The following is a 72,089-nucleotide window of genomic DNA, read 5'->3' on the forward strand; positions in this document are numbered from 1 at the left end:
GTAAAAATTAAAATTGTAAGTAATCGATAAATAAGTAGAGGTTTACATTTGAAAACATTTCTTAAAATTTTGTACAATACTTACCTTCAGATTATCAAATCAAAAGAGTTGGTGCTTCTGTGAAATTTGCGATATGCATCCCCAAGGATGAGAATAATGATTACGTACCATAACAATCCATGGAAATCTCCATCTGCTCTGAAAAATAATTAATTATTCAACATATGTGTAGAAAAATATAATGAAAATAATTTCATCAAAATTATCTCTGTTACCTTGCATCGCTGAGGCTGATATAATGATGGGAAGAAGGTGGTAGCATTGGTGGTGCTGGTGGTAGTGTCAGTCCATGGTTGATGGGGGCCTGTGAACTGTTGGCCCCCACTTCTGTGAACCCGCTGTGGCCAGATCTATGGGCTGGGTTTGTGGAATGATGCAGGCTCAGTGATGAGGGTGCCGTAACGTTGCTTTCACAGCAACGATAAGAGCAGAAATCGGCGACCCACGACCACGTCGAGGAGGGGGTGGACCACCGATCGCCATTAATCTATAACGTGAAAAATTACAATATTAAAAATTATTGAAAAAGTAACAATTATATCTATATTAAATATATACAAAATTTGGAGGAAAAAAATAAAAATTGCATACATATTTCAGAAAATCGCATAAAAATTTAATAAAATTCCAAAAAAACTTTAGAAAATTGCTTACATATTTTTCAAAAAATTAGATAACAATTTGGTACAAAAGGCATATTAAAATTTCATACTAAATTGCATAAAATACATACAAAATTTCAACAAAAATAAGATGGACTAACATACATATAGACAATGAACATGAGTACTACCAGTGCGGTGCAACACCATATATGTATGGTGTAAATAGACAATGACAACAAAAATTTCAATATGATTGTATGATGTAAATATAATCAACCAACATGAGTACGTACGGTCGTACTGCCAGTGCGGCGCAATCCCATCTATGAACAACCTAAGTCTAACATTATGGGGCTCCAATGTGAAATAGGGATATGTCTGGTCGAAATGCTTCCAAGCCTCTGCATCATACGGATGCCACATCGAGCCCTTCTCTGTTTGATGGGTGTTATGCCACATCATGTGCTCTACAATTGTTGCCGAAGCATACAACCTCTGCACTCGGGGAGTAAGTGGCAGGTACCCAACCTCTGCACTCGGGGTCTCGCTCCCTAGTCGCCTTGTACCTAGCCTCTTCATAAAACTTGTAGTAGTCCAGATCAATATCATCCTTCCTGTATCGCATGAAACCATTTTTACGCCCATCAATCTTTTCAAAAGGTAAACCCAAATCCCTAATCAACTTCTTCGTACTGTAGTAATCGAGGGACAGATTGTGATTGCGAGGCAATATATTATTAGCCTACTGGGGCACCTAATCATAGCATCTCTAAAAAAAATTGTTAACGACCTTGATGTTCACTAGTCCAGCAACTATTGCCAATTGAGATTGGGTACAACCGCTCCACAACGGCTGGTCGGCAACATGCAGTACATTTGAAAGAACGGTCTGTCAATCTTGACACATAATCATAGGGCTCCCACCATACCACGAACTAGGACTAGCATCAGTAAGACATGACCTCATACCATAATCAGATATACTGTCGTGCTAAGATGAAAAAAAAACCGGGTTGGCTGCATAAAAAAATGTCCTCTGCGCTCAATCCATCTGTTGCTCATCACCCCAATGTGTACTACCCTTCTCCTGAGCAATTCGGTATTGCTCCTCTTACACTAGAGGGGTGGTCACTACATCAAAGTACCCCTGCACTCTCTCCTTGCCATGCAAAATTCAATTATAATATTCAGGCACAAATCCTCGCATATATAAGTCAAAATTCACCTTGCCAGGTGTTTGAACCTCTCATTTTTGCACTTCCAACATGGGCACCTAATCTTGTCTCCTTCCATATGTCCACACTAACACTTGATTCATTTTAAGAAAGTTTTAACACCATCCTCAAACTGCAGCATAAGACTCGCCTTCCTGGGAGGTTCTTCTCATACATCCATCTCCTCAATTATCTTAACATGATGATCACTATTTATACTCATAGATATATATATATTATTATATGTTTCGACATATAAATTGTTACTTTCCGCTAATAACACTTAACATTTAAATATAGAATAAAGAAAACTATAAAAATTAAAATGCATTTTAATGGACAAAAAGGGTTCAAGTTGGAACTTGGTCGTCAACCAACTAAAGAGATCAATGGTACATGATAAAATGATGCAATTCAAGCTGATCCGGTGTATATGCTCGAAAATATGAGAGAGATTGAGAGTGAGAGTGAGTATGGTTAATCAATTCTAGAAGAAATGAAATGAAGTGAAAAATGACATGCAACACATATATATAGAATTATTTGGAACGACATTTGGATCAGCAAAAGTGCCCGTTTGACTAAATCATTATTAGAACAGACTTTGTAACTAATGACTGCTTTCGTAGAAAAGTCGTACCAATAATGACGACTTTTGGAACGGCCTAGAAGTATTACGAATTTCTAATAGTAATTTTTACACGGTAGCTAGAAGGAATGCTTTCATAATTCGAGAGACTATTACACTGTGAATGAAGCCATCCCAAAAATCATGGTTAATTTTTAAGGGCCTTCATTTTATAGCTGCTTTTATAACGAATATGTCATACTATAGATGTGTATCGGCTATCCACATGAATCTTGGAACGGTCTTCATTAAGTCCGATAGGCAGTTATAGTTCTATATGATCCGTTCGAAAAGGTGTTTCAACATGTAATGGCCTGAAATTTGTAACACCTTTACGAACACCACCATTTCATCTTGCTTTTGGAACGGCTTTTGTAGCACTCCTGCCGTTACAAATACCAAAATTCAATTCATCAGCCACAAGACATCAACAAAGATTATCCATCCCAACATGGTTACAAAGACCGTTCCAATTGGAATGGCCAGACGGTCATTCCATACAAACTGTCACAAAATCCCATATTCTTCAATGGTGAAAACTCCATAATTATCAAAGTAAAATTAACCATAAATAAGAAACATGAATTATAAAATATAACAGCCAAATATACTTAATAGACCTTATAAAAATTATCAAATTAAATCATCATAATAATGTGGTCGTAAATCTTAAATAATATTAAATTATAGGTATATTAAATAGAATATTAAAAATAATTTCTTATTAAAGAAATATTGTAATTCGAATAGCGTGAGGCAACTCAGGCACATATTCTCCTCGTGTATAATATTTATTATTAGTAGTAGTAAAAATAATAATATTCTTGTAAATAAAAAAAGAATATAATAAAGTATAATAATAAAAATAGCACGAGGAAACTTTGATGCATATTATATAGTGAAGGTGGAATAAGAAAAAGAGAAAGGATAAAAAAGCATATGCTAATAATGGTATCAAAACACACTTAATTGGATTGCTTAGAAAGAGAAGAAACAAAAGTTGGAGCATTCACATAGTGATTATTATTATTATTATTTTTTTAAAAAAAGGGAAGTTCTTAAAGAGAATATAAGTCACGTTTGGTTTTACGATTAAGTAGTTCAAACTTAGGTTTCAATTGCAAACGTAATTTCTAGAGCTTCATTGTTTACCTTTTTCTCCGATAATGAATTTTGAAATTTAATGTACATATTTATTCACAAGAATAAAAAAATAATTTTATATATAAGTTACATAATAAATACATACACCATATTATATTACATAATTCTCAACACTATTATAAAGACTTAAAATATTATTTTTAAAGGTAAATTACTATCATTGATTAGACAACTCATTCCATTCTCTCTCTAAAAAATTCTTTCACTAAACTTAATTATACTTGATGTATTATTATATTGTGGGTAAAGTTCCCATTTTATCCCTTAATCAAAATCACAGCCACATCAAAATTAAATTTTATTCACACTACGTTTTGGTTTAATTTTCTAAGGTCCACTTTCAATACTTAACTATTTCAAATTGTATATGTTTGGTTGAGCCTTTCTTTTGTCGCGTGTTTTCATTTTCTCGACCATAAATTCCAAAAAGTCCATTTTGTCGCGTGTTTTCATTCAAGAAGATATTACAAAAGATTTAGTGAACTGATCAAACTAAACTTGTAACTAAAATTGGGTTATTGCCTATATAATGGGAGATTGTGATTGACCCGAGAAGGTGCAGCGACAACAAGCGCTAGACTATGGTTCTTTCAAAACCTTTATTCTCCCATATAACAATCTTCTTTTATAGTTTTATTTTGATGAAAATAGTTTATTCGTTTGATTTTTAACATTTTCGCAACTTATTTTTTAAAATTTATTACTTACTTTATGGTATCTTAACATAAAACAACGTTAGTTTCGGATTTTGGCTACAGTTTGTATTTGCGTAATTAATCATGAAGTTATGAATTCGAACATTATAATCACTTACTAATTATCTTATAATTAATTTCTCATTTGTACTCTTTTATAATTGAAGAGCATCCATTATTATTGATATGTACGCTTAGGGTGGCCCAGCCTAAAAGAGTAGGGATGCTTCAGACAGCCCAGTCCTTGACCCCAAATATACCAACTTCAGCAGCCCAAGGAGGAGGATGGAGGCCCAAGGCATCCTCATATTAAGCCCAGAGTCACGATCTAACAAAGACGATCAACCCAAAATGTCCATAAACATGACAGTTCCCTCTCCCATGTAGCGTACAACTGGCCCACCAACCAGCTGTCACCTCAGATGACGTCATCCCTAGAAGGACAATATAAGCAAGGAAAGTCCCCATGGCGGCTAGGACTCCCTAGCGCCTACAACTTCCTACAGACGAGGGGTCTTCCCAAACTGAAGAAGACTCTTACTGAACGCATCCAGCTGTAGATAAGGATAATTTGCTCCTTATCCAGCTAATCCAACCAATCTCCACAAAAATCTAGGAAAAGGGATAGACCCCTAGTCGGTGGGGGAACTGCTCTATATATAGGTTTGGGCCCCCAGACAGGGGACGGTTCCGTAACTCTCTAAGCATCCTTTCCAGCACTCTTCAAGTATTCTATCACGAAATCATGTATTTTTCTTTCAAATTCATTCAACATATCTCGATTTCTTATTAAATTTATTTACCTTCTCATTTTATTTCACCTCAAATCCAATACTAACTTGAGCGCCGGAGTGCTAACGTATTTTTTTATAGGTCCCTACTTGAGCGTCGGAGTGCTAACGTGTTTTTTTGTAGGTCCCTTTTCTATAGGTCCATAAACGCTTGGTCCAAGCCTTGAATGATAGTCCAGATCTGTTGGACCCATGCTATTTTTGCATGCATTAATTGACGTCGTCTATAGAAAATACAGAGTTGAAGATGCGAGTAGCAATGAAAACACCTAATAACGCACCAAATAAGCATAAAGTCGTTGAGACAGTCGGTGGCTCCTAGGCCCTGCAGGTTGTCCCAAGGGCACCCTCAGCTCTAAAATATATCAACATGGAAGATGCCCAAGCCTCCAAGAGGAAAGTCGAGGAAAGAAAAGGAAGGAGACGAAGGAGGAGGCCTCTTCCAAGAAGCCTTGAATGGAATTCCAGGACAAGAAACCTCCGTTTTAGAAAGTGAATGTTGTGTACACCCCATTAACTGTCCCCATCACTCAAACTCTCATACGGTAAAAGGCAAGGGTTTGTTGGCATGCCCCAAAATTGCCAGAGATGGCCCCCATCAACCCAAGTCTGACAAATTCTTCTGTTTTCATAACAACTAAGGTCATACCATGGAGGAATGTCGATACTTTAAGAACAAAATTGAGTGACTCATCCAAAACGGGTACTTGCAGGAGCATGTGTGCTGGGAAAAGGCCTGGGGTACGGGGCTATATCAAAAGCAAGAGCTTGACAAGGCCAAGACGGTGAAAGACTCCAGTCCAGAACCCTTCCCTAAGGAGACACCTAGGTCCATGACTGGTGGAAGATCTGAGACCCACGGCGCCCCATGTAAGGAGGTGATACGGATGATTGCAGGAGAACCCATCGAAAGTGATTCACACCATGCTAGAAAAGCCCAAGTAAGGGAGGCACACAACATAACTTTAAAAGAGATCCTAGATGTGGAAGCCTTGGAAGACTTTGGGCGAGTAGAGCGATTTGGACCTAAGACCTCTCACAACGACGCCTTGGTCATCACAGCCTTATTGACCAATTATAAAGTTGGACGAATTTTTATAGATTTGGGTAGTTCAGCAGATATATTGTTTGACGAAGCTTATGATCAAATGCAATTCGGGGACATCCCCTTAGAAGTAGTAAACACTTCCCTGTATGGTTTCTCCAGCCGATGTACTATATCCCCGTGGCATGGTCTCACTCCGCATGATCCTTAGGACAGAGCCATCCTAGAAAACTAGCTTGTTGAAATTCCTAGTTGTGGATATACACTCGGCCTACAACATCATCCCTGGGAGAGCCACACTTAATATTTTTCAGGCCATGATATATACATATCACATGAAGATTAAATTTCCTATACCTGGAGGCCTGGGTCAAGTACAAGGAGACTCCTAGCAATCCCACAAGTGTTACACAGAGGCTGTTCGAAAAGGGCGACAAAAGTAAAGTTCAGACAAAGTGCCTAAGGGGGAATCCCCAAGCAAGCTAGGAAAAAACCCGATGCTGGTAGAAGAAACTAAGGAGGAAGGATAGACACCTGTCAAGGTTCAACCAGTCAAGCAATTACTGGTCATAAAGCTTATACCCAGGAATGCTGAAAAAACTACCGAAAAATTGGTTTGCAAATGGAAGACACGATTATTGAAGTAGTGGTTCAGTGCCTATGATAAAATATAGATATTTTTGTATGGACCCCAGAAGATTTCGAGAGAATCGACCCGAATGTTATCCCATCCCAACATAGACCCCAACGTCAAGCCAGTGAAGCAAAAGAAAAGACACTTTGGACCTGAGAAGGACAAGATTATCCAAGTTGAGATGGATAAACTACAAACATCAGGGCACATCAAGAAATACAATTCCTTGAGTGGTTGTCCAATGTCGTCTTGGTACCTAAGCCAGGAGGAAAATGGAGGATGTGTATAGATTTCAGGGACCTTAATAAAGTGTTTCTCAAGGACTTTTACCCCTTACCCAAGATCGATCAATTGGTGGATTCCACATCAGGATTCGAATTGCTACGTATGATGGATGCCTCACAAGGATACTATCAAATCATGCTGGCTCCTGAAGTTCGCAAGAGAGTGAGTTTCATCACCTCTGTTGGTACTTTCTGCTACATCATTATGTCGTTTTCCCTAAAGAACACTGGAGTCACGTATCAACGTCTAGTAGATAAGATATTTTGACCTCAATTAGGAAAAATTATTGAAGTCTATGTAGATGACATGCTAGGAAAAACCAAAAAAGCTGGAGATCATATCGCATATTTCGAAGACACATTCTCGGTATTAAGAAAATATAAGTGGAAGCTCAACCCAGGAAAGTGTGTATTTGGAGTGGGGGGACACTTTTTGGTGTTCATGGTAACACAAAGAGTCATCAAGGCCAACCCCTTCAAGAACAAAGCCCCATCCTTGACATGAAGGCCCCAGCCAACATCAATGAAGTATAATGGCTAACCGGGAGGATGAAAACACTTAGTCGATTCATTATCAAATCCGTAGAGAAAAGTCTGCCCTTCTTCAAAACTCTGAGGAAAGCAAAAGAATTTCAAGTGGGAGAACGGTTGTCAACTGACGTTCAAAGAACTCATAAAGTACTTGGCAGGGATCGCCCTGCTGGTTAAGCCCTCGTCGGAGGACATCCTCCACCTATACCTTTTTGCCATCCCCTAGGTAGTTAGTTCAGTTCTCAAATGGGAAGATGAAGGAAAACAAGTGCCTATATATTATTTCAACAAGGTACTTAATGGAGCAGAAGGACGGTATACCCTCAAATAGGAAATGGCTCTTGCATTGGTAATCATAGCTAGGAGGCTACGCCCCTACTTCCTCTCATATCCCATACCCGTGAGGACCAACTTACCTTTGAAACAGACCCTAGGTAAACCAAATACTTCAAGTCGATTGGTGAAATGGGCGGTGGAGCTAAGTGAATACGACATCTCCTACTTGCCTCGCACAACCGTTAAAGCTCAAACTTTAGTGGACTTCGTCTCTGAGATGAGGGGGACAACCCTGGAAGAGGTGTGGCTACTTCATGTGGATGGGTCAACCATGACGCAAGTGGAGCGGGCATCATCATTACCTGCCCTCAAGGGGAGGATATCAAATTTTTCATCAGATTCGAATTTAAACCCTCCAACGATGAGGTCGTATATGAAGCACTCGTAGTAGGTATGAGGATGGCTCATGAGGTTCGGGCTTGGCACCTAGTGGCTTACTTGAACACCCAGCTAATAGTTAAACAAGTAGAAGGTACCTATGAAACCAAAGAAGAAAGTATGGTACAGTACTTATAGCAAATAGTAGAACTAAAAGCAAGATTTGAAAGTTTCTAGCTCATACAAATCCCTCAAAAAGAAAATGTTAAGGCCGATTGCCTTTCTAAATTAGCAAGTGCCTTGGAAGACTGCCGAACCAGGCATACTACTACACAATATTTACCAGAGCCCCGGGCTTCCTTGAACATCCAAGCCGTCTCTCCTAGGAAAGAATGGCAGACACTAGTAGTAAGATGGCTTGAAATGGGACACCTCCCCGAGAATATGTGGGATACTGCCAGGTTCTGAGCTCGAGCTACTCACTTCTTGTTGTAGGGAGGAATCCTGTATAAGAAATCCTTCACGCACACCCTACTCTGATGCTTGTCCCAACAAGAAGGGATACACGTATTCAAGAAGATACATAGTGGTTGCTGCGGAGCGCACGCTGGGACTTGAATTCTAGCTAACAAAGACTTACAAGCTGGATATTTCTGGCCTACTATGAAGCAAGATGCACGAAAATTAGTGAGCAAATGTGAAAGATATCAAAAGCATTCCACTCTTATACACCAACCAACAGGAACCCCTCACTACTATGTTGTCACCCTGCACTTTCTCACAGTGGGGGTTGGACATAATGGGAACTTTCCCTCTAGTTCCAGGTTAGAGAAAATTCCTCCTCGTAGCCATCGATTATTTCACGAAGTGGGTGGAGGCAACCACTTGCTAGAATTACGAAGGGAGAGGTAATGAAATTTATATGGAGGAATGTCATTTATCATTTCGGACTCCCTGGAGAGATAATTTTCGATAATTGCCAACAATTTCAAGGAGGAAAAATACAAGAATAGTGTGAAGGTCTACGCATTAATCAAAGATTTACTTCGGTAGCACACCTACAGGATAACGGGCAATTGCATACTGGAACAAGGGATTACAAGAAGACTAGAGCGAATTGAGGGAAACTAGGCAGGAGAGCTGACTAGTGTTTTATGGGCTTACGAACAACTCCAATGGGTTCCTCTAGGGAGAGTCCCTTCAACTTAGTATATGGGACTGAGGGCATCATCCCTGCCGAGCTGAGGATGTCCTCCCACAGAGTCTTATGCTTTATGGAAGAAAATAGTATTGAACTCATAAGGAAAATCTAGACTTAATTGAGGAATTGCAAGAGAAGACATTCCTCTGCATACAACGATACAAGGATACTATAATGAGTGCCCACAATACAAGAATAAAAGCTTAAAGTTTCCAAGTTGGGGACTTAGTATAGCAAAGGGTTAACACTCTGAAACCAGTGGGAAAATTGGACCCCAACTAGGAGGGCCCTTACAAAGTTGTGGGGATAATAGGTCGAGGTGCGTACGAATTAGAATATAGTGAAGGACGTCCCCTGCCTCGACCATGAAACGTGCACAAATTTAAAAAATTCTACGCATGATGAAGGGCGTCCTCCTTCAAAACTAAACAAATAATATCCTCCCAAAGGACATCCTCCTCAATAAAAAATGTTCACCCAAAGCACATCCTCCTCAACGAATAATGTCCTCCCAGCGGACATTCTCCTCAACAAGTAAATCCTCTTGGAGGATACCTTTATAAAAAAAAATGACACTTCCCTCCAAAAAGGCATACTTATTGAAGAGTATACCACACTCTAGGTATAACCAGTCCTGGGGCATACCCCACAAGAAAAAGGTAGGAAACTTTTATATATTTTTTTAGTAAAATCTTAAGACGAGGCAAAAATTCATCTAGGAATAAGCCCTGTAAGAAAAATGTGCATGCATCCACTACCATGGATTCCATGTTCCCACTAAAAGCCCTCGTATCCCCTTTCTATTTACATATATATTCATCCCTAGAAGGGTGGCATGAAAACTAAACATGTTTTTAAGGAAGATAGCAGTTAAAGAAACATGGTTGATAGAACAAAAAAGAGACACCCCCTGATACCAAGCAAGGACCATCATCCTTGGAATCCAATATGCGCCCCTATGGAAGTAGAACAACAACCCCCTCCATCTAGAAGGAAAAAAACAAGTCACCAATTCAAACACAAGTAAGCATGCAAGCCTCAGAGAATGATGAATGAAAAGTCACCATAATATGTCCCTTGGCCCAAAACTTAGTTAGGGAAGGAAAGAAAGGGTCAACATCCACATTAACAAAAAAACACTAAAAATTATCTCATCCCCACCCATGGTGGGGGAAGAAAGGGTATGTCAAGTGAAGAAATTATTTGCAAGGTTAAATGGGAGGGTGGCAAGTACATCATTCATTCATCTACCCTACAAGCAGGGTAATCCCTCTCTCCTCATATTGTGCGGCTGGGATAGGGGTCTCCTTGGGCTTTCCATCAGGGCCACTAAGGACATCGTCCTTCATCAGCTCTGAGGTTTCCTTGCTTGGAACTTTCCCCTTAGTAGGAATGGATAATGCTGCTCTCTTCACCTCTGTCTCAACCTCTCCCAGGATGTGAGCTAAAACCTCATCTGTAAAAATTCCGTTGAGTAAGTGTAAAGCGAAGCCATGAATAATCAACATTCACAAACGATAAGGGAATCACCTGATTCAACAGGGAGAGGCTTGGCCATAGGAGCCGAAGAACTGGAAAAGGGGTTTGGGGCATGTCCACCATTATATCAAAGTTAAGAAATGAAGTCCGTTCTCTAGTAGTGGGTACCTTGAGCCATGAGTTGCTCCTTGTAGGCCACAATGCCGTACCCCAGATGGGGCCATGCTATCTTCGCCACCTCCTTTTGGAATTTTTCAGACTTTTGGTATTCCAGGAGGCGGCTAGCCAAGTAATCTTCCAGGTACTCTACCTTCGTCAGTATTGGGAAAATCAAGCTTGGCCTGGTCAACTGCCCTGTTGACCTCCTCTGTCTGGTCCTCCTTTAGTGTACTGAAATCCCTCTACAACCTTTTCACATCTTCTCTACCTACTGACAGCGCCCTACAGACTCTTTTTTGGCATCCTTTAGCTTAGCAATCTCAGTGTTCAATACTCCACCTTGTCCTCTAATTTCCTCCTTTGGGAGTTCCCTTGAGAAGGAAGGGTACCACTAACAACGAGAGAAGAACTCTTCCCACAAGGAGGCCGCTTGGAATATCGAGAGTAAGTCAAGGAAAGTACGACCCAAAAAAGCAGGGAGCAGAAAAGAGCAGGGGCGTGTACCTTGTCCAAATTCGAGGATATCATCTTCCCAAGCTTCTCAAGATAAGGAGGAGAGGAGGCGCTTGTCCCTTAGGGTGATCAATCCCTTAAAAAGCTCGACAGCCAGAAAGAGTTCCCCCTCTCTCTCCTCATTGAGAGATTGGAGAGTGTATAAGTTGTCTGCAGAGGAAAGGTGGGACTTAAGAGGGGTGTTCCCCAAGTTTCATAAAGGACGAAGAGAATGAGGAGGCATAGCAGAAGGATGAGTAAAGCCAGTTAGAGGGGGGCCTAGGTAACTTACCTTAGCTCTCTTCGAGGACGTCTCTAGCTCCCTGTGGCAGGACGTTTCCCTTTAGAATCACTAGAAGCAGGAATCCCTCTAGAGGACTTGGATGGAGGACTACTACCAACTGCATGGCTTCCCCATAGGTGTGGTCATGGGTCAATTTATTGAACATGATATCCGCTGTCAATAATGAAAATAAAATAAAATAGCAGTCAAAATCATACCCTAACAGAATATCAAGAATGAAGAAAAATAAGAGAAGAAGTCGAAAGCCATAAAAATCCCCAAGGACTCCCCCAAAGGCTCAACCCGAGCTCAAGCTAAAATGCCCCAAAAGTCTTTAATCAATTAGACCCTACAATGACAAGGCCTCTTATTTAACTCTTCCAACAAAGAGGAGAGGGCAATCATCATATTAGTGGAAGAAAAGGCAATGGCAGGAGGGGAATCATGTATCCATCTATCGGGGAAGGTACAAGAACAAGGGGGCAAAACATAGAAGGTCCAAGGCTTTGGCTATCATAGAGGCTCCATGAAAACAAAAAACCATGAAAATACTAGACAAAATACGAAAAGAATTATAGGTTAACTAGTTCAGAGGAACTTGAAAAAGTAGGTGACGTCCTCATAAAAATAGGGGATGGAGAAACGAAGACCAGTTATCAGTTGAGAAGATAAAAAAACTTAAATAGTAGTGTAGAGGAGAATGATAGCGCTATCGGGGGGTATATAAATATATAAGATGGGGGAATATGGAACTCCTCCACCAATTAATGGAGGAGCTTGAGGTAGGAGGGGCCTTAGTTCGCCAAAGATTAGGCTACTTCGCTCTCCTCTTCTCCAGGAGAAGAACTCTCTTCCTTATTTCCCCCAACTTCCTCCTCCTCATCAAGAGGCTCATCCAGCAAATGACTAGCAGCCACCGCCGATTACCTCAGGCTCCACCTCCAACAGCTTACTAAATAGCGAGCCAAGGCCCGCCCTTCTTGAAGTAGCTTTGGAGGGATCATCGCCTGGTAGGGTTTCCCTTTCAAACCTTACCAATTCATCAAAGGAGGGCATGGATATTTAAGAAAGATAAAAGAAAAGGAGGCGAGAGCAAAAAACAAGAAGGAGAAACTTACAGATTTTTGCAGATGGAACTTTATCTCTTCGAAGGTGTAGAAGAAGGAAGAGAAGGAGAGTAATTAAGGATTAAAGCTAAAATGAATGAAAGTGGGGAGGTTAAACCCACGTCCAACCTCATAACTGCCCCTCATTGGGTAGTTACCAAACAAAGCGAGCGCATGGGAGGCTAGGTCTGGCCCTAGCCATCATATTAATTCTGGCAAAGGACAGAGAGCAAAGCCCCAGGCGGTATTTAAGAGCAAAGGAAAAAGAAGCAGGGGACACTCTGCAAAAAAGAGAAAGCTTTGTCTGGACAAGGAGGATAGCCCCCTCAACTATGTAGGTCTCCTGCTCCAAGAAGGAGTTGATGGATACCATCCTGTTTAGAGTAGGGAGACTGAATGATATGTATGCTTAGGTAGCCCAACCCAAAAGGGTAGAGATGCCTAGGACAACCTAGTCCTTGACACCAAATATACCAACTTCAACCGCCCAAGGGACCAAGCAGCCCAAGGAAGAGGATGGAGGACCAGGGCATCCTTAGATCCAGCCTAGGGTCATGACCTAACAAGGACGACCAGCCCAAAAAATCACAAACATGACGACTCCCTCTCCCATGTGGCATATAACTGGCTCGCCAGTCAGCCACACCTCAGACCACGTCATCTCTATAAGGACAGTACAAACAAGGAAGGTCTCCCTAGCGGTTAGAACTCCCTAGAAACGAGGGGTCTTCCCAACTAAAGAAGACTTTTATTTAATGCATCCAGTTTTGCATAAGGATAATTTGCTCCTTATCCAGCTACTCTAACTAATCTCCATAAAAATCTAGAAAAAGGGATGACCCCCTATATATACAAGTTTGATCCCCCAAACAGGGGATAGCTCCCTTACTCACTAAGCAGCATTTGTAGCACTCTTCAAGCATTCTATCACGAATTCATGCATTTTTCTCTAAATTCATTCAACATATCTCATTTTCTTATTACATTTATTTACTTTCTCCTTTTATTTCACCTTGAATCCAACACTAATTTGGGCATCGGAGTGCTATTTTTTCTTCAGTTATACTTGTCTCCAACTCCTGTTTCGTATTTTGTTAATCAATTATTATTCCATAATTGTTATAATATTAATTTGTATATTCATCTCTTTTGAGATCTTTTGTATTTCCTAACAGAGTTTAATTAATGGTTGTTATATTCAATTACTTTTTGATTGTGATATCCTAATACTAAATGGTATCAGAGCCACGTAACTACTCGACATATCCTTATAAAGAAATTCATAGTTCTTGAATCAGACTTTGACACGTGATAAGACGGCCTACTTGATTATTTGTGCCGCGATAAATCATTGTCTGATCCAAAAGAAGAAAATATGAATGCCTAACAATATGGATAAGTTCATTAAAAGCATTAGTTCTGGAGCCTCCTCATTAGGGGACAACCAAGAGAATGCGAATATAATTACTATTGGAGAAACACTATTGGAAGATAAAGATCTATTTGATTGGAAACCACCTAAGATCAGTATTAAAAAAAATTATAAAAAGTCATTTATTAATTTAGATCTGCATATACTATAAAAACTGAAAAATAAGTCTTACCATTAGTATCAGTTCAACAAACTTTACATCTATTTTCAAAATTTTCAATTATTCTTTTTTTTGGGTGAAATGTAAGTTTCGTTCATCCAAGAATATATACAGTGTACTCCAGCATACCCGGAGAGATACAAAAAGCCCACGATAAAGATTAAGAAACAATCAAACCGTGTGGAAAAAGCATCCAAAGGACCCTATACAATGTAACCTTGACTGAAATAATAAGCCCCTTGAGACAGGGCGTTGAGCCCTCAAAGATGACTTCATTGCGATGCCTCCAAAGTGCGTAGACCATGCATGCCAAAGCGAGGTGTCGCACTTTGTTCTGCACGGAGGAACCTGTTTTCTCCTTCTTGAGCCACTTGACCGCACTTTGAAGGGACATAGTTCGGTTAATGCCAAGCCAGTGTCGGATGCGTGACCAAACGAAGTTGCTGAACGGACACTCAAAGAAAAGGTGCTTGGCCGATTCCTTGGTGTTGATGCATAATGAGCACAAATCCTCCTCTTGGAGGAACCTAAGTCTGTACCTTGTAGCTAGTCTACCGCGCAAGCCAAGCCACAAGATAAATGAGTACTTCGACGGGATAAAAGCCTTCCATATAGACGCTTTCCAAGGCTAGTTCGCAAGTTTCGGCCTGAAGTACTCATAAGCTTTTGACGTTTGAAGACCCTTTGGGGTAGACCATCTCGTCATTTGTTCGATTGCTGCCTCCGGAGACCCAAAATCGGTGACCACCCTATTGCGGATTTCGGCAAGCCGTTGAAAGAGTGGAGAATACCCTTTTTTGGTTGCCAGTTCCAAATTGATACACCTCTAAGGTAGACACCGTTGACCCACTACACCCACAACGTGTCTGGCTTGCGGTGGATGTTCCATAATACACGGGCAATGAGAGCCACGTTCCAAGACTGAATGTGCCGAATACCGAGTCCACCTTCTTCCTTGGGATGGCAAATTTCCTCCCAAGCGACCGGTGCCCTCCTAGAGTTCCATAGAAAATTCCTGCAAATCCAGTGAGTTTTCTCGATGACCGCCGCTGGAAGTGGGAAAACTTGGAGCCAAAAGCACTCCACCCCCTGAATAATTGAACGAATAAGTTCCAATCGGCCTGCATAAGATAAGGATTTGCCCGTCCACTTCGAAATGCAGTTGGCAATTTGATCCATAAGCGGTGAGTAGTTGGTGACCGAAAGCTGCTGTGCTACTAGTGGAATGCCATGGTATCTGACCGGCATCTCACCTCTCGCAAACTCCGTCCGAGCGAGAATCCCGTCAAGCTCCTCATTTTGAATGCCCGTTGTGAATTTGATTGACTTAGAGGTATTGACAGTGAGGCCGGATGCGTCCCTAAACTCTTGGAGGCAATTCCATCAAGACGTGGATAGATGGAAGGTCGCCACGAGAGAAAAGCATGAGGTCGTCGGCAAAGAGGAGATGTGTGATTTTCAACTTCTCGCATTTTGGGTGAAAGTTGAAGTCCGAAGTAGATGTTTTCCTCTTGACCAGTCGGGAGAAATATTCCATACTAAGAAGGAAGAGGGCCGGCGACATCGGGTCTCCTTGCCTTAGGCCTTTCTTCCCCGAAAAAAACCCATGAAGGGAGCCGTTCAAAGCCACTGAAAAAGATGAATTGCAAATGCATTCCATAATCCAAGATATAAATAGTGGGGAAAAACCATACCTATGAAGAACTCGGGAGAGAAATGTCCATGAGATCGAGTCAAACGCCTTGCGTAGGTCGACGTTGATAGTACATCGAGGTGAAATCCATTTCCTCGAGTACTGCCGCACCATTTCTTGGGCCAAGAAAATATTATCTGTGATATTGCAGCCTCTAACAAACGCAGCTTGGCATCGGTCAATCAAGTGCTCTAATGCGGGCGCGAGCCGTTCCGAGATGATTTTCGTGATGGCTTTGTAGATGACATTACAGCACGAAATCGGCCGGTAATCCGCAACAGAGGTGGAATGATCTGATTTCGGCACAAGGACAATGATAGTGTGGTTGAGCTGCCGTAGCATCCGGCCACTCCTAAAGAAATCCAAGACGGCCCTGCAAACTTGATCACCCACAATGTTCCATGCTTTCTTGAAAAAGCACGAGGAATATCCATCTGAACCGGGAGCCTTGTTGTCACTAATATGGAAGATGGCATCCTTGACCTCCAACAGCGTGACTGCCCGGAAAAGGTCCACAGTATGCTCAGGAGAAAGTAAGGGACCCCATTCAAACACACCATCATCGACCGGGAGGGTGTGAGCCTCGGTGCCCAAGGGTGATGTGTAGTAATCAACAAACTCTTGGGGAATATCCTCAGCAGCAGTGATAACATTCCTCTTCACCATGCCGAATAAGAACTTGGTGTTGCGGTCCCCCTCTTTAAGAAAGTAGATTTTGGCTTTCTGGTAGAAGAAGTGTTGTTCGGCCTCGGCAAGGAAAATGGCCTTTTTCCTAAGATCTCCTAAAGAGTCCCGTAGCACCACATCTCCCCGATTGGATTCAAGTTGATTTTGGGCATCATGCAGGGCAAGCTCAGCCTCTTTGGCCCTGCCGGAAATGTGGCTGTAGTGCTGCTTGTTGAATACCTTTAACGCGCCTTTAACTGCTTTCAGTCTCCTACAAAGGCTGAATTGCGGCGTTCCCTCCATGCTCAAATTCCATCTTGCTTCAACAGTAGCTAAGAAATCTGGATGATCTACCCACATATTGAAAAAGCGAAACGGTTTTGGCTTAGTGGGTGCATGATCAAAGATAGAAACAATACCCGGAGAGTGGTCGGAAAGGCATCCCGATGGATTGAAATGGGCGCTGCAATGCAAATCGGCCTCAAGCCATTCACTATTGTATAATACCCGATCGAGCTTGCACCATACAGGGTTGCTTTCGTTGTTAGAATACCATGTGTAGTAGTAGCCCTTAGTGGGAACATCGAGTAATCCAAGTGCTACACAGCAGTCCACAAAATCCTTAAGCTCATACCAAGTAGGACCACTCCAAGCTGCTTCTCCGCGGGATATTTCACATAGTTAAAATTGCCCATAATAAGCCATGGCATGCTCAGTGCTTGTCCCAAATCAGAAAGTTTCTCCCACATGCTCCTTCTATTAACAATATAATAAAGACCATATATAAATGAAATATAGAAGGAGAGTTGAGAGGACTTATTCGTGGCACGGCAGTGGATCACTTGGGGCGATATATCCACCGGATGTAGGTCAATGACTGCCAGGTCCCAAACCACAAGGATGCGTCCGCCGGCGATGGTTTCAAAGTTGTTGATTTGGCACCATCCCAGAAATGAGCGGCTAAGAATCTTTGGAATAGTTGATGATGCAAGTTTTGTCTCCAAAATGCCCAAGAGGCAAAGCCAGTTATTCTTAATAAGGTGGGCAACCCTATTGTGTTTGAGAGGCCGATTAAAGCCCCTCACATTCCAAAAACCAATCTTCATGGGGATAGAGGGGGGGACTCCCCTCCGGCCAGCTTCTTCGATTTGCTACCAGTCGCTGCAATTTCATCGGACCTTATCCCCGGCATTTCATGTTATGTGGCCGTCGGGCAGTTAGTTGATGAGCTTTTTGAATAAGCCGGTGAAGGAACCTCTTTATCCTTAAGCTTGAGCGGTTGTGGTGCCTTCATGTTCAGTCGCCCCTGTTCCACCTTGCTGGCCGGTGGAGAAGTCGGTTGTTGCGCCTCCACTGTCGGCTTGGCTGCGGTAGCTAGAGCTTTGCCCTTGTTCCTCCTATGCACGACCGTCCATTCAGCAAGCTTTGTCTTAGTTGCCTCTGCCGGCTTAACAGGTGCAGCAGCAGGGATGGCTATGGGGGGAACGGCCGGTAAACCTTGGCAGGTCTCTTGCAAGTGCCCAAATCTGTTGCAAGCTATATAAAACTTGGGGGTGAATTCGTAAACCACCGGCTGTTTTCGGGTTATGCCATTTTGCATAACAAACTCCACTTGCTCGATTAGTTTTTTTGATGCATCCACCTCCACCAGGATTCTTGCATATGAAACCCGCTCCATCTTCATTGTTAACGAGTCCATGGCAATGGGAGTGCCAAGTCTCGATCCAATTTTTCCAAGAGCGTTCGGATGCCAACACTCAAGGGACAGCGATGGAAGTGTGACCCAAACCGACTTGAGACTAATATCATCCTCCTTGAACTCGAAGCATTCCGGCATATGCTTCAAAAGGAGAGGTTGTCCGTAGACAAAGTAAGGTCCACCGGCCAAGATACGTTGCCTGTCCTCCTCACGTGCAAATTGAAAAATTAACCAGCCACTCTCATGTTGTTAGAAGCTGGCTCCCCAAGATTGGGACAGTGCACGGATGGCCTTTAGTCCCAGGAATTTGCCGGTAATGTAGCCGACGAGGCAGAAACCCAAGTTGGTTCCGACGTCAAGCAAGTCGTCGGAACCCAAAGTGAGTGGGCCATCATCCATCGCAAATTTGGTGAGCTTGTTTTCAGCTGTAAGTTTGCGATTGGTGCTGAATAAACCGGCGAAGGAGACCGTTTTCTTGCTGGCATTTTCAGTCACCAGCAGTTTTCCCTCCGACCGATTGTCGGTTGCGTTCGCTTTAACATTCTTCGTGATAAGGGAGGGAGAGACCTCCATGTCAGAAATGAATTCATTAAAAGCCGAGGAACTGACCTTGCCGGCAGTGGTGGTGGCGCTCGGTTGCTGGCCAGCCGATTTGGTGACAGCAGTTTTGATGGAGTCATCGGCTGTCGGTGACTGGTCGGCAGCGAAAATTTTAGCTTGTTGCCTTGCTTTCTTTGACTTTGCCATAGCAGTGTTTTCAGGCAAAATTGGACAGTGGAGCAGTGGCAACAGTAGGGCAGACTGCTGCAGGCCCAAAAACGGAAACAGGTAGCTGCAGTTGCAGGCAGCAGGCAGGCAGCAGACAGCAGGTAGGGAAACTGCAGTCTGCACAGTCTGTTTGCAGAAATCTGCTGCACCCAAAAACGAAAAAAGTCCACCTACCTCCGGCCAGCTGGTTATGACTGGAAAAAATGGAGGAAAACGGCCAGCAGCTTTAGGTAGACGTTTATGCAGCAAAATGACCGTGAAACAGATAGCAAAACACTCTCCAAACAGCAAGGAAGATGATGCAGCTGCTTGGAGAGGGAAAAAAATGGCTGGTTTAGTTTCAGACAAATGGAAGAGGCTTAGCAGACGGCAAGACGACCTCAAAACCTCAAAAACGTTCGGTAGAAACGAAGAGCAACACAAGGAGAGGAGTTTGATCGAAGCAAACCTTGCAGAAACTTGAAAGAAAGTCGTAAAAGAGCGATTTTAAGTTGAGGCACTCTAGAGAGAGAAACCTCTTGACCTCACTACTGAGAGCTCTTTCTTGATTCTATCAAAATCTTCAATTATTAAATATATTAAGAATGGATATAAATTTTTGCATATTGGTCATATTCAGATTTTTTTTAATAATGAATATTTTTATTAGCAAAAAATATTCTTGCTCTTGTTTGATAAGTACTTTTATTAATAAAGTTTTTAAACTTTTGATATACCAAAATTATATTAGTATGATATTAATTTGTTTATTTCTAACAAAATGAAGAGAAGGGTTATATTATAAAATTATAAAAAATAATGTTTTTTCTCAATTTATTTTGTAACAAAAAGTATAAGGATTTGGAATTTACTCTCCTTCCGCTCATACCAAATAACTTGAAGAAAATTATTATTCTTTCACATTTCCTACTCCTTTTACTTTTTTCTTTTCTTTCATTTGAATCAAATGAATCCTAATACGAGTTCAGAAAAACAATTGAAATTATTTTCTTTTTATATAATTAAAATGATAAAACTTTGAGTCGGTTCAACTCGATTTATTTACGGTCTCATAATATTGGAATATTTTCTTTATTATCTTTGCCATTTAAGAGAACAAATCTCCACCGCAGGAATGGGTCAGGCTGAAATCTACCAAATTCCGACGGGAATGAAATTGGGTGCCCTTGCTTTCCGTGGCCACAAAGACTTCTAACTTTTCTTTTCTCTCTCTCTCTCTTCTTGTTTTCTATTAAATCCCTTTTTCTTTATCAAATTCGATTCTAATAAATTTCCCCAATATGGAATTATTTATTTAATCTTGATTTTGGCGATCTCAAGGGATCACCGCCGTTGATTTCACTATAAATTTGACCCCAGCCGACCCAAATTTTTATCATACATTAGGGTTACAGAAAAGGGTAAAAAAATTTATATCAGGAGTAATTTTCTCTGTCTGTCGTCAATTGTTTCGCATTTTCCTGCACTGATTTCCCCCAAGAGCTGTGCTCCCAGACAATCTGGCTTACAAGAGGTTAGATCAATATTGGTTTTTTATTGTTGTTTGTTGTTTGAATGGTTGTTTATATCTGTTTATTTTTCCATTGTGAGTGGTGTCGAGATCATGATTGATAAGTTGAAGCCTCGTGGTTTATATTTGATGATTGGATTTGAATACTTTGATCCGAGGAAGAGGTGTTGTAAACTATGAATTTGTATTCAGGACGTAATTTTACATTATTTGAATAGTTATATGTATGTCCTAATGATTTACAGAAATTTCGTGTAAATGATTGGGATTTTGTGTATGTAAGAAGATTAGCGGAATTATGTTGTTAATATTACTTTTTCTCGATGAATAAATTTTTGTGTTGTGAATATGATTGCTAATTAAATGCTAGAGGCCATGGGAGCTCTAATGGAGTTATAAATTACTGATAGGGTAACGTTTGCCTCTTTGTTTCTTAATTCTTTCATTTGTTGAAAATAGTTTATTTTCTTAGGCTTCTTCAGTGCCGGAAATGCTTTTTCATATGCTGCTTGACCTCCCGTCAGAATGCTAAAATTTCTAGTGCAATATCTTGGTTTTGGAGCATCCTCTAGTTATAGGATTTTAATGCAATTTAGCCCTTGTAATATTACAAATGAGCAAATTCCCTCTTCTGAAAAACAAATAGCAATTTACCTCAATGAATCTTTTAAAATGAAGCAATTTACCTACTTGCAATTTAGCTCATGTGTTTTTTAAAATAAAGCAATTTACATTTTTAAAAAATACAAGGGGTAAGTTGCTATTTTTTTCATAGGAGGTAATATGCTCTTTCGCAATATCACAAGGGGTAGCTTGCATCTTTCCCTCTAGTTATATGCCACAATGAACTGTTTCTAGGTGACAAGGGGTAGCTTGCATCTTTCTTTCTAGTTGTATGCCAAAATGAACTGTTTCTAGGTGTTTTTGGTTCCCTCTGGATAATGATGGACAAGTATATGCATCTTTTTCTTGAAAATCTTTAAATGATTGACTCTTTGTTTCTGAACATCCACATGAGTTTATTTTCTTCCTAGCTAATGTACTTCCTACTCTTTTATTCTTATCAGGCACCTGTCTCTTACATGCGGTATCGGATTTGGGCTTGTGCAGTTGCAATATTTTTTAATTCAGTCTGGCAGCTACAAAAACATCTAAGGTTGCTCACACCTCTGAGCAGGTGTGGGGTGATAACGAGAGTGTGATCTTTTTATGTGTTTTGAGGAGATCAAGATCATCGTACATTTGGAGATTGTGTCGTATTTCAGAGGGTTTATCGCTTGACTATGGCTAAGGTTTGCCTCAGTTGAGACCGAGAAAGTGCTGCCGCAGCATGTGATTTCTTTTCCATAATTATTCAGTCTTTGCTTTTAGGAGATTAGGAGTACTTGATTGCCAATTACCTTGAATATTGCAATAAGGCAAGAACTGATGCAAACCAGTTGTCAATTGGTTAAGGATGGTTAGGTTTTCATGCTTTCAAGCTCACATCCATTCCCACAAACACAAGGTTGGTGGATCCTATAATTTAAGACATCTGCTCATATCAGCTACTCGTTTACATTTCAATATCCGTCAATTTAATTTATTTACTTTTTAATAGAAAACTGCTCAGTTACCGCGTGAGGCAATGCAGAAGATAGCGGAAGATGCACCTGAAAGTCGGGCTCTGAGGAGTATTTCCTATGTGGCAACAGAAAACAACCCATGCTTGAAAGAAGATGGAGATATTCGCAATAATGTTGCTGATCATGTGACTGATTCCTCTCCTACCGAGTGTGAATACAGATCTGAGGAAATGGAGGGCAAAACCATTAATGATTCTGATATTGTGGTTCATAAGAAAGCACAAATTAAAAAGAGCCAATCTTTGGGATGCGGATTGAATTGGGAAGAGAGGACATCTGGTGCTGATGTCTCAGAGGATGAGATAGAGCACAGATATTCTTATGAAAGATCTGCTGATCGCAGTGGGTTACTTGTTCCTGATAGTGTTGATAATCATGGACTCAGCCCGTCAGATCAATTTCCAGAACCAATTCCTTCTGATTCTGTTCAAGTCGATTCGGATTTTGTGAAAAATATTTCCATGTTTTCAATTGGGGATCCACAAGAAACTGAAAGGGATGGTGCTGATAAAGATGATATATATGTATCTGGTGCAGTTGATTCTGGTGAGCTTACGCCTTATATTCGGCCTCTTATTGTAAAATCAAGGTCTTTACCCAGGATGGGTTCTCCCACCCAGTGCTCTACATCCTTTTTAACGTGCTCAAGATCTGCCCCGGATCTAAATGCTTTAGATTCCACGAAGAATGGCTTGACGCATGAAGTAGGAAGACAAGTAGAATATCAAGAGAGAGAAGACTCAATGTTTAACAATGATAGCGGTGAAAAACCTGCTGAGGACAATTATGAGACTTACAACTATGTTGGTTCTGCAAAAGACTGGATACTACCTGTGCTGGATGAGGCAAACACTGACAAAGGTGTAAAAGGAGAATCTTCTTTCCACCACTGGGATGAATTACCAAATAAGGATTTTAAGTTAAAACGAATTCAGGAATGGGTTATCGACCTTCAGCACTGTGGCTCAGTGGAAGAATCTAATGAATCTGCTCCATGCTTTGATACCGAGTTACCAGAAGGGAATACTTTATTGAAAGGACCGACCAATACAAAATTGGAAGTCAAGGTCAACCCGGGAATGGAAGCAGCAAAAAGATACATTGCTTCTCTGAATACCTCGGCTACAGCAGCTCAGTTGACTAACCTTGGATTAGTTGTGATCCCCTTTCTCAGTGCATTTGGTAGCCTGAAATCGCTTAATTTATCCGGAAATTCCATAGGTCTGTTTCTCTATAACTTATTCTTTTAAGCCCTGCTCAAGCACCATATGCTTCTTTATGTCTTACTGCGGTGTTTTTGGTAGTGATTTTCCAGTTGCCTGTTTTCTTGTTCCGTTTGCAACATTTCAGTGAGGATTGCTGCTGGTGCTCTCCCTCGAGGACTCCATGTTTTGAATCTCTCGAAAAATAATATTTCCACCATCGAAGGATTACGGGATCTAACACGACTTCGTGTGCTTGACCTCAGCTATAACCGGATATTAAGAATTGGGCATGGTATGACTACTTCTCATTATAAACTATAATTTACAACAGCTTTTGATGTAATGGTGTTGCATGATTGTATCAGGTTAGTTTTGCTTCAAAGTCCATTTTAATCTAACTTGTTACTTGTTTGAAAAGGCCTTGCAGCATGTTCATCTCTCAAGGAGTTGTACTTAGCCGGTAACAAAATCAGCGAGGTTGAAGGTCTCCACCGCCTCCTAAAACTGAACGTCCTGGATCTCCGTTTCAACAAAATCTCTACAGCCAAATGTCTTGGTCAACTTGCGGCTAATTACAACTGTCTCCACGCCCTCAGCTTGGAAGGGAACCCAGCCCAGAAAAATGTAGGCGACGAACAACTAAAGAAATATGTACAAAGTCTTCTTCCCCACCTCACCTACTATAACAGACAATCCATTAAAGTCGGAACTTTGAAGGACGCATCAGACCGATCAGCTCGTTTAGGCGTCGGTGCACATCAAATTGACCGTGCCGTCCGGATGGAAGTGAAGAACATGAGGAAAGGAACCCATGGGATTGTCGCTCAGAAGGTATCATCGTCTAATCACAGCCGCAAAGGTCAGTCCTCGCCGAAACCAAGCAGGAGCAGGCACGGGCGTTTGCCCCCAAGTGGAATGAAGACGGCGCAGGGCCATCAGTTTGCCGACTTTAGCAGCAAGCTTCTTGGCTTGAGGAGTTTTCCCCGAAGCCGAAGTGAGGGAAATCTTGGAGCTCTGTAGAATCAGACTTTGTGTTTCCTATCTTAATAATGTTATCTTCCAGATGCAGTGTGTGATCTCTTCGTTCTTGATTTTGTCTTGAACTATGTTGGAGACTTTTTCATTTGGTGTTTGTGTAATTTTCCTTGCTTTGGCGAATGAAACATTGTCTGTTTTCACATCCCGTTTCCGTCTTTAGGTTTGGGTGCAGACAAGGAGTCAACACAGCACTTTGTCCTTGTGCAATGTTATAGTCACCATTAGGAAATGTTGGTCTGGTGAACATTGAGAAGCTTGAAAAATGAGAACTTGTGGTTTTCACGAGTAGTAGATATGAGTTATCCAAACGTGCAATGTATTCGTTCTTATAAAGACTTTGAGAGAATCACTGATGATTGGAAGTTGTAACTTGCAACAAATGGCAAAATCCCATCGAAAGAAAACCATGTAGATGGACATCAACAGTTCAAGTTAGAAACAACATGCACACAAATCTGTGTCTACCAAGAAACACAACTGGGCAAAAGGAAGGAACAAGCTAGTTCTTCCCCCTCAACTCTTGTCTGCAATAGAGAAAACTTGATTCCTGATGTCACGGTCAGCAATGCTTCCTACACTGACGTGCATATGTGAACTGAAAAGTCAATTTGATCATCATGCTCACTGTACAATATTTGTCCCAAGGAGAAGCTTATAAAATCAACACTACCACTGCCTTTGTGGACTTGAAGAAAGATAATCTAAGGTTGTTTCCAACGATATTCAAGATTTGTCGGTCTCAGAATCCATGCCTTCATAGTGTAGCCTCAAATTATACATGGTGGATCACTAAAAACCCATTAATATCTTACTAAGAATTTTTCTTCTTTAACAAATTTAAAGTCCCTTCTATCTATATTTTCTTTAAAATATTTGAATCAACCTCAACTGAACAGCTATAATTGTTTTCTATGATTTATGTGTCTTGGTCTAGTAAAAGGAACAAAAGCAATTAAGTTACCTCTCAATGATCCCAAATATAAAATAGCTCAATTCAACTACTTCTTTGGGAGAGCATTAGAGAGAAACACATCTCTTCATATTGATGTGTGTGAATTATTATGCAAATCAGATTTATTTAATGTTGTCTGTGAATTTGTGTTTTCTTGGTAATATATACATAAGACATGGGAAAATTATTCTTGTACAAGAAGTAGCACATCCCAATATGAATTAGTATATATGTATACTTCAGCTTATGTTTCAAGCAAAACTTTTGGCAACTTTTATAGGTTTAGGACTTACACAAACTCTAGGAAGTTTGGCTAAGCTTATGTCAAATATCTTATAATTAAGTCCATACGTCTTACAATACGTTTTTAGTGCTTATAAGATATTGTTCAATCTTACTTTTTCCAAAAAGTACCATATGGGTTTGAATAAAATAAGATTACAAAGCTTATAAAATGTTAGTAACGACAATTTTGTCATTTTTATACAATACAAACTTTAAAAACTTGTTAATATCTTAAATACAATTAAGTCGAAAACTCCTTACTTTTCTTCAAGGATCTTATAGGCTCCTAATATCTGATTTTGTAATCTTATAAGCACTTTTTCTAAAAAAATTATAATATTTCTTTTTATATTATAAGCTTGCAAGATATTTGAAAAGCTCATAAACTCATCCAAAATCCTCAAACTTTTAATATTAGTATAAATTTAATAAAAATATTTTAAAAAGCTTATAAACTCGTGGAGTTGTACTTTGAACATAAATAAAGATTTTATGAAGCAAACCTTGAACTCCCTTTTGTCTCCTTAAGTTAACATGAAAGCCCATGAGCTCAGATAAGATCCGAAGCTGCCTGCAAATCCGAATTTTAGGTTTAATGACCAAAAAACCTTGTAAGAATTACAAATACTCAAGAAAAGCCATTATTATATTTTCTTTATTTAAGAGGGCAAGGGTAGTTTGGTAACAAGGACCATTAAATTTAGAAAGGTTTAGTATGAAAGTAATTGTTTGATATTCTTTTAATGAAAAGCTGATGGGATAGATCTTCTTGGATGAGACATTATTTTCACGGATTTTTTTGGAATACAAAAATTATTTTAATTGGTTTTTAATAGTTTTTCAAAATTTACAAGAAAATGAAAGAGTTTTCTAACAATATTTTTAGAGCATTTGGTAATTTTCTTAGAAAATTAATTTATAAAATCCAAAAATTATATAATTAAACAATAAGGAATTCTTAACTTTTTATCTCAACACTTCAACATATATTACTTAAAAATAGGGTTTAATGCAATTTACCACCTGTAATATTACAAATGAGCAAATTACCCCTCTATAAAAAAAATAGCAGTTTACTCCCCTTGTATTTTTTAAAATAAAGCAATTTACCCCTCTGTCTACGGAGATAAATTGCTTAATTTTAAAAAATATAGAGGAATAAATTACTGTATTTTAAACAACACAAGGGAATAAATTGCTAATTTTTTTTCGTAGGGGTAACTTGCATATTTGCAATATCACATGGGATTAAATTTTATTTTTTTCCTTAAAAATATAAGAGTTATTATCTTATAGTTTTTTTAAAAAAAAAAAATTAACCATAAACTCTCTTAATTCCTAACAACGAGCTCGTTTAAGTTTAAAATATATAAACCAAAAACTTTTTACTATTTTTTTAAAGAACTTATAAAATCTTAACATTTTATTTGGTTTTTATAAATTTATATTTTTTTAAACAATTATCAAACACTTTATAATATTGAGACAAAATATGGGCGACCCACATATGATCATTGGATATGCTTTTAAAATTCATATATAACTCCAAAAATATAAATTTTAACCATCTTTTTAATTAATATACTAAATCCCTATAAGTGAATTAAAATATATAGTTCATAGTAAAAGTAAGAACCATATATCTCTTCCTTTGCTACATTTATGCATCTATATTTATATCTATACTGTTTATTAACGCTTAGCTATAAAAAAAATTGAATGGATTTTATATTCTAATTTCCCTTAGAAAACCATCTCTTTAATTAATAAGTTATATAAATACTTTTTATTCATAGTATATTTAATGTTAATCTATTTATCAATTTAAATAATTTTTTTATTATATTTTGTTAAATAAATATATGTAATAAAAGTTTAAATTATGCACACTCGTCGAACTTTTGATTATTTATTAGGGTTTAATATCTTAAAATAATATATACATTAATTAAAATACCCTTAATTATATCTAGTTTTTATGTAAATAACAATCTCTTTAATTTATTAACTTTATCATTAATAATTTTTTTTCATCCACATGTAAAACTATATATTTTATATATTAATTTAAATTTTTAAATTTTAATCAATTAAATAAATATAGTAAAAAATGAATTATACATATGCTTTGTTGGTCATGGATTAAGTAAAGTTCCTACGTACTACATTTATTCTAAAGGCCTAAAGGAAAAAAGAGAGCAAGTTGGAACCTTTGATCACTTGTGCTGGTAGTCATTTGCATCCTGAAACTCCTCCACCTCCTCCTCCGCCGTCTCCACCTCCTCCTCCTCCTCCTCTTTCTCTTGATTATACCTAACCACCACCACCGGACACGAGCAGTGCTGCACACAGTAATCACTCACACTCCCAAGCTTCCCTTTGGTGCTCTTCCTCAAAACACCAGCCCCTCTACTCCCGGTGATCAGGGCACTGAATCCAAGCCTCTCCACCTCCAAGCAAAGCCTCTCCTTCATATCATGATCCTTCACGATGTGAATCTTGTACGGCACGTTGGCCTCCGCTAATGGCTGCGCCAGGTGGTTGGCTTTCGCCGCCGTGAAATTGTCGCGTTCTTCTTCTGACACGGTGGGGTCGATGGTGGTAGTAGAGGCGAAGGGGCCCCAGTCAGCGCCGTAGAGGACGGAGGTGGAGTTGACGTGCACGAGGGTGACGGTGTCGCTGGGGCGGACGTAATTCTCGACGGCCCACTTGACGGCGTACGCGCTCTCGTTGCTGAGGTCGACGGCGATGGCGATGCGGCGGTTGGGGCGCAAGGCGGCGGGTGATGGTTTGAAGCGTGGGGAGGATGTTCGGACTTCGATGGATTGGGGGTGGCGGTGGTCGGGATGATCCGTTTGGTCGGCTGCTTTTGATACGACGGGGTGGTTTCGTCGGCGGCAGGCTGATTCGAAGCCATTGCGGTAATGAACGGCGGCGTACGGTAACAGATCAGTTTTCGAAAATGTGATGAAAGTTGTTATGGTGTGAAAGAAAGGAAGGAGGGGAGAAGAAATGAGGCCGAAGATGAAGGCGAGGGGATGATGGAATGGAGCATTCAAATATCTTTGATAAATTGCAATGTAGTCCTTGATTTTTGCGAAATTGTAAAGAGCCCCTCCAAGAAATAATGTTTTAAAGTATTTTACTGGAAGATATTTCTCATATAAACAGAATTTGAGAATACAAAATGTTGTAAGTTCGCATAATATCAGTCCTCTTAAGTTCATTTTTTGACTTTCGCATCCCTAAACTTTAATTTTTATATCAGATTGGTCACTCTGATAATTTTTCAGCAACAATATGGCCGGAATTTGATTTTTTGAAAGGTAAAATGATAGTTTAAGTTTGATTTTATTACTTTAATTCCTTAAATCTGTAAAATTATCAATTTAATCCTCTTTTAGAAAGTAAACTTTTTTTTATATTTTTATATGGTTAATATGATGTAATTATCTTGTGAATATAATAATAACATTGATGTGTAGCTCGGGTGGTTTCAATGAAAAAAAAAAAGAAAAAACATTGATATGTGTAGCTCAAAAATACTTGGCCCAAAAGAGGTCACAAGGCCCAAGCCGAGCCCATAAGCGATGATGAAGACGGCCCATTGGAGGATTACAAGACACAGCTCAAGGGGGAAGCCTAGTAAAAGGCTTGCCAGACCATAAGCCTGCCCTCGGAGCCCAAATCCAGGAGAAGGGAGGTGTCCCTAAGATTCTGAAAGAATCGGTATGACCCGGGAACCCGGCGAAAACGTGAAATAAAAAAATTATTAATGCTTCAAAGGGGTGTTTCCTTTGAAATTTTTGGGTGTTCGGTATTTGTCAAAAACATAATAATAAACATGCTAGACATGCTAGACAAGTGACTAGAGGATAAAACAAAAGGGCATAGAAATATAACAGGAAACTTTACCTTTTTTTTTTGGATGAGTAGCAACATACGTTGTTTTCCTTTTCATTCCTCTTTCGTTCACTTTAGGATCCAAATTAGAACCCCTCTAATTTGTCCACACCACGCTATTGAATAGATATAGTTCTTTTTCTATTGCTAGATAGAACAAAAAATAAGAAGAAAAACAACTCCAAACTAATACTATTGTTTAGTATTTTTAGATTGTTTTATGTTCTAACTTGAATCCATTTCAATATAGAACAAAAAAGAGAACATTTTTTAGAGAGAAATTCAGCAAATTTCGGGGCTCATTAGTTGGTTTATGTTGGACATGTGAGTAGTTTTGTATATTACATACAATTGAATTCAAAATTCAATAACTACCAAGTTTGCCCCAAGGCAACCTACACACACATGCATATAACCTTCAACCCTGATGAAATAACCACTCTATTATCTTTATCATAGTGAGAAATTTCAACTTCTTCTTAACTTGCTCCAACCTCCCTCAAATGGGCTTGGACTTCAAGTATGGATCGGGCTTGATTTAATCAAATTAAATCAAGCCCAACCAAAGTTCATTAGATAATAATTAATTAAATTAATTTTAGCCAACTAATTCCAAAGGTTCATTTAATCCAATTAAATAAATTTAAGCCTAAACTCTAATTAATGAATCCAATCAATAAATTAAGTCAAATCTAATAAATTAATTCAATTAATTTAAAGGTATTAAGCACAAAATTAATTAATTCAGTTAATTAATTCTTGAGCCATCCATCAAATGAATTATTAAATAAATGATCCAATCATTTATATATTCTCCTTAAATTAATTTAATTCAATTAAATTAATTCGTTTCTTCTCGAATTAATTCCACCAATTTCATAGTGATTTATGTGTAACCTTAGCTAAATTTGGACATTGTGTCCAACACAAATAATTAATTAAATATAATATAATTAATTATTTTCAATTAATCATTAATCGAAAACGCCCGTCATTATGGGTGGCCGTCTAGTAACGGTCCATGGCACTAGAGACTAGGTGAATTTTGGCGTGAACATTTAGGCTCTCGAGTTCCATACAGGTATGGTCCTTCCGTCGTCCATCTCCCGGCCTTAATCTAGGGCATAGAATTGAGCGTCGGTCCTCATCTTGGACCAGACAACTATGTTGAATACTTGAGATGCGTTTACTCTATTGATCGACAAAGAAAACCATTTTCTATTCGATGAATTGCTATGGCCATAGATTTAGAGAGTCTAAACCATCTAAGAGCGCATAGGAGAAATATCCATCATATATTGATAGGAGACGGATTCTATCTCGAAATCCACCATCCTCAATACATAATCCGACTACACTGGACAAGGCTTATAATGACCACATCGAAAACACAATCATCTCTGGCCAGATCCAAGATATAGCCATCATATGCATGCGACTGCCATGATTCCTCAAGTCCAAGGACTAATCCTGTACTATCGTAGTCGGGAATTCAAGTCTTATGGACCAAGTCTCCAAGGCTTCTATATGACGATTCCCGCAGGCCAGTTCAATCAGTTAACAACCTTATCAACTAATCCACTAAAATTGCATAGACATCCCATGCCTGTCGTTGATGAAACAAAACACTTATCTAATGAATGCAATACTTAGGGCAAATCTCTATAGGACTCTCGATGCCTAGTCTTGAGGTCCTCGACTTCGAACGTTTCAAACCAACCCTCAGAAGTTGGTTCCATAGCTGCCATCCAATGTGCAACCCAACTACATGGGTTATTTAATTGGTCTGTGAACATTTATTATGACGTTAAAACACCATTCAACGTGAATAATTAGCACAACAAACATATGATGCCATGGATGAATGTTTACTATATTCATCAAGATAATATCACATTCATAAAGATTGCTAAATGGTTCTCAAAATCCCTAATCCAATTGATTTTCTAGTCACCATTTCTAATAATCTCCCGCTGGACCTAAAGCCAATCGCCCATATCCATCAGACCTATTTGAGTAAGCAGGTCGATCTCATGGGTATAACATATTTTCTACCGAAATGATGCGGTCGAACCGCACGTCACCTCTTACTACTATCGTTCCAAACCAATGGTGGCGTCTAAGAATTTTTGTAGATAAATTAAATTTGTGTCTAATAAAATTGCACCACATGAAAAATAATATATTAAATACTAATTTTAATTTATATTTTGAAAATTTAATGAAATTTAATTCCTAAAGTAAATAAGTAATTGATTGATATTAATATTTATTTTTCGGACAATTAAATGATGCCAAATGTCAAATTTTTTATTCTTGATGAATGAATCATATCTTTCGAAACAAGCAAGTGCAAGTCAATTTAGAAATAAAATTACATCTTGCAAATATGAAAGTAGATGTCAAACAAATCGTGAGGGGCCAATCAAATAGCGTCGCCTCGCCAATTAAATATGAAAAAATCTCCCACCCCACATACTATAAATAGTGTTGTTTTCTAACAATTCAAGCACACAAAATTGAAGAAACTATCAAAGACAGAAACAAGAGAACATTCAAGAAATTTCAAATCCTCTCAAGCCAAAGTCAAGGAAAATCCATGACGTTCAAAGCAAAGCCAAGGCGTTCGTTGCAGAAATCACTCAAAGTCAATATTTGATTTGTGAAGAAGTCAAAAGACCTATGAATTAACGTTGTCATGATACAGACCTAACTTGGTGGAAAATCAAAGCATCAAACTACCAAGAAATATTTAAATCCAAGTAAAATATTCCAAATTTATAGCGTTTAATTAGGGAATAAGTCAAAAGACCCTGAATTAACGTTATTGAAAATCTGAATTGACATTGAAGGAGATTAAAACATCAAGTTCTACCTTCAAAGTTTCCGAAATTGAAGATCACATTTTAAAGTGAAGAATCAGAGGTTTTAATTAGAGATTTTAGACCCGCAAAAGTACAAAATAAATTCAAAAATGATTTGTAATTCTTTTCTTGTTTCAATAAATTGAGAAACACGAAATTTGCATTACATTGACCCTTGGCTTTTCTTGGATTAAGTATTTTCTTGTTGGATTTCTATATATGTTACTTATATTTTAATCTACGTAAAGTTATAGAGAGTATTAGTGACCTATGGGCATAATGTTGATCTTTTTTGTTTGCTACATACAAATATTTGTTTCATTTCTTGTTTTTTTTAAGTCTCGAAGTCTTATTTTTGTTATAAGTATTAAAACTGTCAAACAACACAAAACGGTATCTTTGATTTTGGTTTTAAAAGTGACAATTCAAAAAATTATTTTATAAAATCGCCAATGACAATTTAATTTGAAAGTAGGTCTAAAAAAACCAAAACCATAATATGAGCACCCCTAGTTATCATATCCATCACTCATCCCTATCAAAATTTTTATCAACTGAGTGAATAAGGCTAGATTTGCAACTGTCTTAGAAGCACCACATATACGACCATTACAAGTGTACTGTGGTGTAGGCATTAATATTGATAGCTCATTCTATAGCTTCTTCAATTTAGTGAAGTAACTCACTATAGACATATTACCTTGTGACAAAGAGCATATCTTACGTTTTAACTGTTATAACAACGGACCATTGCATTCTCCATAATGTTTCTCCAACTCTAACCAAAGAGTTCTAGCAGATTTTGTATACATAAAAGCCTCTACAATGTCTTGTCAGATAGAATTTAAAATCCATGTTGACGCCATACTATCCACTCTAATTCATTGCTCAAAGGTTACATCATTTACATTCGGTTTCATAGTAGTGCCATCATAACTTCATCTTTGCAGTAAGTGCACGTCTACCAGCATAGCTCCAGGTCAAGTAATTATTTTTAGCATAACACCATTCTAGGATGATCAGATCCGTGGAGCAGTAGAGGATCTGTTGTTGCCTGTTTGCAACTGGAACCTTGCCCAAGCTAAGCTTCAAGTCTCAATACTTGATAGGGTAATTTGGTTATAAAAAAAATTATTTGATGTGTAATAAATTAATAATAAGTCAATTTAGAGTAAATATAAGTTTCTATCCTCTTTTTGTTAATATCATTAAATTTGGTGAATTTTGACTAATTGAGAAACTTATATGTTGGACAAAATAAACTTTAAAAGTATTAGATGTAATTTTTCAAATCAATGGGATGTACGTGAAATTTCACCAATTTAAGGGTAGGAGTGAGTAGTTATCCCTTTATTAAATTTAATAATAATAATTTAAATAAATTTAAATAAAAGTTTTATGTTCAATTCCACTCCCACAAAGAATCTCCCGCGCAAAGAACCCATATTCACAAATTTCTCTCGTCTTCCGAGGCCCAAATTCAAACGACAAGAGAATCCGAAGAGGTCGAAATCCAGAAATGGAGAGCGGAATGATATCGGTGGACAAGTGGAGCTCCGGCAGCCAGGCCTACTTCTTGACCCACCTCCACGCCGACCACACCGCCGGGCTTTCATACACGTGGAAGCGGGGTCCGCTCTTCTGCTCCCGCCTCACCGCCAAGCTCTTTCCCTGCAAATTCCCTGGCTTCGACCTCTCCCTCCTCCGCATCCTCGACATTGGTTGCTGGCATTCGCTTTCGTTGACCACCCCTTCTACTGGGTCCGCCACCACGGTCTTTGTCAAGGCCATTGATGCTCATCATTGCCCTGGTAATTCGGTTTGCTGCCTTCTACTGTTGTTTGTTGGTGCGTTTATTTTGGTGATCCAGCTGTTTGATATAATTCTTCAACGACGTTTTACTTTAATTGGGTTAGCTGGTGCCGGATTTGATGTGATATGATTTTTACTGTTGTCCTGGTGGCTGATTTTGCTGCCTTTTCATGTCGTTTGTTCGAGTTTTTGCTGCAAAGCTCTTATATGGTTAGGAGTTTTCAATGAGGTAGAAACTTGGGTGAACGAAGTATTCTGTTAATATTGTGTCTAACGTTGCATTTTGCCATCTTATTCGTAACTGGACCCTGCTCTGTCCTTTGCTTTTTTGCCAAAAGCAGTTGAAAGCAGAATTTTAGTATCTTCTTACTTTTGGTTTTTGTATGATTGTTGTTTGTTATGTTCTAAATCTTGTTTGCCAAGAGCAGTGAAAGGGAACTGTTCCCTTATCCGGTATGATATGTGTTTAACGTTTCTCTCTGAAAGTGGCTTGATTTATGTCTGTGCAAGTGCAGCTGTGTGCACGCTTAAATGTTCTTTAGTTAAAGTTTTCCGTTTAAAGTATGCAGTTGGCTTGTTTTTAATCATAAAAAGATCAGCCAACATGGTAATATGGAGCATATGTTTTTCTAGGACTTCTCTATAAACGCTATCACCTGTTTCCTTTTTCATGTAAATTCTGTAAAAGGATCTATGTAAGCACGCCATACCCACATGGTCTGAACATGTTATAAATTTTTTTGGTTGTAGTGCTTATCTCAAAATGTTATGATAAAACTAAGTTTGATGCACTTTGATATTTACATTGATGACTGCTTGCGTAGTAGTAGCCATTTCTGCTCTAAGTTTTCCATATCAGCAATATTCCATTAGTAACTTTTATATATTGGAACTTGCTAGTTAAAATGGCATTGTTATTGTCCACAGAACTGATCTAGAAATGATTCTTTGGGCAAGTTACATAGTTATGGCTCGGGTGTATATTGCATGTTTGTTTGCCAAATGTAGTGCTTTACTTTAATATACTCAATACTCTTCTAAATGTCCTCTATCACCTTAAACCAAGAAAAGGTTTCTTTGGGTTCATCTTCTGCTGGAAACCTGAACCATAATGCTCAAATACAGATACCTAAATCATTGGTATTTACTGGATATTCACTATTAACTTTTGAAAGTCCATGACTTCTGGTATGAAGTACTAAAGTAAAGCTACAAAGTCTCAAGATTCATAGAAAGTATGTCATGCTTGTACTATGTTTTTCTTTTGAAGGTCTGGATTTTTGTGTGGCAATGTTCATTGGAGAGGCTGTATCTTGTATTGACAATAAATACACTCTGGTCACAGTTCTTTGCTGTTGAATGTATATTGAAGGTTTAATCAAAATCCACTTCAACAATGAAATCAAAACCTTTCTTATGTATTATGCAATTGCTTTTGCACTGTCTTCCCATTGTGGTTATAATATCCAGATATGTGCATTTACTGCACTATCTTTGTACAATAAGTAATTTCTTTTATCAAATATCTCCTGGAAAGCTTAAATCCTCTGCTTGCAACCTCAAATAGGTTCCGTTATGTATTTGTTTCATGGTGAATTTGGCTGTATGCTTTTCACTGGGGATTTTCGCTGGGAAACGACTGGTAATGGAGAGGAAAGTGGAAGGGCCATGTTACTTGATGCTCTAAAAAACGAAACACTTGATACCCTATACCTGGATAATACTTACTGTAATCCAAGATACTCGTTTCCTTCTCGTGAAGGTGCTGCCAAGCAGGTATGTGGTTCAGTATCTCTGAATATTTCTTGTTTCACTTTGTAAAGGTTGTTTGCCCTGTATTTGTTTAGAAGATCTCTGAAGTATTTACCCTGCATCTCACAGTTAATTTTGGCTAAACCGTTTATTATAAGAGGAATAGTCTACCTTGCTACCTCAAGAGTAATGGCTCTTTCACTGCACCACTTTTATAGAGTACTATAAATTGTTTGAAACTGCCGCCCACATTCTTATTTTTTTAATTTTCCAAGAAAAGGCAGACATCTAGTAGCTGCAGGTAGGTTCTTTGTAAATTTACATGTAAATTGTTCTGGATGTTGATTGAATCCTGTAGCTGTGTTGGATCTTTTTTCCCATCTCTCTGTAAAAGAACTAGTTTCATTGTTGTCTCCCTCAGTTTCTTTTTGTTCTCTTAAGAAACAAGTTTTGAACACCTAGGTAACCTCATTGAGTTAAACTATTTGAACTTTGAGATGCATTCTTATATTGTGCGTTCATTAGTTAGTGTACAATGTCGAATATAAAATGTGAGAGAAGGATAAAATTATACTTGAATTACGTGAGCTAAAAGCTCTTGAAAGACAATGTCACACTTAAAACCATCAAATATCTTCATTTTATTCCTAAGATTGATCGCTAGCACTTGAAGACTGATTACAGGTTGTGGACATCATCACCTCTCATCCAAAGCATGAAGTCATTATTGGAATTGATTCAGTGGGTAAAGAAGACCTTCTGCTCTACATATCACGTGCACTGAACATAAAGGTACATCTTGCACCTTATTAGATGCAGTGACGAGCCCATCTTCTACTAGTTGCCATTTGAGACATTAAACAAAATGAAAGAAGAGAGAAAAAGGACAATCTTTATAGACACTAGTCGTGCTGCTTCTATAACCAATCAAGTTATATTTGTCAAAGACGTTCAATTATTTATATTTTATACTACTCGAGAAACAATAACTTGATTTCATCGGTATATCAGGTCACTTTTAATCACTTAGTTGGTCAAATTTTGGTTTCGAAAGGTATCATGGCTTTAGATATGATAGGTGGCTTGGTTCATGTTATCTACTTGAAAGAATTTGTACCTGGTGCTCTCCTTTTTCCTTCTTTCTTTGTGCCTATGTGAACATTTTTTCCTGTTTTCAGTCGATTTTTTCATACAGTTCATGGTAGCACCTCACACTTACTGATCTTAATTTAGCTTAGAATAGATACTTTAAATCCTTTATCAAGATCCTGTGAGTGGACAGAGAAATGTTGATCTCATCTAGAATATGTTTATCTTACTTAACAATTTACATGCTGTCGAAGATGTAACTCAAGAGTATTACAGATTTGGGTATGGCCAGAACGACTGCAAATCATGCATCTACTGGGATTCCACGAACACTTCACCACCCAAACCTGTCTTACCAGAGTTCGTGCCGTCCCTCGTTATAGTTTTAGCACTGAAACTCTTGAAGGGTTAAATACATTACGGCCAACAATAGGAGTTATGCCATCTGGGCTCCCGTGGGCTATAAAAGCTGTGAGGGGGAATAGGAATCTCTTTGGCTCTTGCCCTTCTGCATCTTGCCTAAAGAAGGAAAACTCTAGTAAAGATTCTACCAGTTGCTCCAAGACGCATGATTTAGGAGGAGATTCAGGAAGAGCTAAAAAATATCATGAATACATATATGTAGTTCCATATTCTGATCACTCATGCTTTTCTGAGATACAAGAATTTATCGAGCTTCTCCGGCCAGTCAAAATCAAAGGCATTGTGGCTTCCTCATCGTGTTATATTGACCCTTGTTATTACTTTGACCACCTTTGTGGGACTAAGCAAGCATTCTGGAGGATAAATCGGAAGCTTGAGAATGATGAAGAAATATGTGGAGTTGAAGCTGCAGAAATAAAACCAGCTGCAGAAGTTACTTCCACTGCCACAGGAAGGAAAAGAAGGATCGATCAAGTTGATGTTTTTGGTATACGTGTAAGTAGGGTCAGCTTATTAAGGAGGTTGGGCTGTGGGGTTAAAATTGCTGATAGTGAGTATTATTCGTAACGAATAGGAGATTATGATGGTAAAATCTAGTTGTTTAACACCCTTTCCACTTGAAAAATGTACAGAAGGAAGTAGAAATGTGTGTTAGGATATGATAAGTTGCAGTTAAAATCCCACGACCTTTGTATAACTTCACGAGTATTTTTAGTATAAGAACACATAGAATACCATCAACTCATATCCATCCGGAAAGTGATGCGTAAGCTTTATGACTGACTACATAGAGTTGATATAGAGCAGGGCTTTGAGTTCAGAATCCCATATTCTAATCATATTACCTTCTTTGCTGATGACATTTTGCCTTTCTTAAATAAATTTGTTAAATACACTGATCAGAAGTGAAAAGAGTTCATCTGGGAAGATTTAGATACACTGATGAGACTTTGTTAACAAAAAAACCTGTGAACTAATTTCCACATTTAGAATTTAGAATTAGCAAAATGGGATTCAAAGATTAGGGGTTGATTTCAGATTCATAAAAGAAAAATGGAGCAGCAGAATCCAACTCACATGCATGCAGTCTAATGAGGTGGTGAGCCCTCTGTCTCAACCAGCTGGTGTAGCCGAGATTCTAGGTATCACTTTGAGAAATCTTCTTTAAATTCAGAAAAATTCTTACCCAAAACTGGTGTTGACGAACCAAATCAGTTTTTTGAATTGTACACTTATTACATATTTTTTTAATGACACATTGGAGTAAAATACCTCTCTATTAGTCTATATAACATAGAAAAGGCTTTTTGGCTTATTTTGTGTCTTCCTTTTGCAATTTCTCACCCTAAAATATAAGTATTAAATTTTGCCATATTAAATTTAAATTAAAATATTAAACTAATTTAATTTGTTTAATATTAAATATTAAATTAAATTATATTTAAATTCAAAGAATTTTATATTTGTTAATTGTTAAATCTAAAATTATTTTAATTAATTAAAATATATATTTAATTACAATAATTATCATTATAATTATTCTTAATTAGTTAAAATATTTAATTATTGTAATTATTTAAAATATTCTTAATTAATTAAAATATATTTTAATTAATATAATTAAAATTAATTAAAAAATTAAAAAAAAGTCAGACGGTGAAGCATTCGCGGTGGTCCGTGACCGGAAAATTGAAATGCATATATAGAGTTGATGAAAATCGGTGGGGGGGGGGGGAGGGGGCTCATTCGATTCGCAAGGAGCAGACGAAGCGATTGGTGGTGGTCTGCGACCGTGGGTCGCTCTGGTGAAGGCGAATCAACGGCGGAAAGCTTTGGTGGTCGTGGTGGTAGCCTAGCGTCTATGGTTGGTGAAATCCCAAATTGTTTGAGGGGAAATGTTCACCTCATCAAGGGGAGTCTAATAATATGTGTGGCACCCAGCGACTCGCCGTGACGGCGCCGGAATTTTAGAGAGAAGGTGGCGGCAAAATATTGGGCAAACCAACGAATTTCAAGGGTGCCGTGGCGATGCGTCTGGAGGAATTCCATGACACGGGCACTATGGTTGGACCGATCGTGAGACAGCGAGTCGAATGGTTGTAGTCGTGAGGGGAGACGCGCCGGTGTTCTTCGCGGCCTCTCAGGTGGTAGTAAGGGAAGGGGTGGGGGCTAGTTAGTTTATATATATATATATATAATAATAATAATATATTTTAAATTTAAATTATTTTTTTAAAATCTAACGGTTGAGATTAATTGATTAGATCTACCGATCAATATTTGATCAAAGAAGATCCAACGATCATTAAAATAAGAAATAATATATATTAAGTAAGGGTATAACGATCATTTTCTAAAAAATTAACACCGTTAGTTGGATTTAACGGAGAGGGGGCGATTGAGTTGAGTTTTACAAAACACAGGGGGCTTTTAGCCTATTATCATAAAAAGAGGGTATTTTTGCAGACTTTTTAAAACACAGGGGGATTTTATGCATTTTGTTCATTTATTGACCTACCACTCCTAATAGAATATAAAAAAAATAATATATCTATTCTCCTCTAAATCGCTTTCTTATTCTCTCAAAAGCTTGTTTACAAATGAAATACATGGTGGTATTTATAGACCACCAAAATTGTAGTTACAAACTACACTAACAACTATTATAATTACAAACCATCATATGGGATATAAAAGGGTATAATATAATGAACATTAAAGAGGAATATCAAGAGGTGTATGTGTTCATAAATACATGTATATATAATACTCCCCATTGAATGTGTACCTCATATCTTATATATCCTGCCTGGTTAAAAACCTTGGAATAACCAATGGGATAAAAAACCAAGGCTAAGAAAATGAATACATTTGTATAATCTACCCCTCAATTTAAGCAGATATCTTTCAGGTGTCGTATGCCAATATTGTGTACGAGTTGTTTGAACACCTTTGTCGATAATGCTTTCGTAAACAAATCTGCTAAGTTCTGATTTGATGGAATATGTTTAACATCAACTTTGCCTTCCACTTGAAACTCATGAGTGGAGAAAAATTTTGGTGATATGTGTTTGGTTTAGTCGCCTTTAATATAACCATACTTGATTTGGGCGATGCATGCTGCATTATCTTCATATATTACTGTGTGACTTTTCTCGATTGATTCTAGTCTACATGATTCACGAACATAATATATTAGTGATCTAAGCCATACGCATTCACGCGCAACCTCATATTGTGCAATTAATTCTGCATGATTCGGTGAGGTGGCTACCAAAGTTTGTTTAATTGAACGCAATGAAATAGCAGTTCCACCATACATGAATACATATCCAGATTGAGATATAGTTTTATGTGGATTACACAAATACCTCGCACCTGAATAACCAACTAATTGGTTCTTTTGGCATTATCACACCGTTCAAAATAACGTAGAATGTGTTTAACACCATTCTAGTGTTTCTTTGTTGGTGTTGAACTATTTCTTGCTAGTAGATTAACTGAAAAAGTTATATATGTTCGGGTATTATTAGCAAGATACATCAATGCACCAATTGCACTAAGATATGGTACTTCTGGATCCAAAAATCTCATCATTATGTGTTGGAGGACGGAAAGGATCTTTATTAACATCAAGCAATCGAACTACCATAGGTGTACTCAATGGATGAGTTTTATCCATATGAAAAAGTTTAAGAATTTTTTCTATATTTTTAAATTGATGAATGAAAATTCCACCCTTAGTATGTTTAAAGTGCAGGCCGAGACAATACTTTATAGTATCTAAATCTTTCATCTCACATTCACTTTTTAAGCAATCAACTGCTTGTCGAATCTCTTTAGGAGATCCAATAATATTCAAATCATCAACATACACAACCATGATTACAAATCCCGACTCTATCGTCTTTATGAATAAACATGGACTTATTTGACTATGGTAAAATCCTTTCTTTATTAAGTACTCACTAAGACAATTGTACCACATACGTCCTGATTGTTTAAGTCCGTACAAGGACCTTTCAATGGAGTACATATGACGAGGCTTTGACTGTAATGCTTCAGACATTTTTAATCCTTCTAGGATTCTCATATAGATATCTGTATCCAATAACCCACCGCATCCACGAGTTGCATTTGCAGTTGTCCAATTACTGATAAACTGATTAAAAATCTAAGTGTGGTTGCATCCATTACAGGTGAATATGTTTTAGTATAATCAATTCCTGGCTTTTGAATGAAGCTTTGGGTCACAAGTCTAGCTTTGTACCTTACAACTTCATTTCGTTCATTTCTCTTTCGTACAAACATCCACTTATAGCCAACTGGCTTGACACCTTCTGGTGTTGGAGTTATAGGTCCAACTAACATTCCTCCATAGTTTGAGAATCATTTTCATCTTCACCTATGATTTCGACGGCCACAGAATAGGCAAAAATATCATTTATTTTAATTTCTTTTCGATACCAACTTAAAATGTTCTGAGTATAATTAATAGACATCTCATAACTATTCTCAAGATCTTGCTAATTACTTTTAGAGTTTTTAGATAAAGCCGCTTCAAGGATTTTATCCTTAGACACAATACTAGTGGTCACATTAGCATCATGATTAATTAAAACGATATGTTCCTTTCTCTTTAGAGGATTTGCATCTTTAGAGCCAAGTGGTCGACTGCACTTCTGGTGTATTTTTAACTCAGATGCCTTTGATTGAGTAAGAATCGCTCCAGGGACTTCTACACGAGCTGGAATATTTTCAGCCGGATGTGATTTTTGACCTTTTTGGACTCTATCAATGCTTTCGGTAGTCTATTTGCAACACTTTGCACTGATCTGTTGAACTTCAAGTTCACTATCATTTGCCCGTAGATCTACAAAAGACATAAATGTTGCATTCCATGCAATATCTTTCCTTTTAATCTTCTTATCTACTCCCCCTAATACCAGAAATATTGTCTCATCAAATTGACAATCCAAGTACCTAGTAGTGAATTGATCACCAGTTATTGGTTCAAGGTACTTAATAATAGAGGGAGACTCAAAACTAATGTAAATTCTTAGTCTCCTTTGTGGCCCTATTTTACTTCGTTGAGGAGGGGGTATCAAGACATACACCGCACAACCAAACACCTTTAAATTCCCAGTGCTTGCTATTGATGTAGCCCTCGAGAAAGAGAAGGAAGACCCCGTATGTGGGGAAAAAACTGATGCTGTAGTATGACTGATTTTTATGAATGTTGGATGGAACAACATTAATTTCTTTGCTTTGCTTGCTTTTTACCCCCATTTGTAATGGGGATGAGATGGTTTACTTGCTTTGCTTGAATGCTGTTTTTGATTTTCCCCTAGCCATGGTTTTAGGCTAGGGGCTGAAATGCGATGCCTTCAATTCTTTCTTCTATGCTTGATGTTTGTCATTAGATTGGTACTGTTTTTCTTGATATGGTGGAGTCTTTAGGCTTTGTTGATGTGAGAGGTTCCTTTCAGATTTCTTGAGGGATATCTTCTAAAGCTTTCTTGGCAGGGGGTTCCTTTCACCTTTCTTAAATGATGCCTCCCTAACTTTTCTTGCATCTGGCTACTTAAACATTATACCATGAAATATATTTGTGTGAGAAGTAATGAATAAAAGGCGTATGTGGGGTTAAAGTGGGAGTCCCGGAGGTTCCTTCAATGATGGAGGCCTACATGAGTTTTGACAAGGCATATTCCTATGTTGTTTCTGTGCTTCACCTCAACAAATGTAATACACTATACCTTTTCAAGGAGAAATGAGTACCTTTGATGTCTGTAGGTGTAGTCTTTTCAGAGAGGGTCCTTCAAGAGGTCTCGTAGGGGGATGTCCTTTGGGAGAACATTTTTAAAAAGAGTCCTTCAGGAGGACTTATTATAGGATGCCTTGCGGGAGGACATTTTTAGGAGTCTTTTAATAGGATTTATTGGACGATACCTGCGGGAGGACATTTACAGAAGGAGCCCTTTAGGAGAACTTATTAGAGTGTGTCCTGCGAGGAGGACAATTTTTAGAGAGAGTCTTTCAGGAGGATATTTTTAGAAGGAACCCTTCAAGAGGACTTATTGGAAGGTGTTTTGAACGTGATGGGGGTGCCCTTTTTCATGCATAATATTTTTTGAGGTTGTGAACGTTCCAGGGATGTGATAATGGGCGTCCTTCAAGGTCTTCAAGCTCATATGCTCTTCGTCCTATTACTACTGTGACTTTAAAGGGTTCTTCCCAAGTGGGGTCTAATTTTTCCACTGGTTTCAATGTGTTTATCCTTCGTAATACAAGGTCCCCCACTTTAAAGTCCCGTTTCTTTACCCTCCTGTTGTGGGCATTAATCATAGTATTCTTGTATCTTTGAATGCTAATGAAAGCTTTTTCTCTCAATTCTTCAATAAAGATCCAGATTTTCTTTTAACAACTCCGTATTGTTTTCTTTAGAGAAGTGTAGAATTCTATGGGAGGGTACCCCCAATTCAGCTGGAATGATTGCTTCAGTCTCGTACACCATGGTGAAGGGACTTTCTCCAGTAGATCCTCAAGGAGTTGTGCGATACGCCCATAGGACATTAGTTAATTCCTCTGTCCAATTTCCACCAACTCGTTCTAATCGCCTCTTGATTTCTTGAACGAGGATTCGGTTGGTGACCTCCACTTGCCCATTGGCTTGGGGATGTGCCACTGATGTGAATCTCTGTACGATACGAGTCCTCTAAATCAGTCTTGTATTTTATAGCCTTGGAATTGTCGATCATTGTTCGAGATTTTTTCTTGTGGGAGCCCAAACGACAAACGATGTTTTTCCATATAAACTTCATCACCTCCGTTTTTGTGATACGAGCGAGTGACTCAGCCTCCACCCACTTGGTAAAGTAGTCAATGGCCACCAGAAGGAATTTTCTTTGGCCAGGAGCTACGGGGAAAGGACCTATGATATCTATCCCCGATTGTGCGAAAGGAATGGTGATAGCATGGTTGTAAGGGGCTTCGCAAGTTAATACATGAGGGAAGAATGTTTTTGGCATTTTTTTGCATTTGATCATGAGCTCCCTTGTGTCTTATTCATGAAAGGCCAGAAGTATCCTGCTCGTAATGTTTTGTTGGCGAGGACCCAGGTTCCCGCATGCGTTCCACAGCAGCAACTGTGTATTCCTTTAAGGACATGATTTCATTCGGACTGGGATAAACATCGGAGTAGAGTGCGCGCAAAGGATTTCTTGTAAATGACTCCTTGTAGTAGGAAGCAGGCAGCTCGAACTTTAAGCCTTGCAGCCTCCTATCTGTTGTTTAGAAGGTGTCTCTCTTCAAGTCATCGGATGACAGGGGTCCTCTAATCTTCTGAGGAAGATATGACTTGAATATGAATTGGAGTTCTTGGTTTGGGAGGGTATTGTATGGTGATGTGCCTCGTTCTACAATTTTCTACAATGCTGGCTAATTTGGAGAGGAAGTTAGCTTTGACGTTCTCTTTTCTTGGAATTTGGATGATTTGTAAACTTCTGAATCCCATCTTTAATTCTGCTATCTGTTGCAAATATTGGATCATGTTTTCTTCTTTGGCTTCGTATGAGCTTTCTATTTGCTTGACTATCAACTGAGAATCTGAATAAGCTATTAAATGTCTAGCCCCCACTTAATGCGCCATTCTAAGTCCTATTACGAGTGCTTTGTATTCAGCCTCGTTGTTGGAGGCCTTAAACCCAAACTTAATAGCGAGCTTTAGGTCTTCTCCTTGGGGTGAAGTGAGGATTATACCTACACCACTATCCTAAGTCGTGGATGACCCGTCTACATGCAGTAGCCATCTTTCGGATTGAGGGGTACACTCTTCAAATACTCTTGTTGTCTCGAAAATGAAATCGGCTAAGTCTTGGGTAGTTCGAGGTGGATAAAAGATATCATATTCGCTCAATTATACCGTCTACTTCACCAATCTTCCTAAGGTGTCTGGCTTACCCAACGTCTGCTTCAAAGGTAGGTTAGTCTGCATTCCAGTTGAGCTAGCCATTGCTTAGGAACTTCCTGGGGAGCTGCTGGAGAGAGCCCTTGTATTCTCGTCAGCGGGGTCCTAGTTACTGCGATGTCTCCCTTTGGCGGGCCTCTTTCTACTCCTCCTCCAAGGATGCCTACTTCCACTGTGGGGGCTGAGGGGGCAGGGACAAGTACCACCATCTCCTCCCGAATTGCTGTTGCGACCACTTGTTGAATTGCTCCCAATAAGGCTGGGGAAAGCTCTCCTAAGGTGGTGTCTGAAGATGTGCTTCGCTTTGGAGGATCCACTAAATGGTCCACCACTCTAGGAGGTGGCATTGGCGTTGGCAAAGCTTGGGGCGGATCCTCCTCCAATCGGGGCTAGGGAGGTTCTTGCAACAACTTGATTGTTGTTGGGTCTGAGTGCCTCCATGGCATTTTGCTTGTTAGCGGGGTTGTTGGGAGTTTCCATAGTAACTCATGCCTTTAGCTCAAGTTCCCACAAACAACGCCAATTAATGTGTGCGATTTAGCACAGGTCCAATGTCCTTGGATCTTGATGCTGAATTTGGGCTTTTAAATCAAGAGAACTGAGGAGTAAATAAATATAGAAATAAATCGTAATGAGAAAATGAGAAATAAATCATCACCATTGGGCTTGCTAAATTTATGGGCCTCCTTGGATCGAGCTTGGTCTAGTGAGCTTTCTTCTTGGGCTGGGTTTGACACTTTTAGATGGGTTGTCCTCATTATGGGCTGACGGGCTTGTTTAGGCCTGCAATTTCTTCTTGGACCAAACGTTTTTGGGCCACACCCATCCAAACTGATACATCTTATAACATACTTTTGAAGTTTATAAGTATTAGATTTTATTTTAAAAATAATTTTTTATAATTTTTTTGAATAAAATAAAATTATGGAACTTATAAAATAGGGATAATTACACTCCCCTCCCCTAAGGTTTGGTGTAATTATACATAAGCCCCGCGAAATTTAAAAAAATACATGTAGTACCCTTGAGGTTTGCTTCTGTCTAACAAATAAGTCTCTCCGTTAGTCAAAATTCATCGAATTTACAGATCTTAACAAATAAATTAGAAAAAAATCTAAAATTTACCCTCGATTGACTTATTATTGACTTATAACAGGTTAAATAAAATTTTTTATTGTCAAATTAACCTCATACGTCTTTACGCATTAATGCATGTGATGAGATATATTTTCATTGTTATATGAGTAGTTTAATCCGAAAAAAATATTTTACTTGTAATAAGTCAGTTTTAAGTTAATCAAGGGTAAACATAAATTTTTATTCAATTTTTTTTTATTAATATCATCAAATTCAATGAATTTTGACTAATGAGAGACTTATTTGTTAGACAGAAGCAAACCTCAGGAGTGTTAGGTGTAATTTATTGAACGACAAGAGGTTTACGTCTAATTACACCAAATCTCAGGAGAGAGGAGTGTAACTATCTCTATAAAATATTTGTAATTAATATGATCAGAAATATTGGAGGAATTTTTAAAAAATCTAAAAAATAGATTGAAAATTTCTTACATTTTAGACAAGTTTATAAACTCATAACATTTCATTTTTGAACTTTATAAGCTCATTCTCTAAAAAATTTACCAAACACCTTGAACATGGTTCATAAATTCACTCAAATAATATCTTAATATATACCGAGCACATGATTGGTTCTTAAATAAAATAAACGTCTTTAAATATGTAGTTCTATTAAATTGATTAGTAAATAAAATAGAATTTAGAAATAAAAATTCAATTCGCTTTCAGGCAATTCTATCTGTTTGTTTGTGTTTCGATTTTTATTTTTTAGTGGAAAATATGTATTTTTAATTTTTTATAAATTATCGTGTAAAATAAAAATATGTTTGAATTAATTAATAAAATTATATTTATATTGAATTATAATATCAAATTAATATAATTTTAATAAGAATACGTATAAACAAATATATTTTCACTTTAATTACTCTTAAAATTTTAAAATTCAAGTAGAAAACTAGTGATATAACAACTGATCCACCTGAGTGATGTTGGACCAATGCATTCAAGCACACAAATTTATAGGAGTGTGCATTCAACAAATCGTATCGAGCTGAAAATTTGGTATGCTAAAATAACGTACCGAATACCAATTCAAATAAATTTCTTGGTTTAGTTCGATAAATAACTGGAAAAATTTTGTTGGATTTGGTTATAAATAGAATTAAAGGAATATACAAAAAAATATATATCTATAATAGCAAAATTCCAAATTTACCTATTAAAAAAACCTTTGAAAGTAATAAACTATAAAGGCAAATGGACTGTTTGTAGTTCCAAATTCCAATCACAAATACAAGCAATAATAAAAGAGTCTAATCAATATTAGAATTAAACACATCTCAAATATATAAAAGAAAGAATTAAACAAAATAAACTATTCAACATAAGAATTCAATCATCCGTGCTTCATTAATTAGACATTACTTCTTTCACACTTTAAAAAAAATATACATGTTCAGTATTTCATATATATATATATATAATTTATTTTATAGCTAGCAAACTTTTAGGGTTTTGATTAGTCACACATGGGAAAAATTACGGCATGTGGGAGAAGGCGATTACTAATGCTTTGTGAGCAAAGAACAAGTTGGGATTTATTAATGAAGTTTGAAGAGAGCAGATCCACATCCTGAAGCTTGCAGTTCTATGTTGATTTCTGAAATTTTTAATTCTGTTAGAAAAATCTATTCAACCAAGTATTGCATATGCTAAAGCAGTTTGGATGGCCTACACGAGCATTTTTCTATAGAAAATGCACTGTGGATTTATGAAGGAATGGCAATAATGACTTACTACACGAAACCAAAACGAATGTGGGATGAATTTGCTAGATACACTAAAGTGCCGAATTGCACTTGTGGGGTTAAACATGACTTCTTTTGGGAAGAGAAATTACATTAATTTCTCATTGGACTTGATGATGTCGTCTTTGGAACAAGTAGGTCTCAAATACTTAACTTGGATCCTTTGCTTATTGTGAACATAATCTATGCATTGATTACCAAAGAAGAGAAGGATCACATGATAATACGACGTCAAGATGATCATATCGAGGCAATTGCAATGGAAGTGATCACTCCAAGAAATGGGAAGGGATTTAGCCAATTTGGACCAAAAGCAACGTGGCATTACGAAGAGGATATGTTCAATTGCCGTAAACCTAATCATGATATAAACTAGGTGCGAAGGGAAACGAGGATGAGAGAGTATGGAATAATCTTGAAGTCGATGCCAAGTGGGTGTGGCCAGGCTAATGCAACAACAACAGGCAGGTTGGCTGAAGAAAGTATTGGCGCAGGAATCTTGGGTTTATCGGGCGAACAATTCCAGAAGTTACTGAACATGCTAGACTGTTCTAGTCATGGTACCAAAAGGCTTTCTGGTAAGCCAACCCAACCATTTATTTGGATATTCGATAGGCGACGCATCGAATCATATGACGGGTAGGCAAAGTTGTTGAGTGATTAGAGTCTATTTTGTTATAATTTCAATGGTGATTGACTATCTTTTAATGTTAATAATACTCCTGATCAAGTGATATTTCGCAGTTCCAGCTCAAAAGAAATATATGGAATGAGAAGTGACGAAATGAAGCTAAAATTAGTGAAGTGATAGCTGTGTTCATCCAGTTAAATGTGCCCACGTCTAATAGTATGGAAAACCTGATATTCTTCCACATCCGGTTAGGCGTGCCTACATCTAACCCTGTGGAAAATCGATGAACGAAGGGAAACAAAAATGGATTTTTGGGAGAAAGCTGGTTCACACATGAATTATAATGCCCTTTGATGTTTGGAATAATCACTTCTTGAGGAGTCTTATTGGGGTTAATAGTTTCAATTCGATGGGATGTATAATTTTACTAGGAATATACCTTTCTATTATCTAGGTTTATTAAGCAAGTTATTAGTATAAACAGATTATGTAATTCAAAACATCGGATATCTCAAACTTTTATTCTCTGCTTTTTTTTCTTCATTTAATAGAATTCTCTCTTTTCTTTTGTGTTCTCTCGTTAGCATGTTACCCTACTTCTTTTAACTTTTAATTACACGTATGGTGAATGCTTGATATATGTTGTGAGATTTAATTTGTGCTTTCTACTCTCGTTCATATGCTATTTGTGTCGTTCTCTGTGCTTTTATCACAAATAATTTGATTTATGAGTGATACGATCCATTGTTCATTGTCAAAAATATTTTCCTAACCAATTGAACTTGTAAATTCGTAACTGTTTGTTTAGTTCAACAACAAATGGTAATGCAACATAATTTATCATGTCATAGTCGTTGATTATGTTGTGGGGAATGCACAATCTAATTTAAATAAATTATCGTAGGAATTTATTGGTTAGAAATTGGATTTTTCTAGTTTTTAATGATGTTGGTAAATTTAGTGATTAGGAAATTAGTCAGCGGACATTCCTTAACTAACAAAGGTAAGGAAAGTTGAGTATGCTAGGTCTTACAATTGATCACAAAAAAATTATCTATTATGAATGATTGTTATATTTGCATGGATGATCAATAGTGGATCAAACATGATCCCATCTTTAACTAAAAGTCGTTCTTTTCACATTTATTCCTCTTTTTAGTTTTATTTTCTAGATTTAAACTTTAAACGAAACTACCCCTTTTTTATTTTTACTTTCGAAGGAATTAAGTTAAAATCAATCTATGTGAATTCGACCCTACTCACTACTTTCACAAGTTCTAGTAGGATAATATTTTTGATGGATCGATATGGGGCCGTTGCTGGAGATTGGTGTCTTTTAAATTAATTTCTTCTTGTTACTTGTTCTTATTAATTGGTTTTAATGCCACGATATTCTCATACAGGTAAACTTAAATTTGACCGTGAGATCTAGAAGACCGCACAAATACTTCGAAAAGAAACAAAATAACGCACTGAATAGGCATCTACCTCTTCTGAGACCAAGGCAGATCTAGCTCTAGGCATGCCCACATTAGCAATTTTGAAGACGAAGTCATGACTCAAAATCTGGAATGAAAGATTAAAGAGATGTCATTTCTTAAAGAATCGGTATGGCCTAGGAACATGGACGAAGCGTAAAACAAAAAAAAATTAAAGTAGGTGTGAAATGGGTGTACCATTTGAATTACTGGGTGTTTGGTGTTTTCAAATGCATCATAACAATAAATAAAAGATGCTTTAGAATGTGGCTAAAGGAGAAAATAAAAAGATGCAAGAAAGGTAAATCGGAATATTACCTTTTTGTTTCTTACATAGAACGGCAAGCGTTGTTTCCCTTTTCATTCCTTTTCCCATCCACTTTAGGATCCAAATTAGAACCCTCTGATTTTTTCACACCACACTAACAAAATAAATTTAGATCTACTGCTAGGTAGAAGATAGATCGAGGAAGAAACAAAATCATACTACACTATTGATTAGTATATACATATTTCTCTTGTTCTCAACTTAAATATAATTCAAGAAGAACTCAAAGGAGATATGGTTCCTATTCCAACACGTACAATCCGGAGTGGAGGGATCACACCAACCTTAGCTACGGTTCCCAACCTCAAACTTGGTCACCACCTCAATCCAATTCCAAATGAGGTACATCTCTCCAAGACATGATGAGAACAATTGTTGCTAACACTAAACAATTTCAATAGAAGACTTGCGCAAGCATTCAGAATTTGGAGTCCCAAACTTGAGCAAGCATTCAAAATTTGGAGTTTCAAGTGAGTCAATTGGCGTTATTCGTCAATCAATTGGAGTCAAGGTAAGTTACCCTCCAAACAGTTGTTAATCCCAAATAAAACGTTAATGCTATCGTCTTGTGGAAAGAAAAAGAGTTGTAGGCTATCACGGACAAAAATAGCGTTAAGCGTGGGCGCACACAACATGATTTTCAGATGCCCCAAAAGCAAGCCAACAAGCCCAACTTAACCAACAAGGAGCATCCCAAGGTGTTTGTGACCAAATCTCCCTTCCGAGAGATTTTTCAAGTCCAGAAAGGAGGAAGAGGAGAAGAAAATCCTTTAATTTTTTGCAACATTGAGATAAATATTTCCTTACCCGATGCAATTAAACAAATACCTTACTATGCAAAGTGTTTCGCAAGGTGTTGTGCACCAACAAATGCAAATTGAAAAGTAATGAAAAAGTAAGTGTGGGAGAAAATATATCCAATATTTTTTTAAAGAAAACTACCTCCTAAATACAAACATCCGGGTATGTTTTCTATCCTTTATAAAATTGAAAAGATTGGAATAGATAAAGCCTTGTCTAATTTGGGTGCTTCAATCAACATTATGCATCTTACTATCTATGAATCTTTGAATGTTGGTCCCCTAAAAGAAATCAGAATGGTTATTCAACTTGCAGATCGTTCTCCCTAGGAGTTTTAGAGGATGTACTTGTGCAACTTAATGAATTAATTTTTTTTCTGCTGATTTTGATGTGCTTGATAGGAACGGGGATAACTCTCATAATTCCACATCCATCTTGTTATGAAAATCATTTCTTAAAACCTTTAAAACCAAAATTGATGTTGATGGTGAAGTTTTCTCTATGGAATTTGACAATGAGATCATTAGTTTTAGCATTTGTGGTGCCACGCAAAATTCCAATAATGCGCATTCTGTTTCTCATTGATTTTATTGATCCTTTGGTGTGAGAAAATGCTATATTCGATGGTGAGGGTGCATTTAAGATGACAATCAATAAAAGCTTCACATCGAGTCCAAAAACTTACAAGAACAAAATCTTTCACAACAAAATAAATTCGAGTAAGAATTCACCCATGGACCTCCAAGTTCTCCTAAATCCACACCATTGCCGGTTGCATTACATAGAAGAAGTGGATATTGAGTGTCTAACTTATTTAAGTTGAGGCACATCAAACGTCTAGCCAAAGACGTTAAAGAAATGCGCTACATGGGAGGCAACCCATGAATTCTGTACCTTATTATCTTGTCATTCATGTTATTAACTTGAGTGTTGTGGAGTTATAGTGCCAACATTGGATTTTTGTAGATTGAGATAGGAAAAAAAGAACTCTGCCTTTACGCGTGCTAGTGCCTTAAGCATCGCCCAAATGTGTCTATCAAGTAAGCGTGCCCACGCCTAACTCTGTTCAAATCTGTCCAAGATTGATTTATCATTACCTTTAAGCGTGGCTACACCCAAAGGACCTTCCTTTAGGTGTTCCCACGCCTAAATCAACACTCTAATATGCCTACAAGACACATACTTACACATACCCACACATTTTTTTTTTTATTTTTCAAAAACAAATTCAAGGAAAATTAAAAAAATTATAAAAGCACTTACCTCAACTTTTTTCTTCTTACAACAATCAAACATGCCACCAGCTCTTTTTGACCAGCCTATCTCGATTCGATCTCCCAACTTTCAGCCCTCACACCTCCTGGGCACTTGAGGACATATTGACCAACAAGACACTTAGGGAGGTTTTTTTTTATTTTTTCCTCCCCATATTTTTTGTGCTTAGTGTCGAATTTGTCTCTCATTTTTTACATTGCTTTTTCACATCGAGGACAATGTGCGATTTAAGTGTGGGGGGATGGATCTTGCTCTATTGTTGGTGTTAGATTGGATTAATTGAGTAGTTGTGATGGTATTGATGAGATGATGAAAATTTTAAATGATTTTTGAGCATGATTGGAAGAAAATTATTTGCTAAAAGCCTTTTTCACTTCATGATTGACATTAGAGTGTCGAAGCAATAATTGGGTGATATGTGATGACAATAAGTGCTCCATGCTTAGAACAATTTATGGTTAAAAATTTATTTTTGCAAAGATAATTTAATTTAAAAGCATTACATGTGAATTTAGTGAATATTACCAACCTTGAAAGGAATTTTGAGCACATACACTCACGAAATATTTGTTTTTTCTCTTGAAAGATAGTGCTTTATAACCCTTGTTTTCTGATCATGAACTTTTAATTATGAGCTAACTCTATTGTTCTTCTATTCTCTGCTGCTTTGTTTTTTGAATGACTTCTAGAGCATTAAGAAAAAGAGAATGTATTTGAAGTATGGGTTTTAACATAAGTGTGGGAATGTCTCATCTGTGTGATCATATTTTGTGTTAAGAAATTATAGGAGTTAATATATTATATAGTTGCCTTGATTTGTGCCTTGTTGCAGAAAAAATAAAGAAAGACAACACACACACACACACGCACACACACATAGAGAACAATACCTGCGAAAAAAAATGAATGAAAGAGAAACATGGGAAAGAAAAAAATAAAAAAACAAAAAAAAAAATCATGGAAAGCAAGAAAGATAAAAAAAAAATTCTCTCTAAAGCAAACATGAAAAGTGGCACATGAAATTAGATCATTAGATGAATTAATTTCAAAAGTCTTGAATTCTTATATCTATTACTTGGTGCTCTACTCTAGTTGGATTTTTACCTCATTTTTTCTAAAAAGTCCTACCCTTGAACCAAAGCCCCATTACAATCAAAATCAAAGACTTCTTGATTCAAGTGTGTATACTAGTGGCGGACTATGCTGTATAAGCAAGCTTATGGCGAAGCACTTTCATAACACATAGTCATAAATATTTGAAAGATTAGAAGGTATTGAGAGAATAGTCCACTAATTGCTCATGTTGGCTTTTGATAAAAATCATTGTATAAACTCTTGTTTAAAAGCATGTTAAGTTGTTGATACCATGACGTGCATCATTCTTTGAACATATAACTAGATCATTGCTTGGGCACATTGTTTTCCCATGAAATCAGAAGAAATCTATGAGCCCTTTTGATCTTTGTTGTACATCGAGGACAAGCAAAGGAGCAAAGGATAAAGTATGGGGATATTTGATACAAGTGTATTTTGTTATAATTTTAATGGTGATTGGCTATCTTTTTTAATGTTAAAAACATTCCTAATCAACTGATATTTTGCAGTTCTAAATTAAAAGAGATATGTGGAATGAGAAGTGAAGGAATGAAGCTAAAATTGGTGAAAAAGTGAGAGCCGGTTAGATGTTCCCACGTCTAACACCGCGGAAAACATGACAGTCTTGCACATCCGATTAGGCGTGTCCACAGCTAACCCTATGAGAAATCGACGTAAGAAGAAAAATAAAGATGAATTTCTTTGGAGAAAAGCTGGTTCACACATGAATTATAGTGCCCTTTGATGTTTGGAATCATCCCTTCTTGAGTACTCCTATTGTGGTTAATAGTTTTAATTAGATAGGACTTATAGTTTTACTAGGAATCTACCTTTTAAGTATCTAGGTTTATTAGGCAACTTATTAGTATAAATAGGTGATATAATTCAAGACATTAGATATCCCAGACTTTTATTCACGTCTTTTTTTTTTTTGTTATAAAATTCTCTCTTTTTCTTATGTGTTCTCTCATTAGCATGTTATGCTAGTTCTATTAATTGTTGGTTAAAGATATGCTAAATGCTTGATTCACATATGTTGTGAGATCTAATTTGTGTTTTCCACTTTCTTTTATATGTGTATTTGTGTTGTTCTCTATGCTTTTATCATAAGTAATCTGATAATGATAGAACCCATTGTTCATTGTGAAGAATATTTGCCTAGCCGCACTTACAAATTTGTAATTGTTTGTTTAGTTCAATAACTAGTGGCAACGCAACATAATTTGTCATGTCATAGTGGTCAATTATATTGTCAGTAATGCACAATCTGGCTTAAATAAATTGTTGTAGGAATCTGTTGGTTATAATTGGGCTTTTCTAGTCCTTAATGATGTTGGTAATTAATTTTTGAGAACATTCCCATGGTTGTTTACTAAATAGAGAATTAGTCAACGAATGTTCTTTGACTAACGAAAAGTTAAGGAAAGGTGAGTTCGCTAGGTCGTACCAATAACCATAAATAATTTAACTATTATGTATGATTGTTATGTTTGCATCTATGATCAATAGTGGAATCAAGCATGATCTTGTCTTTAACTGAAAATCGCTCTTTTCATATTTATTCCTTTTTTAATTTTGTTTTTTTAGTTTGGACTTCAAATAAGACTCCTCTCTTTTTTATTTGTACTTTTGAATTAATTTAAAACTAATCTCTACCGATTCGATCCTACTCACTACTTTCACAAGTTCTAGTAGGACAATACTTTTGGTGGATTCGACACTCATTAAATTTGGCGTCGTTGCCGGGCATTGGTTCTTTGAATTAATTTCTTCTTATTACTTGTTTGCATTACTTGGTTTTAATGCCACAATCTTCTCGCATATGTGAACTTGAATTTGACACCAAGATCGAGAAGACCGCACAAAGTGTGACACTCCCTCCATGATCATTTGGAGCAAGATGGTTATCTTTTACTTTCAAGCTGTGGCTTTTCATGAAGTTGTTTTGCCATTTGCTCCGAACAATACGATCATGAACAAAATTCTTGAGAGGGGGTGAGGAGTTTTTAAAAACATAGGAGGATTTTGCAGAGATTATCAATGGCATAGTTGAGGCAGAGAATGAAAATAGTGCCCAATACCATGCGAGGTTTTGGAATTGCAGGAAAACACAAATACTTTAAATGAAGCTACACTAGGCCATAACGGACCACTTGGCTTGCAATTCATCTCAATGACTTTGTGGTTTATTCCACAATCACCAACTTATTGGGAACAAAGGTACCAATTTTGGTTACTAATGGTAGTAAAGTTGATCCCCAAAAGAGTTTTTGGCAGTATACTTGTAATGAGAGTCAACTGGACTTGACTAGCATTTATCCCCCCCCCCCCCATAAGCAGCCGCACCAAGACAGTAATTCAGGTAATCCTTATCCTTTAGCTTCTTATAGAATGTCTGATGATTTATCTCAACATCATAAACATTTTGTGGGGGCTATCAATTTGGAGGTAGAACCAAAAAGCTATATAAAGGTAGTTCAAAGTGAACAATATAGAGAAGCAACGAGAAATGAGATTGCTGCTCGTGAAACCAACAACAAATGGACACTCGAACACCTACCTGACGAGAAGAAACTCATTGATTATCATTGGGTATATAAAATTAAATACAGGGCAGATGGAACAGTGGAACGGTATAAATCACACCTTGTGGCAAAATGGTTTACACAAGTGAAGGGTTTTGACTTTCATGAAACCTTTAAACCCGTTGCAAAGCTAATCTTTGTTCTTGTCTTTCTCGATGGTTGTTGCATAAGGATTGGAATTGCACCAGATGGATATGAACAACACCTTTTTGAAGGGTGGCCTTGATGAAGAAGTTTACATGGAATTAGCCCCAGCTTTCATGTTGATTCTGGTAATCATTTTTGCTGTATTCACAAATCTATCTATGCGCTCCATCAAGCATCCTGAAATTGATTCAATAAACTAACTAGAGTTCTCAAGCGGTATGATTTTACTTAATCCTTGGCAAATTATTCTTTATTTACTATCTTTGTGGGATTTCTCGTATATATTGATAATATAATTTTTGTTAAGAAATATCATGATGCATGTACGGTATTCAAGTGTTATTTTCATAAGTGTTTTCACATCAAGTATTTGGGTATACTCAAATTCTTCCTTGGGATTGAGGTCGTTCGATCACCTGTTGGCATCTCTTTATGTCAATGGAATTACACTTTGGATATTCTTGTTGAGATAGGTTTGCTCGCAAATAAGCCGACTGAGACATCGATGGAACAAGCCCATAAACTCGCATTTAGCCAAGAGAGAGGAGATTGACGATGTGCCTTACAGGGTACTTGTAGGGCGTCTAAACTAATTAATGATCACTCGGCCTGAGATCTCATACTCTGCTCATGTTCTTTCTCAATTTGCACAAGCACTTTGTAATGAGCACTTTGAGGCGACCATGTGTATTTTGCATTACAACAAGGGTAGTCTGAGATAAGGAATTCTATTGTGTGCTAATTTTGACTTAAAATTGCAGATTTCTTGTAATTTAGATTAGGCAAGTTGTCCAATTACTCACTGCTCCATTATTGATTACATCATTATGCTTGTGAAGTCACCTGTTTTGTGGAAAACAAAATAGTAAAGCACCATTTCAAATCATCAACATGGGCCGAGTATTATGCCATGACTTCAGCTGCAAGTAACTTGTGTGGTTAAAGTCATTGTTAGTATCACTCTTAGTAAACCATCAAGTTCTCATGGAACTATTTTGTGGTCGCCTAGCGACCAACCTAGTCTTTCGTGAGACAACCAAGCATATTGAGATAGATTTCCACTTTATTCGCGAGTTAGTACAAAGAACATTATGACTCATATACGTTCACAATTTCAATCAGCAGACATCTTCATGAAGGCACTGGCTAGGCCACAGTTTCATTTGTTGTTGGGCAAGTTGGGCGTGTACGATGTATCTGCGCCGACTTGAGGAGGAGTGTTAATATGCAATATTCTCTCTATCACAAGAAGCAGTTTTCTAGGATTTTAAATAGTCATTTACCTTATTTAGAGTTATATATTTAGCTTTATTAATCATGTATCCCTCACTTGTAACATGCACAAAAATAGACGAATACCTTGTCTCAAAATATATGTTCTCTGGTTTCTTTAACAAAAAAATTTGTACCAAATTTTGAATAAAAAATGACCGATTTTTTGGTTTGGCACCGATACAAATTGAAAATTTGATTTCGACACAGTTTGATCGATTTACCAAATTGTGTCCACCACCAGAAATGTATGAACATATATCTTGAACAAACAAATCTCAGTTAAAGATTTTGATACCTTTAAAAGCATTAATAGTTCCAATTCATCAAAACCAAATTGAAAATACTCCTACCAACCGTTTCCATCTAAGATATAACATACAAATAAAAACACCCTTTTTCTCTCTTCCACCTGAATGTGAAGCTAATGTCCCTATCAAAAGGGCCAGTCCAGAAACACATAAATATTTTTTCATTAATATTTCTCTATTTCCCTCCCGTCCTTAGTCATTCTGATTAGCAACCGTTGTTGACTCTAAGAGAGCATAATGAATTATGTTACATATCAACCGCAAAATCTAAAGCTTTTCGACGTTTTAGGCCCCTAATTTCTCCGATTGCGCTCATTTGCTTATTCTTCGAGGATGAAGAGGTAAAGCATTGCGCGTCGAGCACATTGGGGGGAGTGCATGAGCCCATTTCCACCACTGATTTATAGTCGCAAATTATTGCGACTGTTGCTTGTTGCATTTAGTTGTAACAATTGAGTAAGTCATCCCTATACAAAGATTTATCTAAGAGTTATTGCTATTTTGATCTCAATAAAGTTAAGCAAAGCAAGCATGGAGATTTTTGAGGATGATATAATTTTATAAGTGTTACATCTTGTATTTTTAGGAAAAATTATAACTTTAGTCTTGGAAGTATAGAGGGTGACAATTTTCATTATGTACGAATCTATTTTGCCTATATTATCCTTTAATTGTAAAATTTCGCACATGGAGGACGGGAATGGATGAATAAGTGCACCCAAATTAAGCAGGTCAGGTGCATGTTTGTACTCATTTTAATAAATTCTGGCAATTTTTGTCATCAATATGTTGAACTTTTATAATTACAGATGATACTGTCAAAATGAATTAATGTAGGACAAATTGCCGCCCCTCATACTTATAAGATTAAAAAATGCAATTTTCTTTGTATTTTATTAACACATGGATATGTGTAAAATTTAGATAATCTATGTATATTTAAGAAAATATTTTACAGATAGACGTGTACATCTTAAATAAAATGAGATGTAATACTATTTTGCATTGCAAGATTTGGATATATTTTTTTCTTAAATTGAATCTTCTAATACGAATTAGTATTACATTTCATATTTTACTTAATATATACACGTCATAGATGACATGAATTTTGCGCAATTCACATATATTAATAATTAATAGTCTATTAACATACTTATCATCTTATATTATTCTCGAGAAAAATGCAGGCAACCCCCTGTGATATTGTAAATGTGCAAATTATCCCTTATGGAAAAAATTAACAATTTACCCCTTGTGTTTTTTAAAATGAAGCAATATACCTCTCTAGACAGGGGGGTTAATTGCTTCATTTTAATTGACACAAGGGATAAATTGCTAATCTACTCATTTGAAATATCACAGGGGGTCGAGTGTATTTGTATTTGTACTTTTTTTTTTATGTAATAGAATGCTATTACTGTAACATCTAACCAACCTGAAATTACACCAGTATTTAGGAAAAAAAAATTACAAGCATAAAAGAAGTGCAAAGAAAGTACTAATACATTCTATGTTATTACTAATAAAAAGGGCTAAATTCCTACAATTAATGTGATGCTATCCACCTCCAAGAAGTGAGAATGGATAGGGTGGTGGTGGGCTAGCATTCTCCCCAACCATTAGCCCTTCAAAGTAGTTTGCACTACCTCCGCCGCCACTATTATACCCTGCTATGCTATCTATTGGCGGCAGTGTGACAGTGAAACCACCATTTTCGCCGGAGGAGCTAAACATTGATGAACTAGAAAGAGTTGCATAATTTTGAAAATCTTGGCTCATCACAGGCATACCTATACCTTGTCTATGACTAACATCTCAGGGGACAGTGAAAGCTCAAGAGACAGTGAAGATTGGCAATAAGTATCGACATCCAAGTTCCCTTCGGGTGATGAACTCGGTGTTTTTTCCCCAATAGTATTGCAGTCGTGATCATCTTCGCTTTTGGCTGATGAACTCGACATAGCCATTCCTGAAGGAACTTGATGAAGCTGTGGATATCATAATCCTTTGCTTCTTATCGATGTTATCAGATGTTAGCCTTCTAGTTTTCTCTTTCTCGAGCATCATTCGGGGCAGAATTTGGGGGTCTTGGACAACTTTGTACAAGGAAGTCATCATCTGTTGGGGTCTCCTCTCTATTGCCTCCAGCCTCCGGTTCATGCTCTCAAGCTCTTGTTCTAAACTCTTCTGTTCTTGCTTTAGCTTTGCAATCTCCACTAAAAGCTCCTCCTCTTCATTGTCTTCGTGTTTAATGAGTGAAGTATAGGCTCTACTTGTATTCTTCCTCCTCACAATGTTGTGCAATAACTGCATTTGCTAGCGTAAAAGCCATTCATTTGCGAACTCCCACCTTTCGGGATCAACCTTTTTGAGACCATAGGTATTGAGCTGACGCACAAAGCTGGAGAAATTGTTATGCTTATAGTAAACCGGCAAAATCCTATGCGAGAAATCCAAAGGCTCAAGAACAATAAAACTATTGTGTTCCTTTCCCATGCGATGAGCCCATTCGTAGTGGGATCATTTACCATCTAATACGTTTTCATCACAGACGATGCTATAGTACTACTACCACTACTATTGCCCTCCATTTCATGCATAATTTGCTTTGTACCCCTCAATATAGGGAGGGTTTTGTTTCAAGAAAAGATACCCAAAAAGCTAGAAAGCCTCAGCTACCCAACAAAACCTCAATTTTCTTTTACTGTATTTGTATTTACCATTCTTACATTTACTACATGGACAACGAATTATCTCTTTATCCATAAAAGCATGCTGTGTTTTTGCCTAGTTTATAAACGAAGTTACTCCATCTTGAAATTATTTTCTAACACCCGTATTACGGGGTAGATTTATCTCATACATCCACTTTCTCAACTCTCACAATATTTTTATTCTAAAACCAACAAATATATATTCATTCAGTAACATACATAGATAATAAACTAAAAAATTTAAAGAATTAAAATGACAATATATAGATAAACTAGAAAAAGTTTTTGTACATACCTTAATGTAAGCTAGCTAAACCTTCAGACACGTGACTTGTTGCACCAGCTTGATCACAAACAGTTAAATTGCACATAAAAGATCAAAATTCCAATAGAGTAAACGAAATGAGTGGTAAGCATCGGTAAAAAAATGATAAGAAAACAAGAGGGAAGAAAGTTGTAAGTACTCTTTTATTACCTTTTTGCAACGAATTTTTCCACAAACCTCACTTTCGTTGCAAAAATCTGAGGCAAAAGTTCAATTTTGTAAATATTGCACTACACCGGTGTAGTATGGATTGCAATGGTCACATGTTCGTTGCAAACTCTATGGCACATGTAGCATTTTAATATTGAATGCCTCCACCACCTTGTATGGATTACCACTGATCAAACATCCACTACAAAAATCATGGCTAATGTAACATCTTAAAAATGAATGCATCGAACTACCTGGTATGGATCGCAATGAATCAAACGTCTTTTGCAAAATTCATTGTAAATTTATCGGAAACTTTGCCATGGATTTAGGTCCGAGTAAAATTCATTGCAACACTTAACTCTTTATTTGCAACAAAAGAATACCAAGAAGTTTGCTGCAAAATTAATTGCTATATTATTTTAAAAATTATGTAACTTGTATATCGTTGCAAAAGTCATCGCCAAAAGTTTAACTAAATTGCAACGACTTATTTCTGATGCAATATTTGATGCAAATCATTAGCAACAGATATAATATGTGAATCCATTACAAATAGTGCCACGGATATTAGCTGTCGCACAAACCATTGCAAATTTGCAATGGATCTATTCTGTGGCTACGTTTGCAATGAAAGTAGGGCCATCCAAAAGTTGTCCAATCATGCCATTGCAAATTTCATTGTTGTTTTGCCATGAAATTTAAAATTTTAAATTTTTTGAATTCCATTGCAAAGCCGTGGCAAAGTCCATGGAAAATTTGCCATGGACATTTCTTGTGGCAAAAGTTTCGTTACTATGACACAGTTTTTTGGTAGTGTAAGTAGACCTCTTTTTTCGAAAGATTAGCCAAATAGAAAAAGGAGGAAAAAGAGAAAGAATTTTGAAAGCCTTTTTCAAAGTAGAGGTAAACATTCCCATACCCGATGCAATCAAGCAGATATATTGCTACCCGAAATTCCTCAAAAAATTGTGCACTAATAATGGTAAATTGAAATATAATAAATGGATAAGTATGATGGAGAATGTATCTGTGATCCTCCAATGAAAACTACCTCCCAAGTGCATAATCAGCTTGATGGGCATAAAGAGAGTTATGTGTCATTTGAGTGCTTCAATTAATGCTATGCCTCTTACTTTTTCTGAATCCTTGCATGTTGGTACTATACCTTGAGGGAGTTATCATCCAACATGCAGATCGTTCGGTACTATACCTTGAGGGAATTATAGAAGACGTTTTAGTACAAGTTAACGAGTTAGTTTTCCCTGCACATTTTTACGTGCTAGATATGAGAAAAGATAATTATCCCACTTATGTGTTAATTTTGTTAGGGGGACCATATCTCAAAACTGCTAGGACATAGATTGATGTATATAATGAAACCCTCCTATAGAATTTGATGGTGAAATAGTAAGATTTAATATCTTTGATTCAATGAGATACCCTAATTATGTACTAAATGCTTTTTTACCCATTTTGCAGAAATTTTTAGCATTCAATGGGAAGGATCACATGAAGTTTGCACAAGAAGAAAACCTCACGCCAATACAAGTGCAAACATTAGAGGAAAATATGGTTGTTGATCTAAACATCGGTGAAAGTGTATTCATACTAGAAGTCTTAGACCCGTACCTCTTAATCTTGCTTTTATTGAATTACCGCAGTTTCGTACTAAATTTCTCTGCTCCATATTGTGATATCTTATCTTGAGTGTGTTAACTTTTCAAATTAGAAGTCTTTATACATATCTTTTTCACATATAGCAAGATAGAATTTTTATAACTCATTCATTAGCCATCCTCTCTTTTAATGTATCCGTAACATTCTCAAAATTTAACACTTCTAATTTATTGACTTGTGGGTGGAACATCACATATTAGCCCAACATGACTTGAGTGAACAACGTGTACCTATCCCTCGAGAGTGAACAAACCTAAAGTCTACACCTGAAAATATTGGAAAGGAATAAGCCTTCTAGCATATTATGTTCAAGTGAATCCCCTTTGATTGCAACACAGGCTAGTTTTGCCACAGGCTGGGTTGCCTCGTAGTCTAGTTCCCACACAGGCTGTTAAGATTATCAAATGGGTATCCACATGATGATTATATTAAGTTCCCATAACCCCCTCATTTTCCACATATCACCGTTCTTGTAAGTAACAGTCAAGTAAGGCCTTACATTGTCACAATTCTTCTTTCACAATCATATGGTAACAATATTATGAACTCATGGAGCAAGAAAAATACACTTTGCATCATACTTTCTCGACATCGGCATTTAAAATAGAGCATCTAACCAATTGTACCATCTTGCTTTCATTAAACAATCGTTGATCTCAAACCATCTATCAAATATACCTTCTTCATAAGGTTTTAGCAACACAAATATATATATTTCCATAAACGTAATCTCATGAAGAAGATGTACGTATATAGATGACACTAGTCATTTACTTTGCTTTCATCACATAATCATTCATTCAATTCAACGTTCCATCAATTTAGCCTCGTCATAGTTTATTAGCAAATCCAATCATACACTTCAATAAAAATAATATCAAGATAAAATGAACACATATAGATGATGCCAATTGTTTACTTACGAATTATGTAGATTATCAACGGTCTTAGTTTGTTGTGTGTGTTTTTTCCAATTGGTCCAACTCCTAATTATATTTAAAAATATTTATTATAATATACACACTTTCAGCAAATAAGACTAAAATATAAATACTTATATCATCATTTTTTATTAGCCTTTTCTAAACAGCTTTTGCCAGCATCTCTATTTTAATTTACAAGTTCTATCCAGACTAAAATATAGCTTATATAAGCTCTATTTTTATTTCAAATATTCTAATGTGTCTAGTTTTATTTCCAATATGAATCATACAAATTGGATCTCTATGTAATGAGTTATTTAGATTTTACTACAACCTGATTTAGACTGCAATATATTCGAACCTATTAATTTAAAATCCTCTCAAAACTCATATACTCATTCAAAAATCAATAAATTTTTAGAACATAATCTCCTATTTGTCTAGTTCCATTTTATGAAAGAATCGTACAAATTGAATCAATATAACTAAAGTTAGTAGGTTTTAAATACACTTTGTTGGATTTTCACTAGAAACAAAGCAACAGAATGCTTTCTTATTTTTACCCATTCAAACGACCTATTTAGCTTTTGAACAAAACTATAAGGTTTTATTACACACCTCAAAGTTTCCACAGATTAAAAAATCACTAGATTTAGACCAGTATAACTCTATAAAATCACGATTTACAGAGGCTGATCGAACAGAGCTTCTCCTGGTACCTTTCTTTTGCTTTTAATCGATTATTTTCTACAATTTGAACTAACATGCAACTCCTAAATGAATTGAAACAAGAAAAATGAACAAGTCTTATCAAACAAGATGTAGAAATTGCTTTAGTGTTGATGGAAATGGAAAAACTCTCAAACTCCCCCTCTTCTCCTCTCTCTCTCTCTCTCTTTCTCTCTCTCTCTCTCCACCAGCTCTCTCTTTTCTATTTTTTCTGTTTGTTTCTCTTCTACACTCTTCCTTTAGAGCTTATATAGGTATAAATATATTTATATAGTTTAGTATCTATCTATATGTATATATATATATATAAGTTAGTAAGTATGTATATGTATATTAATATAATATTGAATATTTGTTGATAAGGATCTAAGGAGTGATTACTCTTTGTCTTTATTCCATCACCTCATCCCCTTTGTCATCTTATTTTATTTTATCTTACTCCCTTTAGTCTATAGTATGTAGATATATATATATATGTCTGTGTATATATTAAAAGAAATTGTACTTGTTTTCCCCACATCTTTATAAAATTTACATTTTTACCCCACAACTCCTATTATACAAATATTGGAATGTCTACAATAAATTATCTCATCCTTTTAATTGTCTCATTAACCAAAAATATTATATAATTAATCACCCTATATATATCCATATATGATACTTAATAAATAAAAATTCTAAATCATAATTTTAGGGGCGTTACACGCACACTTAACACAACAGTCAAATCTGCAGAAGAATGAATGAAGTAATTTTGTTGTTGAAGATGGAAAGATTGTTGCACAAGTTTTAGAAAACCCTCTTTATGGAATGATTGCGAGAGTAAGAGATCGATTAACTCTTTAAGGTAATTAGGTAACTACTCCACTTTTGTGTCCAAGTAATGGGGTACTAGTAGCATAAATAGATACATATCTCATATGTCTTGGATCATCTAATCTCTATCTCTATCTTTTGACTATATTTTTAATGGAATTATACTTTCCTCCTATGAATTCTTTCATTAGTATGCTAGGCTAATCTTTTTATTTTTTGATTGAAGTTATAGTGAATGCTTGATTCCTAAATATTGTGAGATCTAATCTATGCTTATTACTTTTGTTTAATAGATATTTTTGTTATTCTCCGTGCTCTCATCACAATAAATCTGATTTATGATTTATAAGACTAATTACCATTGCCAAGAATATTTGCCTAGCTTATTGAACTTTCAAATTCGTAATTGTTTGTTTAGTTCCACAATTAGTGGCGACAGAGCATAATTTATTATGTGATAGTAGTTGATGAGTTAATTAATTTTTTATTGTAAAAAAAATTATTTTATTATAATGTTTTTTAAATTACTAACAAAAACATGACGAGTCGCAATTTTTGTCATTAAAATAAAGGAGAAAATGGAAAAACAGCTGAAGTCAGGATTCTAAATCCCGACTCCAAGTCGGGATTTTAATTCCCGACTTGGTATTTTCCCTTTTTTTTTGTTTAATTATATTTATATAATTTAATTTATAATAATTAATTTTAACAACATACTAAAATTCGAAAATTAATAAAATTAGCATTGCATTAACTTAAAAAATTATTAAGGGTACAAATGTAATAGTTATTTATTTTGTACAATTATAAAATATTACATTAAATGTATAAATGTAAAAGTGTATATTTTTGTACAATTGTAAAAAATACAAAAAGTATACAATTAATCCTGGCTACCCGGTACTAGCACATCTGATTGTGTTGAAGAATTTTTTTGTTGTGCTTGTTGTCGTGCACGCCTTTACGCCCACTCCATATCGTTGTGAATACGTGTTGTTTGATTTCGACCAGGGCGCGAAGAGATGCGAATAGTAGGATCGTGGACCAACTCAAATCCCGGTACATCCCAATAATCTTCGGAATGCACAGGTTCAAATGACTTAGAATATGTATTCTTATAAGTCATTATATCGTAATAATCCTTCACCATTGATGCAGCATTAATCATGTATGCAGCGCATACCTTTTGAGCGTGACTGCAAGGAATACCAAATTGAGTCCATTTGCCGCAATAACATTCTCGATTCGCAATTTTGACAACATGGGTGTTAACTCCATGTCCACCGGGACGTCTTGTAACAACCGAGGCGGACTGCTGGAACTGATGGTATTTGGTGATGGTATGTTCAACAGAATTTTGATGCCAACATGTGAACATCTTATATGCAAAATCCGTCCACAGTTGGTTGTTGGCCAACATTACAGTACTTCTTGCTAACCTCTCACGGAAATAATGGACACTTCGCTGAAACGTCATTTCAGCAATTGCTGTCAACGGTAGGCGGCGAGCCCCTTTCAATACTCCATTTATGCATTCCGACATATTTGTCGTCAGAATTCCGCATCGCCATCCACCGTCATGTGATGCTGTCCATTTTTCCTTGTCGATCCTCTCTAACCACTGAAACGCCTCTAGTGACTGGCTCTTTATCTCCTCCATAATGCGATTGAATTTTCTAATTTGATATTCAGAGCCAGCTCTCCAACAAAGATCCTTCAACACAACATTTTTGTGTTTACTGTTGAAATTGGAACACACACGTCGCAAGCAATATCGGTGCACGCCGTTAGGTGGCACGAAATTCAGACATTCACGTACAGCTCTTGTGATACCAGCATGGCGGTCAGAAATAAGGCAGATACCCCGTCGCCCTCGTATAATGTGTCTGCTGAATTGTTTAAGAAACCACTTCCAAGATAAATGTGATTCTTCATCGACAATTGCAAAAGCAAGAGGGAGTACCTGTTGATTTCCATCCATGGCAGCAGCAATCAACATCTTGTGCTTGTACTTTGTGTATAGATGGGTCCCATCTACACTGATAAGGTTGCGACAGTGTTGGAACCCTTCAATACACGGCTTTAACGCCCAGAATACGTACCCTATCACATATGCACCGGTTGATGTGTCGCGGGCTTTATGTTGCCATTCAACAATCGTTCCTGGATTATATTTTTGGAGAGCTCCCAAGTATTTGGGTAGCTTTTGAATGGAGCTCTCCCATATGCCATAAACCATGTCACATGCCATCTTCAAACTATACCATGCCTTTTGATATGGTATATCGTATCTGGTATGGTCTTTCATAGTCTGGATGACATGCTTGATTCCGTACGACGGGTTGCATTTTACATGTCCTAACAATAAAGAAGCAACATATACTCTATCTAAATTACTGTGTTCGAGGGACATTTGATTCAATATACATGTATGGTCCCCTCTGTATTTTGTTATTGTCCACCTTCCCATTTTTGGATGCCAGCCCTTGATTAAGGCTGGTAGCGCCAGCCTTTGACCACGGCTGGCCGCGGCCAGATTTTAATTTTTTTTAAATTTTAAAATAAAAATTTTCACCCATCCCCATCCACCATTATAAATTGGATGGATGAAGGGTGGTGGAAACTCACTGCATTCATAACTTTCGTGCCATCTTATTTTTCACTACATTCAACTACAGCTATTGTGAGGTTATTTTCAAATTATTTTTCGTACAAATGGATAGACGTTCTGTATATGGACCTCGTGATGGGACTGTTTTATCTCAACAAGCACAACATAGGTCCGACGATATTCCGAAAGGTGACCTAGATGCAGTACTAATTTCACGGCGTGCGGATGGTAGCTTTTGAAATCATTTTCACCAAAATAATATGTCCGAGCGTGTACATTAATAATATTCATTAATAACACATATTTGTATTGTTCGTGTAGATTTGGGCATGGTCACGGATTACGCCACTTTGTCTTGGACTTGGTGCCCAACGGCTATTTATGGACTAAGTCCAAATGGACAACAATCGCTGGCTCCCAGCAGCACCATATGGTGCTACTTGGAATTGTCAGCACAGTTTCACCACTACAGTTCGAGGAACTGTCCGAGTCACACGAGAAATATTGGATGAGATGCAGACGGATCAGGTAACTTATTTTTAATATTATTCGTATATTTATACCGTGAATTAAATTCGTATTAATTTACATCTTTGTATTTATTACAGTTCATATGGCATCCGTATGACATGGACTCGGATGTCATTATGGCTTACACCGATGAATTGAACCCCCAGTTGTGGAGGTCATCCGTTCCATTGATATTCTACGCAATAGTTGAAATGCATCGTCCCGAACGGGTTGTTCGGCAATTCGGGATGAGGCAGAATGTACCAGAATCGACGGATACCCGTGATATGAGCCTCCATCAGATTTTTCGTAAAAATCACGCGGGCGTAGATTGGTCCCTGCAACACATACAATATATCACTAGATGGCAAAGACGATATGACACGGTTGTACATAGGCCACTCATTTCCAATAGAAGGGAAACAGAACGAGGTTATTGGGAGTGGTACTACAACATAACAAGAAATTTCGTGTCGTCATCTACTGATAGACGTGTCGAAAGCGGGTACCAACCTGGAGAAGCACCTATGTTGCAAGTTGTGGTACGTTGTTATATAATATTACATATTTTAGTTTATATATATTTTTTAACAACACAAGGCTCATTATTTTTCTACACTTTTCAGGCAAATGAGGCGAATGCCCTTGAAACTTTATGTCGATCTAGACCACCAAATATCGAAGGATATAGTCAATTGGTGGATAGATTTGAACATGGGTTACATATTATCAAGGAAGCTATAACCCAACAGCCACAACAAATTGCTTCTCCATCCGATGATGCACGCACAACATCCCACAGGCAAAGAAGTTTTAGCCGAATGTTAACTGGTTCAGTTGAACGTCATGATATTGGGATGGATATAGCTGGTCCTTCTACTGTATATCCACCTCAAGATTATTACGTACCTTAACCGCCTCAAGATTATTATATGCCTCAACCGTCTCAAGGTGATTGGTTTTAATCGACTCCATATATGTCAAACCAAACACAAGATTATTCTCTTGACCTTGGTCTTAGTTTTAATCAACCATATACACAAGGATATAATATTTCACCAATTCCATTTTCATCATTTGGTGCATATCGTGACAATGTGGAGTCAAGTTCCGCAACAACATCAAGTCGGTTTGGTGGTGATGAATATGAGGCGCAAAATGAGCCAGTTCAAAATGTGGGCGAGAAAATAAGAAGACCTCGCCGTCAACGCCACAGACGACATTGTGAACGGGTAGACATTTTTTATATTTGTAATTGTATAATTTAATGTAATTTTTTACAATTGTATAAAATAAATAACTATTACATTTGTACCCTTAATTGTAATTTTTTAAGTTAATGCAATGTTAGTTTTATTAATTTTTGAATTTTAGTATGTTGTTAAAATTAATTATATACAAATTAAATTATATAAATATAATTAAACAAAAAAAAAGTCGGGATTTTGAATCCCGACTTGAGCTATTTTGCATTTTTTCGCCTTATTTTAATGACGAGTCGCGATTTCAAAACGCGACTCATCATGTTTTTGTTAGTTATTTAAAAAAAATCATAATAAAATATTTTTTTTTATAATAAAAAATTAATTAACTCAGTAGTTGATCATGTTATGGGGAATGCATGATATAACTTAAATAAATCCTCATATGGTTGGTTAGTAGCCTTTCTATTTCTTAATTTGGCATGTTAAATCTTGTGGACGTTCCTAGAGTTATTTATTGATTAGAGAATTAACCGACGAAAGTTCGTTGGCTAACGAAAAGGTAAAGAAATGTGATACTGTTATGTCGTACCAATGACCATAATTGATTCATCTATTTAAACAATCGTCATTTTTACGTCAAGGATCAATAGTGGAATCAAGCATAACACTGACTTAAATCAGAAAGTTTCCTATATATATTCATTCTCTTTAATTCATCTTTTTAATTTCACCCCGATCAAACTTCGCTCTTTTTTTTTTTTATTTGAAAAAATCAACTTATAACCAATTTTTGTGAAATCGACCCAACTCATTACTATCACAAGAGTGTTTATAGAAAATTATTTTTGATGGTTTCGACGCTCATCACGAGCTAGTACAAAAGAAGAATATTGTTATGATTCACATACATTCACAATTTCAACCCGCAATCATCTTCATGAAGGCACTAGCAAGGCCACAGTTTCATTTGTTGTTGGGCAAGTTGAGCGTCTATGATGTATATGCACCAACTTACGGGGGAGTGTTAATATGTAATATTTTCTATTTTATATAGCTAGTAATTTTGTAGAACTTTAATTTGTCATTTACCTTATTTAGAGTTATTATATTAGCTTTACTAATCTTGTACCCCTCACTTGTAATATAAACAAGAATAGATAAGAATACCTTGTCTCAAAATATATATTCTCTAGCATCTTCAGCCAAAAAAATCGTAACAAATTTTGAACCAAAAACCGAATTTTGGTTTGGTATTTGATATAAACTGAAAATTCGATCTCGACACAATTCGATTGATTTACCAAATTGTGTCTACCACAAAAAATATATGAATGTATATCTTGGCACAAACAAATCTTAGTAAAAGAGTTTGATACCTTAAAAAGCATTAATAATTCCTATTCATCAAAATCAAATTCCAAATACTCCTACCAACCATTTCCATCTAAGATATAACATACAAATTAAACACATTTTCCTCTCCCACCTGAATGCAAAGCTAATGTTCCTATTAAAAAGGCCAGTCCAAAAATATACACACATTTTTCTGTTAATATTTTCTCTATTATTCTCCTGTTCTTATTCATTCTGACCAGTAGTTGCTGTTGACTTTGAGACGGCATGCAGAATTTTTTCTGATCAGCTGCAATCTGAAGTTTTTCGACGTTTCAGACCCCTACTTTCGCCATTTTCAATCACGCTGATTTGCTTATTCTCCGAGGATGAAGAGCTAATGCATT

General features: G+C 37.0%; 4 protein-coding genes and 2 pseudogenes across 5 annotated transcripts in view; 2 read left to right on the forward strand and 4 right to left on the reverse strand.

The window, feature by feature from the left end:
• Positions 1 to 20,537: 20,537 nt before the first annotated feature.
• LOC105162657 (Outer arm dynein light chain 1 protein) lies at positions 20,538 to 24,963 on the forward strand. The gene is made up of 5 exons (XM_011080740.3): positions 20,538 to 20,956; positions 22,021 to 22,460; positions 22,554 to 23,799; positions 23,929 to 24,075; positions 24,202 to 24,963. Exons 2-5 carry the CDS (start codon positions 22,410 to 22,412, stop codon positions 24,801 to 24,803), a joined length of 2,046 nt encoding a protein of 681 aa, XP_011079042.1. The 5' UTR covers positions 20,538 to 20,956; positions 22,021 to 22,409; the 3' UTR covers positions 24,804 to 24,963.
• A 3,311-nt stretch (positions 24,964 to 28,274) lies between these two features.
• Positions 28,275 to 29,285, reverse strand: LOC105162768 (universal stress protein PHOS34 pseudogene; annotated as a pseudogene).
• A 4,946-nt stretch (positions 29,286 to 34,231) lies between these two features.
• Positions 34,232 to 51,158, forward strand: LOC105162658 (uncharacterized). Of its 2 annotated transcripts, none has more exons than XM_088876933.1 (4): positions 34,232 to 34,636; positions 36,205 to 36,413; positions 37,074 to 37,181; positions 50,793 to 51,158. In XM_088876933.1, exons 1-4 carry the CDS (start codon positions 34,345 to 34,347, stop codon positions 50,901 to 50,903), a joined length of 720 nt encoding a protein of 239 aa, XP_088733059.1. In that variant the 5' UTR covers positions 34,232 to 34,344; the 3' UTR covers positions 50,904 to 51,158. The 2 variants fall into 2 exon arrangements, with proteins under 2 accessions (XP_088733059.1, XP_011079043.3); XM_011080741.3 differs by lacking the exon at positions 50,793 to 51,158 and adding an exon at positions 37,755 to 38,646.
• Positions 51,159 to 60,241: 9,083 nt separating this feature from the next.
• Positions 60,242 to 61,284, reverse strand: LOC105162769 (heat stress transcription factor C-1b pseudogene; annotated as a pseudogene).
• Positions 61,285 to 66,985: 5,701 nt separating this feature from the next.
• Positions 66,986 to 68,437, reverse strand: LOC105162771 (uncharacterized). Its single transcript, XM_088876803.1, has one exon. It carries the CDS (start codon positions 68,435 to 68,437, stop codon positions 66,986 to 66,988), a length of 1,452 nt encoding a protein of 483 aa, XP_088732929.1.
• Positions 68,438 to 71,726: 3,289 nt separating this feature from the next.
• LOC105162659 (putative cyclin-D6-1) overlaps positions 71,727 to 72,089 on the reverse strand; it is a 3,789-nt gene continuing 3,426 nt past the window's right edge. Inside the window, exon 5 of the mRNA XM_011080743.3 lies at positions 71,727 to 72,089. This exon is cut by the window's right edge and continues 115 nt beyond it. Within this exon, the coding sequence (XP_011079045.1) occupies positions 71,989 to 72,089 (101 nt within the window). The 3' untranslated portion in view covers positions 71,727 to 71,988.

This window comes from Sesamum indicum, linkage group LG13, assembly GCF_026168435.1.
Source record: "Sesamum indicum cultivar Baizhima isolate 11 linkage group LG13, ASM2616843v1, whole genome shotgun sequence".
NCBI lineage: Eukaryota > Viridiplantae > Streptophyta > Magnoliopsida > Lamiales > Pedaliaceae > Sesamum > Sesamum indicum.

Excerpts from the sequence above, each read along its gene's own strand:
- LOC105162771 (XM_088876803.1), bottom strand. The coding sequence starts at position 68,437 with ATGTCCCTCGAACACAGTAATTTAGATAGAGTATATGTTGCTTCTTTA.
- LOC105162658 (XM_011080741.3), top strand. The coding sequence starts at position 34,345 with ATGGAGAGCGGAATGATATCGGTGGACAAGTGGAGCTCCGGCAGCCAG. Across the intron at positions 34,637-36,204 it reads TGATGCTCATCATTGCCCTG|GTTCCGTTATGTATTTGTTT; the intron begins GTAATTCGGTTT and ends AACCTCAAATAG. Across the intron at positions 37,182-37,754 it reads CACGTGCACTGAACATAAAG|ATTTGGGTATGGCCAGAACG; the intron begins GTACATCTTGCA and ends AGAGTATTACAG.
- LOC105162657 (XM_011080740.3), top strand. The coding sequence starts at position 22,410 with ATGGTTAGGTTTTCATGCTTTCAAGCTCACATCCATTCCCACAAACAC. Across the intron at positions 22,461-22,553 it reads TCCATTCCCACAAACACAAG|AAAACTGCTCAGTTACCGCG; the intron begins GTTGGTGGATCC and ends ACTTTTTAATAG. Across the intron at positions 24,076-24,201 it reads GATATTAAGAATTGGGCATG|GCCTTGCAGCATGTTCATCT; the intron begins GTATGACTACTT and ends TTGTTTGAAAAG.